Raw genomic sequence first — 61,068 nt, forward strand, 5'->3', positions numbered from 1 at the left:
AGAAGTAGCAACTTCTCAAATCTCAATGACATACAGATTTGGAAATCATACCCAATACCTTGGAGCCAACCTCCAAAGGCTTGATTCCCTCAAGATGCAAATATTAAAAATGCTGCCATAAGTGTAACTTATAGAAAATCTCGGGAGCAAACATGATTTGCCAACACTAGAATCTCCAATGAGAGCTTGAACAGATAATTACTACAAAGCAGTGCCACAAAAAAATATGTTTCAGGATACTGAATATTCAAGATTGAAGAAATCATATAGTATTCCTTTACGTGTGAACAGTGCCGGTCGAAAATTGAAGATAGAGCGAAAGCAGGAGTCGAAGAATGAGAAATTGCACACGCGGATAGAGGAATATTCGAGAACCGTATAGATAATACCTTTAGATAGTGAAAAGACTAAATTACCCCCACAATAGAGTGTGAAATGACTAAAATACCCCTGAGACGTACACCAAAATTATTGTTCATCAGACTCCATATTTTTCTGATATAGTAAGATATTATATAATATCATAAAAGTGAGAAGCAATGCTAAAGTTTACGCTAACATAGTAACATATACCAAATCAAAGCATGTTTGGTCCCTTAAATCAAACTAAACTAAAGATTATCTTGTGCTAAATTAAAATCAATTCACATAGCTTATGTATGTCCTGATTGCATTGTGATTGTCAAAGACAATCTAATCATCACTTACCTAAAGGTACTTCCAAAACTTCTTGTTTCTGTGGGATGTGAAGCTTCATTTTTTTTTTGGTCACGGTCTCATAACAACATTCCTTGCCAGATCCGGCGACGATTCTATTGTAGACTTAATTTAATAACTTCGGCATTACTGATAAATTTCAAGCAAGCACCATACACCATAATTGGCAAATGCATAGTAAAACATGTAGATTCACTTTACCTCAACGGAGAAAGATGCATCAGAGTTCATTTATGCTTCAAAGACCTTTAACCCCATTAGGCCAATAGATCGACTCGTTAAACAGTGCAAGGAAAACATTCATTAGAAGGTGTTTTTTGGTCAATTAGAAGTAACACTTTTAACTAGTAAGGTCTTCATTTTTTACAGAATTTATTTCAAGATGAATATGCAAAATGTAATATGAGGCTGAACACACATCAAATAATTTCTCTTGGGAAACATATGTAGCTCCTAAATGTACATTATCCTGAAAAAATGTTGGCTTGGACATAAAAATTGGATGCAGATACCTTGTAATATTCGTGACATTATTCGCAAAGGCCACTCAAAAACAAAAATCAAGGCAAAATGAACGCATCACTAACCCATAATTCAATAAAGTAATAAAAACGCCTTGCATCTTGAATCGAGTTGATTCTTTATAATGAAAATTACTTCAAGATAGTAAAATTCAGACTTGAGATTCCCCGAACATGAAATCTAATCAATTTTATTACCAATCATTCAATTTATTCCAGTTTCAAGTGTACAAATGATTAAGAAATAAACACTGAATTTACTAGCAGGTGCCGACTATTCCGACTAGCAAAGTCGGTAAAATCTTTGGGTGATAATACCAGAAGTCTGGGTTCGAACCCCAAAAAAAAAACAATAATATTATAGATATTGTACATTCGATTGAATTGTCCAATACCATTACTAACATAAAAAGGGGAAGAATAACTACTTGAATTCTTGAATTCTTGAGTCATCTTTATAACGCTACTTGAATTCTTGGTCCATTAAGCTATCTTGTATTTAAGACCAACGATAAATAATCTGTAAGTGAACCTACTACATCTTTATCGAACACTCAATTGTGTAGATGCCTTTTGTGCTAAATTATATTGAACACTTCATGAGGTGGATATTCAAAAGCTGAACACCCTGATTTAAAGGCGTACGAACGCCATTACCATGATCAAAATATATTTAAACACGGTAAGTAATGAAGCATTGCATAGAAAGAACTTTTTAGTATGTAGTAATGTTTAATGTCCTACAAACAACCAACCAGACCGGGGATTGGCAAAGAAGAAACAATGGCCAAGGAAATTACTAACCTCACTAACTGCATCAACGTAACTAAATTCTTGATCACCCTCTTTTGTTCAAACCACCATACTAAAGTGGTATTTGCTCAAGAGCAATGTATCTATAGCCAAATCCATAACACCAAGAGGTTATCAATCAAAAGATTAAAAAAATCCAAAAACCACCATGTCAAAATCAAATAAGCAAATGACATGAAGGAAAATCAGTTCAGGACTAACTTGAAAAGGGTATTAAGCGATTTTGAGGGCCCTCCAAAGTTAACTTGCTCTTGGTCCTAATAGTCAAGAAGGGAGGACTAATCATCCTATTTGATGCAAGATACCACCATGGAACTAATAAAGGCTTACAATCAAACATCTTTAGATAGTTATTTCAATTAAATTAAGTCCATGTTTGATAAAAGAAGAAAAAAAAGATTGTTAGGCATCAACAATTAACACGGCTGTTGCCCAGTTTTGGTTTTGAAGTTCAATTACCAAGAGGATCAAGAGCTCTTTTGATTGCCAAGGAGTGCAATTTCCAATCCACATAACCCTTTTTGTGCTTAATTTTCCCAACCCATGTTCACATGAGGTTGATCCAGCCAACCCAAATCACCTTCATTTTCTTGGATCCCAACCTAGCTTGCTTGACACGAATTTTCTCTTTCCAACAATAATAAGTAATACTCGATTTTCTTACTTTTGGCCTAAAGCAAGGATGGCAGTGATATTAATTGTCATTTGGGGCTTCTTAAATCCCCCAAAGATGCGCTTAATGTACTTGTCAACAACTAAATATGCGCTTAATGAAACTAGCTGTGCAAAAGTTCTAGTAACCATTAGACATAACCCGAAAACTATCATTGCATATAAAATTTATTATAGGGCAAAAAAGTCATATTTCCAATCTTGGTGGCTAGGGAGCATACAAGTTTCAGATCGTATATTTAATATTATATTGAGTTATTCAACTAAGAGACTTCATGTACATAATTTCAGACATGCAATTGCAAATTAAAACTAATCAAGTAACAGGTGAGTAGAAAGATGACTTGCTGCATATAATGCTTCCAATTTGGAGTTGTTGCGAAACATATCGAGAACTATTATGTAGGATTCTAGTTTTAACTTCAGCTTACTCCGTGGAAAAGTGAATAACTTCCTCTAAAGAATTAACAGTACTAAAAATACTTTACCTTCTAAATAAAATCCAGAACTACTAACAGAGCAAAATCCGCACAATGGATGAAGTTGTCATAGTTATAACAAAAAAAAAAGAATATGGTCATGCATGAGAGAATCAATCTGAGACCTATAAGGTACTTACAAGATCCATTGAACTTCAAGGATCTTCACGGATTTGATGGATTGTGTGACAGATAAATAGGTTTGCTATTTTAGTATGCATGATGCATCTTGATAGTGTTGAAATAGATTGATGCAGTCTCACAGAAAACAACAGACTGCTCATATGAGTGATACAAGACATGCATCATACTCAGGTCGGATTTGGGAATTAAGACATCTGATTTGCAACTTGCAAGGTAGGCGAACTGATAGTTGAAGCCCACAAAATACACATGAAAATCTTCATATCAGGTCCCATAGTCCCACACTCCACTACAATTCCAAACTCTATTTCAGAAGCAGAGGTGAGTAGTAACAAACTGTGATTTTCTTTACTTACACACATTTTCTAAGGGCACAAAGCCACAAACCATTCAGTCTATATATTCAGATTGTATACATTATGGAGTGAAATTTCATGTCGAGCGAATCACATACATACACCGCTTATTTATACTGAACTGACCTACTTTTTGTTTAAAATATCTTGAACATTCTTTCTGGAACTCACTACAATTGGTGATGCAGAAAGGCCATTTCGTTTACCAGAAATTAGTAGGTGAGCGCCGGGTCTTCTGCTCTGTTCTTCTGTATAGTCAGTTGGAGATAGTGACCCGAAGATCTGAACTGTCAAGCTACCTCCTATAACAAGAAAAGGGAAATGAATAGATACCAACTTTAGCGCAAAGCGTTAAGATAGTGTCAAATTTATTCTCAGAGATGACCATAATTGGAAACGAAAACAGACAAACTTTTGCATGAACGCATTGACATGATTCATTGTATATATATATATATATATATATATATATATATATCAGACAGTGGAGTTGATATTGCCCAGTTTTACCTATCAAAACGATATTTCTTTGTAGATACAACGCTTCCAAATTATTATGGGGTACTTCTAATGTTCTGCTTGTTTCAACGTTCCAGATTTAATATATAAGACTACTGCCTTCCTAAAAGAGAGTTACATAAAAGCTTACCAAGTACAAGAGCGGCGCCGATCCATCCAATGATGCCCCACCTTTCACCTAGGAGAAACCAGGCAAACCCAGCACCCCAAAGGGGTTCCAACCCATAAATTATGGCAGTTTCTGTGGCTGATACATCACGCATAGCTGCCATCTGTCATATAGATTCGATTTTTCCATTGGAGTGTAACAAATGGGTATTAGTTACATTTGCCTAAGTTACAAATTTATTTTGAAATAAGAAAGCTTTACTAATTTCAAGACGACCTATACATCGTGATCGTACGTAACCTCTTACAATATTAGATCAAACCTGATACAATATTAACGTTTTCTAACTAGGAAAGACAAACTTCACCATATAAATTCAAGATAAATTTCTAAAATGGCATAGAATCTTTCAATAGTGAATTCTTGTATATTGTACCAGTCATGTGGGTCTTCTGTTCTATTTAAATGAATTCTTTCATAAACTGGTTGATGCCAAAAGAAATCATACCTCCACCCATAAGCATAGACCAGTCGAAAATATCCCCGTATATAGAACAGGTACCCATGGAAACTCAACGATCCAATTCCACGCCAATGTCGATGTCAAAGATCCTGGATCCCACCATAGTGTGCTACTAAACCAGCCTTCAATCAAGTACCACATTATAGCAAAAACAGCAACAACGCAGACCTGAATGAATATATAGGGATACACAAATTAGCAAATAATACGAAACCTGTCAAAGCACATAGCAAGCCTAAGAAAAAAAAATAGTATTTTTCTAATGGCTAATCGAACCTCATAACCAAGGAGAGCTAAGATGTTTTCTTTCTTTGAATTTCTTGAGATATGTTCTGTTCTGAGCATGTGTATGCCAAAAAATACTGCACTCAAGAAATTCCAAAAGTCTCCCACCTGGAATCAAATATAGTTCACACTTCACAGTCAAATTGGTTTAACTTTATAGAGCAGAAAACCATGGTTAATATCTTCTACTAAGAAGAATAGAAGCATGAAAAGCACACCAAGAGCAATTGTAAGCTTACACATGGTGGGGATCCACTGGTTTCCAGCATAGCAACCCCTAAAACAGACATGAAAGCTCCAAGCCAGGTAAGGGCAGGTACTTTTGCCCCTAACATGCCATCGAGAAGAGGTACAACAATTACCTGCTCAAGTTACCATAAACTTTCAAAACTGCAACCCCCTTGATGCTCTTAGAGAGCTGTGAACCCAGACACAGGTTTCAGCTAGAAGGTCACCTATAACTTGATGGAGCAACTTAATTAAGGTGCTTACTGTGAACAGTGAAATAAATGATGCGCGTCCAGCATCTGAAGTAAGTAGTCCTAGTGCCTGCATGAGGTAGCCTAAACTAACCCAGAATCCCAACTCAATTCCTGCAGTACGAATATGCACATTACCGCGTTCCCGCAATACAAATGGTATAAATGGGATTGCTGACAGAGTAAACCGCACAACCGTAAAAACCTCTGGATTCACAATAGCTTCAACCTCTTTCAAAACTGGAATGTTACTGGCTGCAAATATGAGAGATGTCTCTATTTCAATGTTGATAAAGCAAAGCCAAAAATTTAGCTATTTTGACCTAGGAACAAGAGGGGGAATGCTCATGTATTTCTATGAAATTTTAACCTATGCGAGTTTTTGGAAAACCCAATATGGCAATATTCTCTGCAGTAGCAAATAACTCAAGTCACTTCCTTAATACTGTCAACTTCTAAAGAAACCGATTCTAGATATACAAACCAAAATTGAACCAAACACCAAGGTACAATTTGATTAATCTGGCAGCAACTCCATCTACCCCAAGTATAACGCTCTCAACTCTGAAGTACAAGAGGGAAACCAAACTCACATGGTAGTTTTCCCTCTTATGTCAACCTTGCACACCATTCTCCTCTCACCCAAATTAATGCAGTCACTTGATACAGAATTCCCTTTGATGACCTACTAGTTTATCTAATTATGCATTTTCCACAGCTCAGTAGAATTATCAAACAAAAAATTCTTTGGGCCCCGGCGCTTCCTAGTTCTCAACTCATAAGGCACCAAAACAAGCTTAAATGTGCCTAAGCATTTTTATGTTTGATGGTGTTGTACAAAATCTATGATTTTGGCAATTGCAGTATTACAACATTTTCAAATCTACTATCATAACAGTAAAATCTAGATAATTGAACACTTAAATAGTTCAAAATGTAGCATATAGAAAATGTTAAACAAGTCCAGTATCATTTTTTATTATCGATTGAAATATTTAGTGGCTTGTAACATGCCATATAAGCTAAATAACCAATCCAAATCAACTAGTTTATTAGCTAAATTGGCATTATTAACAATGATTCATTTCAACAAATAACAAAATCTTCAAGGAGATAGAAACACACCATAGACAAGGGCAATGACATTGAGCAAAATAATACTCCTGACTTTTTTAGAAGCAAAAAAGATCCTCCTCCACAATGGCCTGTTTCTCAACTTCTTCACACTTAACTCTTCAGTATTCAAAAAGTTTTCATTTTTAACTACTGAAGAAGCATCATCAATACTTTTTCCCCCGTGAATTGACTTTTTCTTTAACACCATCTTTTTTTCAAGTGAAGAAGAAGAGGATGTGCTTTGGGCCCTTTGGTTATGATCTAATGAACATTTAGAAACTTGGGCGTGTCTTAAGTTTCTTGTTGTAACAGCAATATGTAAAAATGAAGAACTACAAGAAGAAGAAGATGGTGAGAGTGTTAAAGCTGAGTCATGTGTTGAATTCCATGACCATCTCCATGTTGTAGGAGACGCCATAGCTCTCTGTGTGTGTGTAAAGAAAGAGTAGATGGAAAAAAAATTTGTTCATGGAGATATAAAAAAGAGAGCAGAGAAAAAAAAACACGTGCAAATTTACTTGTCCAGATAAATTATTAGTGAAAAAGTGAAAAAACACGTGCAAATTTACTTGTCTAGAGAAATTATTAGTGAAAGTGAAAAAACACGTTTACTTTGTGTGTATAACATTGGGCTCACATCTCATTGAAAGACAAGGATTTCCTACCAGAATAGTTGTCAAAATAGTAATTAAGACCTACTGCTGGAGTGCTGGTTTACATTACTCCCTAAGATCTGGGCTACCACGAGGATATCTCTATAGGGATGAGTGTTTCGAGACCGTTCGATTCGAGATCCAACGGTCCGAAAATCAAAAACAAAAAGGAAGAGAGAGAATATGAGTTTGTTTTTAATTTTCGGACCGTTAGATCTCGGATCCAACTGTCTCGGCTGGCGTCCCTATAGGGATATCCTCGTGGTAGACGAACTCACTCCCTAATCCATAAAGCTCTTCAGATAACTCTAAGATTTACTCTGCACTCTTTGTGTGTGGGTGGGGAAGGAGGACCTAGTAAGCAAGTCATATTTCTAGGGCAGGGAAAACTCTTAAGATTAATAAGTAACCTCATCATGCTAAGAAACACAAATAGCAAAAAGGGTTGAAGAGAATTTTACTTCAATTCAGTGTCGTTGATTGCATCGCCACCCTTTTCTGCACATAACCTCTTTTTACCACGCATGAACCTATGAACTTCATCGTACCAACCACATGATCGAAGACGTGAAGATGCATCCTTCGCTAGCCTGGAAGATGAACCAAAGGATGCAAGACTGCATTTAGAAACGGTTTTATAGACAGAAAAGTATGAATCAACCTTATAGATCAAATAAAATGTAGAAACTATTCGAAATTCGCGACAATACACATAAAGATAAAAGAAAATTGAGAAAAGTCCTTTGATGCGAGTCTATCAAATGTTAAGCCAAATCCGCAACACCCATGTCAATGGACTAATGGTATCAATTGCACAAGAAAAACAAAATGAATGATTTTGTCAAAAACAACACTTCGTTAAAGAATATAAACCTTTTCAGACACAACCTCTTGTAGATTAGAGATAGATACAAAGGAATCATTGCAGCAATACCACCGACCCATTGCATCCTGCAAGCACATAAAGTACACAGATGAGGCAATAGCAATGTCGATATAATATAATTAAAAAAGAGATCACTAGTATATCAAAACAAAGCAACAAAAATGTTACGTAGAAACATACCTTGATGTATGCATAGTAATGTCCAGAATCGGGTGAATAGCCAGAATGCACAATGGTACCATAAAGATTATATTGTGGACATGGATCCTGTATAACAACATGAGATTACAATCCAATTAATCATGATAAGAAACAAAATAAGTAAGAAAACAATTTGAGATATTCTAATACAATGAGAGCCAAAAGGAGTATCAGTTATACACTATATTACACTTCTCTTCTGAATAATTGCTGAGATTCATACTCGGTCTTAATAATTCTAATGGGCAGCCTATACCTTGACCTCTTTTCCATGAAGGGATTGTAATAGTGCATAGCGTACATCACAATCCCACCTCCTTTTTTCTCTTTTCTTATGCATACATTCCAAAGACAATATACTAATTGCCCACTGGTCATTACTAGTCACAAAAAGGTAAGGATTATAAATATTATAAGATCCTATTCTAATAGAATCCACTAGCACAGAGTACCAACTGCTGTTACCCTGCTAAAACGATCATAAAAATATATTATTCCCTTTTTTTCTTATCAGTAGAAGTCGAGCAGTTTCATTAATTTAGAATATGTACAACAATTTTACACACATTTAGGCCTCATAGAACACTAGGCCTCCCATTTACTCCCCCACTGTTAAAATGTTTTCTCATGGTACTAATAAACCCCAATCACACAAAACACCTCAAAACAGATAGCTCCTCTTTTATTCCTAACACAATCTCGTGGATTTGCCTTTTTTTTGTTGTTGGAAAACCCCCACGATCCTCTCCTTCGACAAAGTCTACATAATTTCCATCAAAAGGTGCTCGGCTAACCATTGTGATAGGCTAGGAATTACAGATACCGATACGCGACACGGATATGCGGACACAATATTTTTCAAAAATATAGGATACGGATACGTCATGGACAAGTTTGAATAATATATATATAAATATTATATAATTGAGCATTTTTCACCAAATTCAAATTAAAATGACAATTCTACTTCATAAAATAACCAATTCAAACACATTAAGCAGCAATTTACATGTATAACTTGGATTCACTTTATCTTTCTTCTCTTGCATCTCTTCTTAACTTGGATTTTATTTCACTTGTTTTTTTTTGTTGAAGTTCCAAAAAAATTTCTTGTATGTATGAGATTACTGTCCCCCACGTGTCGGAAATTAAAAAATTAATTATAAAATCGGATACTCCAAATCGTGTATCCGACACGTATCGGATGCATATCGGAGTGTATCCGTGTCGGACACGGATACTTCACCCTTAGGGACGTATTGGTGCTTCAAAGGTGATAGGTGGTTTACTCCAACCGCTTGCTCCCTTATAGCATGTACCTAAGGAAAAGCAAACCTGAAATACATACATATGAAACTTTCAAACTTTCATCGCCTAAAAGTTGACCTAATGCCCAATCAAAGATAAACTCCTTAGCATCAAAAATAATTCTTTAAATCCCTCTGGCCCTCCACATGCTCAAAGACCCTTCCATTCCCTTCCACAATGCCCAAATTATTTCCTTTAGGGCATGCTTCATGAGCTACCAGGCCATGAATAATTAATTGTTCCCTAATGCTTATATGAGGCCATCCGGATGAGTCCACGGCTTCCCTAAAGATGAAAGAAAGGCCTTCGATGTGTAAGAAGAAACGGGGCAAGTGACAAGTAAATTATCCACTTCTTTCAAGTTTTTGCAAAAGAAAACCAAGATTGGGAATGTCCACACCTTTGCGAAGGTGTCACATGTTACGTAAACGAATGCGGAAGCGTGACAATTGGACAAAGAAGATTGAATGTGGTGATAGAAATCGACAAAAAACAAATCAATTAAAACACTTACCAATGCAAAACGAATAACTAATAGAAGTAAAGACAAGATTTACGTGGTTTGGCGTTAGCCTAATCCACCAAGCAAAAGAGGAGAATTTTACTAATCAAGAGATAAACAAATAAAGTACAATCACTCACAACCGAATCTCGAAGAATTCACAAACTCTTTCTCACAAATTGAACCTTACAAATCCCACCAACTGGTCTCGTATTTATAGAGGTGGGTATCAAATTAGAATCCTATTTAGAATAGGAAATCAAAACCTTAACTGTGTGGTTTATCCAAATCTAAGTCGTATACCAACAATTCTCTACCTCGGTGAAGATTTATCCAAATCTGAGCCAATCAACCGAATAACAAATCCCCTCTTCAAAGCACAAATGTCCAAAGGACCAAACAAATAACAAAATGTCCCGAAGGACCAAACACGACTGTACCACATAGTGGTCGCCTCACGCATACCCTTAAAAAGATCAAGCCGATCGTAGTTCACCAATGCCCTTAAGAGCCAAATCATCTCAAATGAAGGATATGAATCAAATTCAAACAATGTTGAAACTTGATTCCGTAAAACCACTTTGGTTAACATATCACCGGGTTCTCCTTGGTGTCTATCTTAGTGAGTAAGATATCACCCTCCTCTAAAATTTCTCGACCGCGGAAAACGCACATCAATGTGCTTCAGACGGGCATGATGAACTTGGTTCTTGGCCAAATATATAGCACTCATGCTATCACAGTGAATCTCGAAAAACCACGCACAATACCCAAGTCATCTAACAAACCCCGAACCAAATAGCCTCTTTCATAGCCTCGGTCACCGCCATATATTCTCGCCTATGTCGTAGACAATGCAACTCAGACGCAAAATAGACCTCCAACTTACCTAACACCAGCGGCTAAAGTAAATACATACCCAAGAGTGGATCGGCGCTTATCCAAATCACCGCATAGTCGAGTCCACATAACCCACACAAAGCTTACTAGTATCCCTCTCAAACATCAAACCAACATCTACGATTACCAAGAATGTACCATATAATCCATTTCACACTTGCCAATGTTTCTTCCTGTGGTTATGCATATACTAACAAAGACTAACGAATTTTGTGAAATGTCCGCCTAGTACACACCATCGCGATACATCAAACTACCAACAAAGACTTGCATATGGAACATGAGTCATGTACTCACGCCCTCATTTGGAACTTCGGAGACATAGTAGCACTAAGTTTAAAATGAGGGGCAAGAGGTGTACTCACAGACTTAGTGTTCCCATCAATACCAAACTTATGTAGTACCTTCTTCAAATATGTCTTTTGAGACAAACAAACTATGCCTTTTGCTCTATCTCTCTGAATCTCCATGCCAAGAATGTTTTTAGCTTCACCCAAGTCCTTCATCTCAAATTCTGAGGACAAAAGCTGTTTAAGCTTATCAATCTCAGTCTTGCTTCTTGAGGCTATAAGCATATCATCAACATACAAGAGCAAGTAGATGAAAGAACTATCATGTGGTTTGCTAAAATAGACACAATAATCATAGTGACTTCTTGTGTACTTGAGCCCTAGCATAAACCGATCAAACCGCTTGTACCACTGCCTGGAAGACTGTTTCAAACCATATAACAATTTTTTCAGTTTACACACCAAATCCTCTTTGCTTGCAACTTTAAACCCACTTGGCTGAGTCATATAGATCTCCTCTTCTAAATCACCATGTAAAAAAGCAATTTTTACATCGAGCTGGGCTAGCTCTAAATCATACTGAGCTACCAAGGCCAAAAGGATGCGTATGGAGGAGTGCTTCACAACCGGAGAAAACACCTCATTATAGTCAATCCCTCCCTCCTCGAAATGTAGCCTTTAGCTACCCATCTTGCCTTGTAACGTAACTCATTACTTAGAGATCCTTCTTTCAATGCAAACACCCATTTCCATGTCGCCTTCTTACCCTTATGTAACTTTACAAGCACCTGTATCATTCTTATGAAGAGATTGCATCTCCTCATCCATAGTCGTCTTCCACCTTTCGACTTTGAGCACTAGATTGCTCCATAATATGAGGAAGGAACATCTTCATCAAGACTTTCAATAACAGGGAAGTGCATAGATAACGTGTCGTTTAACCAATACAATGGGGAACATTTCTCTTAGATTTACCAAATTTCAATAGGCTCATGAACCGGAGCCAAAGGACCAACATTCATCTATTCCTCTAATGGAGCCATATCCTCTGATCATCATTTGTTCCATCACCGTAATCACTATTTCGTGTTCAATCGAACATCAACTCCGACCGACTACCTATGGCTGCCAATCTACTAGATACGAAACCATCCGGACTAGGTGAAGACGATCAATCTCCACTGGCAATACCTCTTTGGCCATACTCTTCACCTACCGAGAGTCGAGACTTCAACATAGAAGCCTCATCAAATGTCACATCTCTTGCTCAAAATGAATTTCTTATCTTTCGGATCCCATAGCTTATAACCTTTAACTCCACTTTTCAAACCCACAAAGATAGCTTTCTTTTGCTCTAGGATCCAACTTACCATCTTTGACATGAAAGTAAGCGGGACACCCAAACACACGGGGAATCATAATCCCGAAAGGTTTACTGGACCAAACCTTCATAGGAGTTTTACCTCCAATTGCGGTACCGGCGGCAACACGTTAACAATGTAGCATGCATAACTCACACCTCAACCCAAAAACGCTTTGCCCAATCCAAAGATTGGACAACATACACCGCACTTTCTCCATTAGAGTACGGTTCATACGCCAAATACCCCACCCGTTCATTGCGGCGTACGTTTCATTGTGAAGTGCCTCTCTATTCCCTCATTCTGACATACTTGCAAGAACGGATCACTCGTATATTCACCACCATTATCAGTTTGGAGTCTTTTGATCTTTCTGCCAGTCTGAGTTTCAATCAACTTCTTCCACTTCACAAAGATATCTAGGACTTCATCCTTGTTTCTCATGGTATATACCCACAAACACCTAGAGTAATCATCAACAAAGGTCACATAACAATGTTAATTTGTTCCCTCCAAGAGATGCATTTCTAAAAGGACCCCAAACATCCGAATGAACATAATCAAGGGTTCCACGCGTACGGTGGATAGCGGTGCCAAACTTTACCCTTGTCTGCTTGCCCATAACACAATGCTCACAAAAATCCAACTTACAGGTCTTAGCACCTTTCAACAATCCTTGCTTTATTAACGTTTGCATAGACTTCTCACCTGCATGTGCAAGACGCATATGCCATAATATGGCGGCCTCCTTAGCAACTACCTCCCCGAATACTCGATGAATGACTTTACTTCCCACTAACTGTACCACCCTTCAAATAGTACAAGTTATTCTGACGTATGCCTTTCATGATAACCATTGCTCCAGAAACTATCTTTAGAACACCACTGTCAATGACTACCTTGTAGCCCTTAGCTTCTAAAGTACCAACAGAGATAAGATTCTTCTTCAAAGCGGGAACATATCGAACATCTTTTATTTCCTTAACTGTTTCATCATACATCTTGAGACGAATATTACCCATCCCCATAATAATGACGAGGTTGATCATTCCCATCAACACATCACCACTTTCAAGCTCCTTGAAACTTGTAAACCACTCCCTTATGGGACAAACATGATAGGTAGCACCGTGATCCAAAATCCAATGACCGGAATCAATGAAACAAATACTCGATGTAACGGGGAAGAGAAATTTGAACTATCGAATCATTACCTCCTTGAGCAATATTGACATTAAACCGTTTTACGCTTTCGGTATCTTTTCGCTTGTGTTTCAACTTCTTGCAAATCCTTCTTCTAATGTCCAACCTCATGACAAAAAGCACACTCATCACGGGCTAGATTTCGCCCTCGACTTGGAAACGAGATTTACTTCTTCCACCACCAGAGTTTGGACGGTCATTAGACCTCCCTCTTACCACAAAAAGCGATTAACTTTCGTCGACTCTCTTGACTCCTTTTCATTGTTGTTCATCATATCCCAACTTGTCAACGCAGACCGCACCTCGAATAGTTCAAAGCTTTCTTCCCAACATAATGGTAGTTTTATATGCCCATACTCCTCCTTGGGAAGAGATCTCAACAAATGGAAAGCTTTGTCTTCATCCTTCGTTTCTTCTTCAATGTTCAACAAGTCGGCAAGTAACTTGTTAAACTCGTTCATATGCTGGGACAATGAAATACCTTCTTTCTTTCTCATATCATACAACTTTGATTTCATAAAGACACAACCTTCTATTGTCTTATCTAAGTACTTCTCTTCAAGGATTCGCCAGATTTCCTTGGTCGAAGTCTCATTGAGAACAAGGTACTTCACATCCCTAGCCAAACACGATCTTATGATACCACAAGCTCGCCTATTTTTCTTAACCCAAACACTCTCCTCTATATCCGATGGTTTTTCGTCTAACACATCATCCAAGTCTTGTTGGCATAGTGCATCTATAACTTCACAACGCCACATACTAAAATTGTTAGATCCATCGAATTTCTCCACATCAATCTTTGCATGGTTAATATTCAAAGTCGTAGGAGGTGATTTCTCCTTAGACGTCATAGAAGTAGTACTCGATGGAGGATCCGTCGCCATACTTTCTCAAACTTTCATATACCACAAAACAATCAATAAACCAACAAAAGAAGCCCTAGGTAGAACCTTAGCTCCGATACCAATTTGTTACGTAAACGAATGCGGAAGCGTGACAATAGGACAAAGAAGATTGAATGTGGTGATAGAAATCGACAAAAAACAAATCAATTAAAACACTTACCAATGCAAAGCGAATAACCAATAGAAGTGGAGATTTAGATTTTACGTGGTTTGGCGTTAGCCTAATCCACCAAGCAAAAGAGGATAATTTTACTAATCAAGAGATAAACAAATAGAGTACAATCACTCACAACCGAATCCCGAAGAATTCACAAACTCTCTCTCACAAATTGAACCTTACAAATCCCACCAACTGGTCTCGTATTTATAGAGGTGGGTATCAAATTAGATCCTATTTAGAATAGGAAACCAAAACCTTAACTGTGTGGTTTATCCAAATCTGAGTCGTATACCAACATCACAAACGTTTATAATTTGATAATTCGATCGTTAACCATAAGTTGTATGAGTTCCAAAAATCTTATGAGCTTAGTGTAGCCTTTCAAAGGTAATGAATCACCATCCATAAGCCTTAGACTTTTCAACTCCCATGTAAAAATTCTATCTCACTCGGTAGAAATTACAATGAGGAGTCTTCTTTGTAAGCATACATACCCGACAATCTGCAATAAAATTTACATCACTATGCACCAGCACAACCTCACAAAGTGCCTCTCGAATTCCCCACATCAATATCTAAGAAGCCAACAGGACAGCAACACATACTACGAAGCAAGCACAAAAATTTCGTTCTGAAAATTTCCTGACAAGATACTAACAGATGTCTCACAAGCCTTTCTCCTCCAAATGCTGTGTAGAGTTAAAATAGACACGTTTTCAAATTTAAAATAGACACGTTTTCAAATTTAGATACCCTTTCGTTTCTATCCCTTTTCTGTTATCGGCTCTAACCGTCTCTCCTCCAAACTACTTGTCTCACTCGTACTTTCTTCTTTTTAGTTATGAACTATGCACTCATATGGAGTATATATAATTGAGGTGTTATTCAAAGATACAATACAACTTACAATACAACTGAAATGTTATCCAAAAATTTATCTGTACTCTTAGTTGCAGCCTTGCAGCTGCATTAGGTGTTAATTAATACTTTGATTGACATTGGCAGTTTTAAATTAGTAATTACTAATTAGTTGCGACTCGAGGTAGTCAGGTAGATGGTTTGCAATTTGCAAACAGTACAAGACCTAGAAAAAATAGCTAGGTCTTGGGAACTGGATGCCAAAAACATCGAGAATCTCCCAGCAAATCTGTTTAGCAACTTCATCAGCACTTCCAGATCTTTCATCATGCAATCTGTTATTTCTTTCACACCAAATATGACACATTGCAGTGGAGAAGAGCCTCTCGTGTCCACTCTTGCCCATGAACATGCATTATTTGGTTGTGAAGGAAGAATGCACACGAGTGCATTTTGCTGCTAGAGGAAAAGCCCGATTTCCTCATGGCCCAATTAGAAAATGCGCATAAACATAAACTAAGCCCAACAAGAAGTGAAAAATGCACTCAACATTCTAGTGTGTTACCAAGGAAAGAAAGTTTCTTCATAGGTCAGAGAAACAGTTTTCATGGTCAGGGTCGGCTCAAACATATAGCAAAGTAGGCCTCCGCTTAGGGCCCCGTATCCCCCACCACAATATAATCCAGCCATTGAAATAAAGAAAAAAATTAAAACCAAAATTCATTTATTTTTAACTGTTGGATAAACGTTTTTACATTGGTAAATTGGAAACCATAAAATCACGTTAAAGTAGTGTTAAACACTTAAACTCCTTCAGTTCTCTCGCCTTCTCAAACAAAAAATAGCACACCTCCATAACTAATTAAAGTTCTTCATCACCCCATGATCACCCCATGACAAATAATCAAGTATATACACGCCAACAATTAAATCTTATCTATATTATTTTTTTGCTTTCTATATGGTTTTTCTCTATAATCTCGTTGTCTCTCTCTCAATATTTGTTTTATTTAGTGTAGAATTATTCTGCATTCTCTCTCTCTCTCTATATTCACAATTCTTTGTTAAATAAATCTATTGAAGTTTCAAATTTGTGCGAAGATTATTCAAGAAATAAAAAAGATAAAGTTTGGATCATATGAAATAATGTAAACAAATCAATAACATGTTGTGAGAAAAAAAAATGTAACAATTTTTATTTGTTAAAGTAGTGTTAAACACTTAAACTCCTTCGGTTCCCTCGCCTTCTCCAACATAAAATAGCACACCTCTATAACTAATATAATTAAAGTTTTTCATCACCCCATAACAAATAATTAAGTATAACACCAACAATTCAATCTTACCTATATCTTTTTTTGTTTGGTTTTTCCCAATAATCTCTTTTTCTTTCTATATTTGTTTTATTTGGTATAAAATTATTCTGCATTCTCTCTCTCTATTTGCAATTCTTTCTTAAATAAATCTATTAAAGTTTCAACTTTGTGCGAAGACTATTCAAGAAAGAAAAAAGAAAAAGCTGAGATCATATGAAATAACGTAAACAAATCAATAAGATGTTGTGAGAAAAAAAATAAAAAAAATGTAACAATTTTTATTAGTATATATTAATCATAGAAGATTTCCTATTCGAACTTTGCTTAGGGCCCCTAATTATCTTGAGTCGCCCCTGTTCATGGTATGGGAACGTACAAATCCTTTGGGATCCATTTTGGGCCAGTCTCACTCATCCTAGTTTCTACAAGTCATCACAGGATATGTCTAGCCGTCTAGGCCATGGCTTGCAGGAGTTAACTCTTATGGCGATATTCAGGTTCGCACGGCCCATGGCCAGCTCTGACTAACTAGGCAGCCGCCTAGGCCCCCAGCTTGTTAGTCAAACTTTGGGCCCCTAAGTATAATTGAGTGAGCGTAGCGAACGATTTTGGCAGAAATGGGCTATGCGGACAAAAACCAACTTGGTTGGTTTCTGTCTGTCTGTCCTCAACTTCTCTCTCATTTTTTCTCTTTCTCCTTCACCCATCTCTCCCTCTCCCCTGTATCACCCAACTCTCTCTCTCTCCCCACAGCTCTGCTCACTCCCCACTGCCATGCAGTATACTAGTTTTATACCCATTAGGCCACATGTAAAAGCTATTTAGTCCAGTCAAATTATATGTAGTCCAGTCCACTCAAACATTGGCCCACGACTCTTTGTGTAAAAGACTTGTTTTTTTTTTCTCAATAATATTATAGCCCTATTTAAGAAACTCGCCTCGGGCCATCACAGAATACCATAGGAAAGTCTGACTGTACCCGGCCGTTTTGATGTAGTAATTGGTTAAGTACTCTAATTGCTTTCTGATTTTCCTAATCCAACACAAACAAGGTTTAACTCAGTATAAAAGAAGAACTACGTGCATGTTCTTCTGAATTCTGATTAGAACCCAACCAAGAACAAGGCACATCTCTAAACTACAATTCAAAGTTTTCGTCAATCTTATTCTATCTGCTCCAATGGTTGATTGGGCTGGCATCCCTGAAGAACTCCTGTCTCTCATCTGCCAACGACTCGATTCTTTTGTCGAGTACTTGCAGTTTAAAGTGGTTTGCAAGCCATGGAGATGCGTTTCTTACAACTATCCACTGCCACAATTTCCTCTGCTCATACTACCCCAAGAAAAGACTTCATCAACATGTCGTCGTTCTTTTATTGGTCTTACAAAAGGTGGGGAAGAATTCGATAAGACGAAAGTATACGAGCTTGATTTACCCGAGATCCATCGGCATAGGTGCGTTGGAGCCGCAGGTAATTGGATTGTTACAGTTGATATGGAACTTGATATGCATATTTTCAATCTATTCTCCAAAGTTCATATGGATCTCCCACCACACTCCACAATCGATACCTGGCCGTTTGAGGATCCAACAAAAACTCGAACTCAACTTCGTGATCTTATGGTAAGTAAAGTGTTTTTAACCTATCCTAAGAATCCATCTGAAGATTGCATTGCGGTATCTCTTTCCAAGAAGCTGGCAATTGCTAGACCAGGAGACAAAACATGGACAACAATACAAAACATCCCCTTTGTTATGGACGTTATATACTTTAAGCAGCAATTGTATGGAATTTGTGCTAATAGGAAGTTATACATTGTTGATATCAAGAGTGATCCTCCAAAGGCAAGTGAAGTGAATGTGTCCTATTCATTAATTCCAGGTGTAGCTCGCTACTTGGTAGAATGGTCAGGGGAGTTGCTACAAGTTCTTCGACATGAATTTCCAAAAGAGGTAGGAGGAATAAAAAAGTTATGCACTGTTGCATTTGATGTTTTCAAACTTGATTTTGCTAATAATAAATGGCGTCCCGTGAAAAGTTTAGGACAACATGCTTTGTTCTTGGGTATTAATACTTCGGTTTCTGTATTGGCTTCGGTCGAGACAATATTCAAGAGGAATTGCATCTATTTTGTTGAAGACGATCGTATGAAGTATTATGGAAGAAATCTTGACATTGAAATTTCTTTTGACATGGTAGTTTTTAATTTGGAAAATGAAAAAGTTCGAACTTTTTCCACGAACGCTACCTCTGCTTCTCCCTTTTCACCTCCTGTTTGGATTATTTCAAAACTCAATGGTTGATTGTCAGCATTTTTGGAGCATTGGACCTTTGTGTCGAAGTGGATTGTACTAGTTACTGCATTCAGTTAATAAACTTTCGGTTCTGCTTAGCTTGTTTAGTTTAGTTTGTGCCGACATATTTTCTTGGTGTACGATGAAGTACGTTCTAAGTAATGTCATTACTTTGTTGTTGCATCTAAAATTTGTTGTTTGATCTATTCAATAACTGTGATTTTCTTTAAAAAAACGAGTTGTCTTGTGCTTTAGACGTCGAAGGCCTGATGAATGAGTGTCCATCATTTAGATGAGAAACGCCAAATCTATATGAATTCATGGTTGTATGTGACATATAAAATTTGTTGTTGCATCTAAAATTTGTTGTTTGATCTATTCAATAACTGTGATTTTCTTTAAAAAAACGAGTTGTCTTGTGCTTTAGACGTCGAAGGCCTGATGAATGAGTGTCCATCATTTAGATGAGAAACGCCAAATCTATATGAATTCATGGTTGTATGTGACATATAAATGGTTGTATGTGACATATAATTAGAAAGTTTTGAAGATTCCAACAAACCCATAAAATTGATTTTGTGTTTCGAAGACTAATTGCTTTCTGATTTAAATTGGAACCTTCCATGATAACCTTTTTCACTACGATTTTCCTAATCCAACACAAACAAGGTTTAACCCAGTATAAAAGAAGAACTATGGGCATGTCTTCTGATTATTTTAGTTCTTGTACGTACGCATTCTTTACTCTAATGGCTGATTGATCATTCCAACTGCAAGGAGAGTCATCTATGCTTCACAGATTACTGGGAAGCCAAGGCTTGTGGAGCCTATTTACTTGGTTGAGATCCAGGCCCCAAAGCAGGCACTTGAGCGCGTTTATCGTGTTTTGAATCAGAGACGCGGGTCTTCCTTAGGGGAGTTGCAGATTCAAGGTACTCTATTATATAAAATCCAAGCGTACTTGCCAGTCATCGAGTCATTTGGGTTCTCCAGTCAACTCAGTGCTGAAACATCCGGACATGCCTTTGTAGAGTGTGTGTTCGATAACTGGGAAATGTTGACCTCAGATCCTAGAGTGTGTGTTCGATCACTGGGAAATGTTGACCTCAGATCCTTTGGAGGCTGGGTCAGTAGCAGCAACCCTTGTGTCTGAGATTAGTAGGAGGAAGGGTTTGAAGGAGCAAATGACACCTCTCTCCGAATTTGAGGACAAGCTATAAGGTGTTAATTATCAAGTTGGGGTTTTCCCATTGTAGTTTTGGCTGTCATGTGATATGTTCTTATTATGATTTTGACACTCTGTTGACTGCTCTACACACTAATGTTTCCGACTTTCATGTTTTAAGGTTTACCTCTGTTTTTTCCTGATCTTTGTTTCTGTTGATTTTGGTTTTACTTCATATTGCTAGCAAGAACATTGTTAAATAGCAGATATACGCAGGTCATCAGCAAACCCAACTCAATCGTATGTTAACAATACAGCAAATAACCACGGTGCAGAAATGTCAAAATTGGGATCTGGGAAAAGGGGGCAGGGCTTGCTTTAATAAACAGAGATAAAATCTTACAAAACTGATATCTCAAATCAATGCCAAGAGACCAGATTTTCGTATTGGGTTCGGCATATGCTCAACATTCAATCCGCAGGCTCTTTGTGGACTTTTCATCAGCTTCCACTGATTTAGTTAGCAACCCATTATTACCATTCCTATTCTCTGAATCATCCAATTTGAAAGACCAACCAGCCTCCTACCTATCTGAACGATCCAATGCAAAAAAAAAAAAAAAAAAAAAAATGTCATTCAGCAAGACCAAAGCTAATAATCATTACTTAATAATAACATTAGTCAGTTATATCATTCATGATAAGACACCATAGGAACATATTTGCAACCTTCCACGTATCTATATCACTGAGCCAACAGAACAAGTGATATAATCTTTGAAGGCTGCAAACTTTGCTTTACCGTTTTTGCCAGACCACATCCCTAGTCATCTAATTGAGGACATGCAGATCGAGTCCCTATTCATGCATTGACGAAATTCTATATCGTCGCAACAGTAATGTGTCCAGCATCTCCCAAAAATATTGTGAAAAAATAACTTACATGTATGCTATGCTATATGTACCGAAAATATTCTAAAACTTGCACCAGAAAGTATCATGGATATACTAAATATATGGAGAATCCCCATTTAATCTTACCTCGGCTCTGAAAATTGTGGCATATGAGGCTGAACTAAAATCCTTTACAGTGATCTCAGTGATTTTGGCCCTCACTGTCAAGTCATTTTCAAGTGATGCAACAAATCTACTAAAGAAACAGTAAAGGTTAATATTAATTTTGAAAAATAAAAATAATACAAAATTGCCCCCATCAGTAAGAGAGAAAAAGATAGCTTATATTGATTTTAAACAATAGGATCCATAGGCCTGTGCGTACAGAAGATACAATAGGGAAGAAGAGAGAGGAAGGATGAATACCTAAAAACTACTGGGCAATAATGGTGGCGAAGGGTGTCTATTTCCCAAAGAGAACTTCCTGCACCAAGAAATCATTAAGTTTCACATGGCTACAAAGTCGAAATGGAACTAATTCCAATCCCAAGCGCAGTTAGTAGAGTTGCTCCAGATGAACGATTGAGAATTTGCAATAGAGACTTACTGATGGCATTAGATTTTGCAGGATCTGTCTCTTCACTGTTAAACAGATCAATGCTTGGCTGTGCAGTTGATAGATGTTGTGAATATCTAAAGCGGAAACAGTGTTATCAATTCCAAATAGATCAATCCTACACAAAGATTGATCTTTCTTTCAAGACAAGACTTCAACACCCTTCAAGTACTATCCCAACACTTCTCAATATCAACTAACAAGCATATAAAGTAAAGAGACTAATGTAAAAAAGAACAAATCACAAAACACAGATATAATGTGGTTCGCAGAATGCCCTACGCAACCGGCGAAGTTCCAAGTTTTTACTTGATGCACAAAGTAACAAATTACAAAAGCTCTCAATTCACTCACAAAGAATGAACACTCAAACACTCATTTAGAATGCACTCTTACAATCTTTGTTTCTGTTCTAGTATTGGTTAGGTTGAGTAGAATAGAAAACCCCACTTCTGTTTTATACTTGTCCAAGATTTCAATGTGAAATCTCAGTCTCGGTTATGCCGTGAAAGAAATCAGACCCATCTGTGTTGGGCCCAGAGCATGACCCGCACCTTGTCTAGGACTATCTGAGCACGACCCTACCCTTTTCTTTTCCAACCTTCAGTACTGATGCAAGCTGACAGATAGAAAAGAAACTATCTTCTTTTCACAGGGAAGGGGCGTGCACTAAGGGGGCGTGTGCGCCTTGGGCTTTTCAAACCCAAAACAACATTCTCCACCTCGGTGAGGTTTTAACACATAAAATTGAGCCGAACACATCCATCAAGAAGTACTAGTCGTCAAATCATATCCCGAACTCGCCGTCAACCGCCCTGGAAGGCCATGCCCACAAAGGGATCTAATCAAACATGTAGGATTTGGAGCAAGTCTAAACAGTGTTGGAACTTAACTCTGGTGACAACCTTCGTCAGCATATCAGTAGGATTGTCATGGGTGCCCACTTTCTCAAGTGCTACATCACCATCCTCAACTACATCCCGCATAAGATGATAACGAACATCAATATGCTTGGTTCAAACATGATGAACTTGGTTCTTCGCCAAATAAATAGCACTCTGACTATCACAATACAAAGCAACACTGTTTTGCTTAATACTCATATCATCTAAAAGACATCGAAGCCATAGTGCCTCTTTCACTGTCTCTGCCACTGACATATACTCTGCCTCTGTCGTAGATAGAGCAACTGTAGCATGTAGCATAGACCTCCAACTAACCGGTGCATCATGTATCATAAACACATAATCAGTAGTCGATCGTCATCTATCTAGATCACTTGTATAATCTGAATTCATATAACCACTGACATAGCAAGTACCTCCACTATAAACTAATCTCACATCCAAGGTAACCTTCAAGTACCTCAATACCCATTTATTTGACAATGCTGAAACTTCCTAAATTGATCGAAAATGAAGGCAACGGATTATAAGAAGCTATGTTGCACGGACACTGATGCGGACGCAGACACTGACGCGGCGACTCGGTTATATCTCAAAAAAGCAGGACGCAGACGAGGCAAAGGACAAAGAAATTAATTAATATTTATGATTTTATTTTATATAAATTAAACATTAAAAACTAAATTAAGTGTATCAACATTCATAAATTCAAAACTATTAAAGATAAATAGCTACAAAATTAAGTTTAATATTTCCTAATCAAACTTTAAAAACATGTCATAGGTTTTAACAAAACAAAAAGGGGGTTATTTAGGGATTGGTCCTACTTATTTAGGGGTATTTAGGGATAGGTCCTAAAATTATCGATTATTAGGGATTGGTCCTACTTCTATTGATTGACTTTGAGTCGTCTCAGTTGACCGTGGTCAACCCATTTTATAATAATACAAGTATGCAAACTGAGCTACACATCAGTTGTTCAGTCTTCAAACCGGTCTTTCAAGATCGATAGGTAGCATGGTTTCAATGGATTCTGATTGTGTGGAATAAAAACAGTGGGGGGCTAATTGAAAAAGAGGTGGTGGGGGGGGGGGGGTTTCTAAATTATTAATAAAGGAGGAGCTGGTTATAATTTCAGTGAGGGAGGTACTTCTCAATTAGATAAATAGAGAGATTAAAATTTGCCTGTTCTATGGTGAGAATTAGTTCCAAAAACCGGCTATCATAGTGTAGAGATTACATGTGAAGTGAGAGACCTTCAACGAATGGTATAAATTGAAGTCATATGAAAAATGTTTTTTTAGCTTTAACAAAAAAATGTATATATAAATAGAAATAAAATTGCATGAATATTACGAGACTCGACTAATTAAACAAACAAGTAAAAATATGAATTTGGATTTCAAATTGAAGTGGTTAAAAACTTTTTTTTTTTAAATAATCTAACTAGACGGATATATGGTAGACATTATTTTTCATACAATAATAGCGGTTTTGTATAATTTCTTTTACCGTGACCGATATTGCTCATAACATAGAGCTTCATGTTAAACCGCATAAACTTATCATGTAGTGCATTGATATCTCTATTCAAACTTTAAAAAAAAAAAACATAAATAAGTAAATAAATAATACAAATAAATAGTGTGAAAAAAAATAACAAAATGTTTTTTAAACAATATAAAATGTTTAGACATACTACTGCATTAACAATATCAAATGTCTTGCTAACTCATCACGAGTCCTCCAGCAATCAAACTTATTTTTCAATAATGATAATATATAGTTTTTGGCATTTCCAATTATAGTTTGTTTCCTCTAACCATATAATTGAATTTGGGCTTCATGAGACAAGTACTTAGGTAGTTTTGGTATAGCAGTTGTTGTCTCCACGCCTTCCTCTATGTAACAATTGCATTCAACTGTTTTTTGTTAATTGGAAATGTTTGAAACAACTTTGTAATAGTGCTCAAGTTATTCGATAAGCTCCAAACAAACAACAAAATGGTTAATTAAAAATCAAGGGAAATCAGGAATTTGTGTTACCCCGAGCTAAGATTCAAGTGTAATACAAAAAAAAAAAGTTTGTTCATAAACAACAAAACATTGTATTCAAGTCAGATTATAGAGTAATAAGAATTGTGTTTGGGGATAATTCATAAATTATTGTGAAAAACAATACAACTTTGTTATATTCGAACCTTAAACACTTAAAAACAAAGTGGAATAAAATAAATTGAAAAATTATTCCCGACGTAAACATAAAAATAACTTGCAAAAATTGAAGACGAGAGACAACTTCGACGTGATAGAAGATAAAAACTGGACAACCATGAATAACATATGTGAAGTATTGGGCAGACTATAAAAAAATAAAACATGAATAGTCACGCCAAATTATTTAGAGTATTTATATCTCGAAAAAAAACAAAAAAAAAAACAACAACAAAATTATTCAGAATATTTCAGGTGCCAACTAGTATACCATGGTTTATACCACCATGGTTTATATCATGCCCCACAACTTTATCCGCAAGACGAACTAGACCTTAATTTTTAACAAACCACAAAGATCATATCCACAAAACTTTATCTTATTTGATGGTGTTTAACAATGTCAAAAGATTATTGCAAAATCAAAAAATCTAGACCATTAAAAATAAAATCAAAGTTGTCAACATTTTTTAACTCGGTTAGAAGTTTCCAAATGAACTAAATTTTAGGAACCATTCTCAAACTTCAATATAGTTCAGGTGTTGAATGTTGTCCTCTATAGATAGAATGAACTCTCATTTTCGGGATCTAGTTTTGCATTGGTCTGAGGTGATTTTGGGTCAATAAGTGAGTTGACGTAAAGGGTTTTTTTCTGCATTGGGTAGAATGTAGTCTTGTGTGATAATATCTTGAGATGTCCATCTTGCCCAAAATCCGAACAAAAACCCGGCACCGTACTCTATCCGAACTCGACAAAACCCGAACCCGAACCCAGACCGAAATACATAAAATAGGGTTTGATCACACTCTCCAAACCCAAACTGACCCGAACCCAACCCGATAATTTAGCCCAAAACCCGTTAAAAGAGCTAAAAACCTAAAACCGAACCCCAAATCCGGTTTTAATTGCATACTACTAAATTCATATAAAATAATTAGTTAGATAAATATTTAGATTATAATCTCATTCATATTTACAATGATGAGTTATTTAATACATTGGATTATGAAAAAATTTATGTCGAGATTTTCAATTTTTTCAATAATTGCACGTGATCATATATCTATAATTCCTTCCGAGTCCATCTATTTTCAAAGCATATGAAAAAATTATGTCCAAATATAGGTAAAAATTACTTCCAAATTCATTAAAAGTTTTATTTTGTTTGAAAGATTGGTAGACAGCCGAAGAAAGAATAAAATGTAGATATATATTTCAAATGAAATTTCTTATTGTCTTCTTTCTTCATTTATACCAGATTTTATCCTACCCGAAACCCAACCCCGAGCCCGATTGATACTCAAAATATAGAGTTAGAATAGAATTTAGTCACACTTCTCAACAAAATACTCGACTCCAAACCCAACCCACTGAAAACCGGCCCAAATTCAGATAACCTGATACCCGTTCAAAACCCAAGTCGGGTTTGGACTGGGTCGAGTACCCATTTGGACATCCCTAATAATATCACCCTCTGTAAGGTCGTTTGTGCTTATGCACTCACTTTCCTCAATAAAATTAAGGGTTAAGTAGTATTAAACAACCACCCCCCTCCCCCAACTAGATGAGCCAATTGGTATTCCCCCCACTAGATGGGAAATTAGGGTCTTCCCTCTACACACACGGTCAACTTGTAAAAAAAAATTAGTAAGCTTCAACGTGGAATCGAACTTACTCTCATTTTATCTCCTACAGGTCAGAGTGTCAAACTTGGCATTCATAAGAGAAGAAAATAATAAAAAACGACACAAGGAAACTAAACAAGCAGCAAGAACGACTAGATTTAAACAACTTCAGTATTTACATTGTACTTGCAGCAGTTACTAGTATGCCTATAATACAAAACATAGGTACAGTGTGCTCTACAACAGTGTATAGAAAACCATACTGCGCACTCTGTACAATGGGTAAATATGTATATACAATATCAGAGTCGCTACTCGCTACTCTGTGCTACTTACATTCTGATCAATATGGAGCCCATCAACACAGGACTTGTTTGATTTCAAGTAGTTCTCGCATAGGTACTTGTTCTGGTGAAAGTCTCTAAGATCTTCTGAATAGGCCCTATTTTCTTTCTCTATTTCAACAGAAGCAGCTTCTAGCTCCAACTTCTTTAGTGTGATTTGTCTTAGGATATCCACAGTTTTTGGATCAAGCTGCCTCTGAACTTCTATTGACGCCACAGGAAAACAAATTTCTGGTTCCCTGAAGGTGTTCCAAGTAAACAATATTGACAAATCCAATGCATCACAAGGTCTTAATGAAAATGTAGTATCTAATAATACAAGAGATATCTGCCTATTCCCTGCTTGAGTTCTCTTCAATTTTATAGGAATCGAGAAGTCCCACGGTAACACAAACAATTTAAAATGAATCAGTGACAGTGTTAGCGTGAAACAGCCTCATGTTCATAATCAACCCCTATTAGGCTGTGCCACAAGTGCAAACATACTATTTGTGGACTATGCAAGGACAAATGCTGAGCATGAGAAATTCTATAATACACAAATGTTAATATATAAAAACAATGCAAACCTGAGTAAGTACTATTGAACTGCTAAAAAACATATATACTACATACCAATCCCCAAGAGAAAGAACCCCATTAGGTTTGATGATCCCTCCATCCAGAGAAACGGCTCCGCGGTTTATAGAAGAACGTGCTCCTATCATGTATTCCCTGGTTTCATAAACTTGGAGCTGTCCAAAAAGGAGGTAGAACAGGGTCTCCCTAAGACCATAGCCTTTCGCTGTCCTCGTATGAAAGTGAGGAGCTTCGAGGTTTATCATATTAACGGCATAACCTAAGAACCCAGGAGGGGTCCTTTCAGCTTGCAACAGTGGATTTGGCAAGGCCAACTTTCCCTGCAGGTCATTCCTTTCGATCTTTCCTGTGTAAGGACTGCCACCCAACTGAAACAATTTAGATCTCCCTATACAATCAGACAAACAAGTGCATGTACAAGGTTTTCTTAAATGCAAAATACATAAATAGACATTCTACAGCTTCTGGCAATAACTCTTATAAAGTATATTCTGCTATTCACAACGACTACAAAGAAAAACTGGATTCAAGACAATGTGTATAGTACCTTATCTCCTCGAGGCAAATTACCAGAAACCGACCGTTTATTGATTTTCCAAGTTCGGCGGCAGCCTCATGAAGTTTGGAACCATAGTTTACTTTACCATGCTCTTCATAACTCTCAAGATTGCTTGCAGTTTCATAGGTTTTGCATACAACCGCAAGCATGTGATCAGTACCCAAATACTCTGCAAGCATTCTGCAAGCAGACAAATGAAAATATGTAATATTTCGGCGAGAGTTTTCTATATACAGAAGCCAACAACATCACGTACAGACTACAGACCATGAAGGTCCACGACCCCCTAGGGTGAAAGAAATGATATTACCTACTAAGACTAGGGAGGGTAACAGTTCCAAGCAGTGCAACAACACCAATTATTCCTGGCCACTGAATGACCTTTAGCATTTCACAGATGATTGATGCAGCAGTATCACCCTTCCCTTCAATATGTCTTGAAATCACCTCTTTCTCATGGAGGAAGTAGTCCAAGTATTTCAGCATTCGAGGTTCAATAAATTCTGGGAGATGCATCAACATTGCAAAAACCCATTTTGAATGAATTATATTGTACAATATTTAAGCTAATCAGATAGCCTAAAAATGTATGGCAGTAAAATTGCATATTTCAAAAACAAGAAAAGGAAAAGAAAAAAACAATTCGCAACATATATGATCAGCCTTGTTTATTGATTAAGAATTGAACATCCCCCTCATGATCTCATTCCCTCCTTCCCTATGTAAGTTTCAAGTTCGCGGTAATCCCAAGACACTCTCTTACTCTTGAGTCAATTATATTGTACAAGATTTAAGCTAATCAGATTAAATAATAATGTATGGCAGTACAATTGCATATTTCAAGAACAAGAAAAGGAAAAGAAAAAAACAATTCGCAAGCACATATGATCAGACTTGCTTTATTGATTGAGACTTGAATATCGCCTACTTTCTTAGTTATTTTTGGCAACAAAATTTTTAAGGGATTATAGTGTTCAATCCACTACAAAACAGCACGCAGGTGAAGTCCACACCATAAGACTAAAGCCTTGCAACTCACTCTCATGCGTATTACTAGTCAAATGTCCAAGCTCAAGCCTTATCCTCACAAACATTGATTGGAGAATGCAGAAGAAATTTATTAAAAGGTTTTAGTAACAGTTTTTTAGAACCTTGCAAATCAAATATCCCTTGCATTATTGTTTCATTTTTTTCATTGAGCAACTTCAGCTTCTTCTCACGGTCACCGATCCGTGTTCCGACCCTGAACATATTCTCAAGTTCCTGCAACAAAGGAACGAGCATATCAGCATACAAATTATTAAATCACTAAAATACTAAAAATAAAATGATGTAACAGGGGTTAATCAATAGAAGCCTAACCTGAAACCAACACATTTGTCAATTTCTTTTATTTGGTTTTTTTAAATTAATTTTTTTCAAATAAGATTCTTGGGTTTCCTGAAACCCACCAAATTAAGTCAGTAAGAGGTCTTTCGTAATTAGACTGGTTAATTGATTTAGAATTGAATATCGCCTTTGAAATGTAGGATTCAATCCCATTTACCTTTGAACATTACTTTTGCAGTTCACTCTCAGCTGCCATCTAGTATCCGCGCAAAGATTCAAAACATGATGAAATATTGAAATGCAGGATGAGTAATTGACTCCAGTTTCATTCGAAATATTTGCGATATGGGATCTTAATGGCATAAGATTCTTCATATTGGACATTGGAAGAAGAGTAGTTTTTAGAATAAGCTGTTGATACAGTAAATCAAGCTACAGAGGATAACCCCAGATAGAAGTATAGAACACCATCTTCAAAATGACAAAAATCAAAGAAGAAAGATACAAGGGTTTTACCTGGGAATCAGTCATGACAGACTCCATGAATGGTTGCTTATCTTTAGAAAGAACGGCTGGTGAGCCTTGGATGGGCGGCATTCCTCCATTGGAAATTTGAAATGGCTTAACATCTTCATGCTCATTTAAGTTTTCTAAATGCGATATTTGAGGCCGCACAACAGATACCGTGTCATGTATAGTTTCATCCACACCGCCCTCAGAATTAACAATTTCCATGGAAATGCCCTCTGAATGAGAGCCAGCATTACAAAATTTGGGTACCTGAAACAAAACACTCCATCAAAGGATATGAATGGAAGGATACTGGGATACAACTTAGGAAGTCAAAGGAGCAAGAAAGCATTTACCGGAGACACAATTCGCACCCTCTTCTCCGCCTGAAATTCCTTCTCAATTGTTTTCCCCCCACTGCTACGAGGTATCCTATAATACATCAGAAACAGAACATTACAACAAACAAGCATCTATAACTTAACCCAGAGGCTCTAACTAACACCTGGTCAACAAAGAATCCAACTAAACAGAGAACTCCAAAACAGTGAATCTCTCCACTCATCACACACTTTTGACAAAAGGAAGATAAGTCCTCTGATCGAAATGATAATCATGTCCAAAGGAAACAATCCATATTCAAGTCTCTCTTTTTCCATTCCGAAAAAACACCCCACATAATAAACAAATTGCACCAAGACCAAGAGGCAAATCCTTCAACGAATGGTAGCTGCCAAACCAGACCTAAACGATGATCGAAGAGACACCAAAACTACCAAGAATATGGACAATGGATTACCAATTCCCCATTGGACACGCACTGAGGAGGCAAAGACCAAAATCATAATCAGCATTCCTAATGATCTCTCACTGGTCTCATAGAAGTAATGCAACTCGTCCTTAAACGCAGACAACAAGATTCATAATTTCCCTATCAGAAAAGGCGTCAAAAAAATAAAACAAACTCTAGATTACCATTACAGCATCTACCTATCCTCACTAACTCATAAGCACAAGTAATACTTATTGACAAAGATATTGCATTATCTTGAGAAAACTAAATGCAATGATCTCTCATCATGCCACTTATCTTCCCAAAATAAACTCCAGCCCCATTTTGCCACTTACCCTTCCAAATTCTAATACTGTTACGTGTCCTAAGCTATACTTAATGTCTTTCAGAGAAATCATAAAGACCCTTTTGGTAGTGTATTTAAATTCCACAACCATATTTTTCCTCCAACAGGCCAACATACCAACCCTGATTAAAGTCCCTCCAGCTAGACTTCACAGCCATCAAAAGCCATCTATATAGTAGGGTGAATTCAAATTCCTATATCCTCTTAATGCCCGCACCTCCCAACTTTCTCCAACTTACAAACTCTTCCAAATTACCAAATGTACTTGTGGTTGTAAAGAAGCATATTATACAGGTTTATAACTCGAAACCCATCCAACTAGCTTTCACTATGAGTCAAACAAATGTGTCCTTGACTACAAGAAACACAGTGAAGAGTTTCTTTTTGCAATCTGTTAGGAGTATCTGGAAATCCATCAATAGTAAGATCCCAATATGTTAAGGCCTTCTAACTAAACAATTACTAACATTAAAAAACATTAATTGACACATTTTTCGGTACTTTTTGGCTTCACTCTCAAAGTCCAACCTGACAAACGTGTAAAGAATAAAGTTCAAATTCCCTGAATAATTGCATACTGATATTACTGATTAAAATGTATAATCGACCAACTTTAATGTTAAATAAACGCCAGCAAACTAGAAGGAAGTGGAGTGAATAAATTTGAGTCCAATAGTCATATATGATCACACCTCCTAAGGTCAATCTAATATTTTCTTCTGTAAGTTATCCCTCAAAAGTTACATCATTACATGAGAGACCAGTCAAGCCAAACTAAAGGTAAAAATGCAACAAATTGGTTATCTCTTATGCAAATGCTTCAGTTGATGTTGAGGTGATATATAGAAAGCTCACTAGAAAGTTTTGAAGAAGTGGGAAATATGAAATGAAACAGAATAAAACTTGGCAGTACATATGAAATCACGTATTAAGGCCAGTAATGAGCATGGAAACTGATCAACTAGTTCTCAAGTAGAATAGTCTAAAGTCTAAACTGATAATATATTTGAGTAGTCATAGGATGAGATGCCTTACCTTACATGACAGGTTGGACTTCTCTTATCACTAAAAGCTCTCTGCTCAGTACCCTGAGTCGATTTCAAGACAGTCAACAATTTCTCACACTTAATTTGACTTGATCCTTCAGAATTCTGGTGAAGTTAAGTTTGAGTAACTGAGTATTTTAGTATGACATCATGCATAAAAGAAAGCCCTTATAAAATGCTGAATAATCGACAGTCACTAAGAGTTTCAAGAACTACTTACAAGATTAAACACAAATGTGTAAACGCCAGATTTCTCGATAAGATTCATGTGTGTGGACCACATTGAAAAGATATATAAACCCTGAATCCCACTATGCGATGTAGGTTGAATTCGTTCAGAATGGACATGCTTCACTTCAGGAGAACCATCTTCAGATGCATATTTTACTTCCATAGACATCCCCAGGTCATCTTTGACTATATACTTCTGATCAAGACTTCTGGAGGAACTTAACGAATTAAAACAAGCAGGCCTTACAACAGCAACTATTTTCTTAGGAACAGCATGTCCAGCAAAAACAGGATGACCGAAAGCTAATGCCTGAAACAGAAAATATATTTCAACTGACATATGGTTAAGAAACTGTAGCGATAACCCCAACTGGAAAGATAAATTGAAGATGGTGAACCCCCAAGGTTTTCTGAGGTTTAATTTCGACAAAATAAGTTGATCTGACCCCATCAATCTCCAAATTCTGACACTCTTGAGCACTGAGTATGTCAATTTTAGATGGAGCTTTCATATGTAGCTTCTCAAGTTGTTGCGCCCATTCAGCATCTTCCACTACTTTACACTGCTTGGATCGATACAAACATCAGAACATACACGGAAGAAATTTCATTCAGATATATGCAGTAAGAGAATAGATATAGAAAAAGGAATACCTTCTCCAAATCAATGACACTAATTGGGAAGGACATAGAATCTTGAATGTCTAAAGTGGTAATCATGATATCTTCTTTAAGCAAGCAGCCCTTCCCCAATGGTACATGAAGTGGCCTTCCCAAGATAACAAAAGATTTTAGAAGCCAAGACAGTTTTTAAAAAAAATAAAATAATAATGAAATGAGAAGGCGAGTGAAAATTTTGAAAAACTGTAACATTTACCTGCATATAAGACGAGCATCACCTATTGAAATCGAGAAAACAGAAAGGGTCCATTAAAATCATGCAGAAAATAAGTGTTACTAGCGCTTATTCTTATTGTAAATGCAACAACCACAAAATAAAGTTTTCCAGGAAAATATATATGGCATATCCTGAATCATTTACCAAAAGTTCGATAGTACAACAATGATTTTTGAAAGACCAACATGAGAATAAAATGTGAAATAGATATAGCATTAAGTGACAGCTAGCTTATACTCTATAACGAGATTCTCACTCACGGAAATCGAAATATTAAAGCGTGAGAATGGTTGAGGGGAGAGGGGAGCAGTAATATCCATAGATGGTGTAGAGAAATGTCCATAAAAAGGAAGAATCTTTTTTTCCCTACCACTACTACTCAATACCAACTTGTATCTTTTAAATTCTTGACAGGTTTTTCCAACAGTTACCAATATATAGAACACTTAATAAAAATAATAAGGGTAAAAAGAACACTGGTGCAAGTATCGTGGGATGCTTACCACCACCATCCTCTGGAACTCCTTCAAGCAATATGTACTCCAGTGTTGCATAGAGGTTACTGTTATGGCACCCAACCACACCTTTAAAAATCTTAATGTGTTGACCAGCTTCCCATTTTGACCCTTTCCTCTTAATGACCTTATGTACTCTTACAACTACATGATAAACAGAAACATCACATATCAGTCGTATAAAACAAGATGGACAGCTTCCAAATGGAACTAACAGAAAGGGAGATCGAATAACAATAGTCAGAGGATCTTTTACGCATACCATCTGAAGATATAACAAGCGCCTTTTTGTTACACGGATTCAGGACATAAACCGGTTGATCCTCGCCACATTCGACCTTGTCATATAAATCATGCATCTTGAAGACCCAATTCTCATATTCTTTTTCTAATAGAGAGAGACTCAATGGCTTTCCATCTTTGAGTATTTTAACAGTCACATCTACAAATATGAATTTGGGGGTACGATTAAAAATATAGCACCGAGTGATTGACTCATTTCCCTAACAGAGGGTAGATTCAAAAGCACAAAAAATAAGAAATGAACCTCAATTATTTTTCAAAAAAAATAGAAAACAGATAAATTCATAAATATATAGTGCGAAAAATCTCAAATTATCACAACAATATCTATTCAAATTTACCCAACTCAATTACTATCACTTTTTTATCGTTCTTAGTCAATAAGTAGTTATAATGACCAAAACCAAACTTGGAACATGCTCTAGTCAGAAAATCCAATACAAAATATCTATCTTTTTTAGAAAAAAATGCTGGGGTAAGCAGACCCCCACCTATATTAATTCCCAAATAAGTTAAGTTTACTTTACACTATCCTTAATAACACCATCTCGTACATTACACAGAGGAGTAAAATAAATATAGCCTTCTTTAGAAGAACTAGGCAACTTTGCTAGGTGATATGCAGCTCTGTTGATTTCCCTATACTCATGCATGAAAGACATCAGCACATAGGCTGGCATGTCTTCGAGAGTTCTAGAGGCAGCAACAGTATTCAATAACCCCAAGGTGTAGGTTCAGCTACTTTATGGATTTGAATGGCGCACTCGTAACAGGTAAAAGTCAAGTTTTCACAGCAAACCACTAAGACCATCTTAGCTCCGTTTCTCATCTCCCTAGTATTTGCACCCAAAGAGAGTCCCAGTTCACGTGACAAACACCCGAAATTATAGGTCAAATACAGTCTTTAAACTCTGTCTATTTTTTCTTATTCTCGGACCCAAGCAACAAGTTACACCTCAAGAAAAGATTTTAGCAGCTCCGGTAAATATCATACAAAGACTACTAGTGCTGAAGACGTGGGCATCCAACTTAAAACCAATTAGTGATAAGCAGAGAGACCCCAGAATTTATATATTTTTATGTGACTTAAAATACCCGGTATGGGATTATAAATCTCAAAAAGCCCCCTCACGTGTGGCGAATTTTGAGCCTAACACGTAGACAATTTTTAAATGGGTAACGTGGAGTGAAAAGGCCCTGTAGGCAGAGAAGTAGCCAGCTCTTATACCATGTTGAAAATGTGGGCATCCAACTTAAAACCAATTGGTGAAAAGTGGTGAAGCCCTAGAATCTATATATTTTTATGTGTGGGTTAAGATACCCGGTATGGGATTATCAACATCAACAACTAGCAATGACACATGAATTACAACAACAACAACAACAAAGGTACCATATGACACAAGAAAGGCACACCTACTCAACGGCAATTTATTGGCGTTAAGAGCCCAACCTTTTTTCCAATGAATTGTCTAAGTAGAATAGTAAGATTGTATTGTTGCTAATGAAGAAGAAGTTTGGAGAAAAAGAGGATACGGCATTAGTTAGTTTCGGCCTCGTATCAGTTCAATATATATATAAGAAAATAATAAAGTTTACAATAATAGAAATTTCCTAAATCCTGCAGCCTTAAAAATCCCCGCGAGAGATGTCCTCTCAGAACTCTAACAAGTATAAGTCTTAAAGGGAAAAAGGGAAAAAGGGAAACTTCACTTGTTGCCTCAACAAATAATATCCACCCCACCAAAAAAATTGGCTCACACTGCAGCAATATTATTAAAACCAATATGTTATATCAAATAAGTTGAGAAGCATTACAGTTTTCTTTCTCAAGAGATTTAATGCCCAAATTCCTTAAGGCCTTGGTACATGGATGATGGTGTGCCAAATCCGTCTGCATATGGACACACATTGAACAAGTTACACATGAAAGAAACAAACAAAACAAAAAAAAATGAGAAGTATTGGGAAATGCAAAAAAACTTATTTCACAACATATACACATAATACATATATAAATACAATACACATATATTCGTCCATGTACTCAAGAAATCACTGGTTCATAAGGCTATATGTTGGTCTTACATTTGGTTGAGATGATAACATTTATTAGCTCCAAAACTAAGATGTTTGTTAGACTCCACTCATGGAGGTATACTTATTGGTGACAAGATGGAAGCCAGATTGGGCAAAGGTTGCGAACGGGATCAAAGAAGAGCTACATGATTGGCCATGTCTTAAAGGGGTGACTGTTATAGTTCTAAGCTGAGACATTAGATAGGTGTTTTCCATATTGTAAATCTACTATTTTTAGTAGATGAGAGAAAGCCGAAACTAACTAAGTCATTCTCTCTTTCTCCCAAAACTTTTCTGTTTCATTAACTATAATTTTACTGTGACGTATCAAGATTTTGTTTGTAATTGGAACACTCTTGTTTTGTAAAACGGGTTTCTAATTGGGAAGGCAATTTTGGGTGTCTTGTGGAATCTTGTTAAGAGAACCAATCATTGTAAGCTCTTGTAAATTTTGATTTTTCAATGAATGAACAAATTTTACTGATAATAAAAGAAGGTGAAAACTAGCAAATGATCCAACCCAAGAAATTTTTTCAGAATCCTCTAACAAAAATGGTAATTATGTTTCTTCTTTGTAATCTGATGGGCAGTATCAGGTTTCATTTACAGATGGTGAAACTGTGCAGCTGGTTTTTCGATGGAAAACTTGCAATCGTGACATTAAGAAGACGATGATGAGACAACCAAGATTTGTTGGTCAACTTTGAGCAAATATTCAGAGATGCTGATAAAAATATTGAATCATTAACTGAACCAGCAGCTATTCATCTAACTTGACATTGCTTCACAGGACTTAATATTTAACAATGCGCCTAGAGGTTTTCAAGCGACAGTGAGAAGTCGAGTAGGCTAGCCGATGTCCAGTGATAGGTGGATCTTATTCCACGTTGGGTTCTATTTTGTGTCGTTGAAATCAATACTCTTGTGGGGTTAAATTTAGAGCATTTTTGGGCTACAGATAATTATCTAATAAACGGGTAAAGTCTGCCAAACACCCAAAAGGTAATTGTCAGAGTGAACCTCTATAAAAGAAACAACAGCATAGAGAAAATTTCCCAATAAAGCAAGAAAAATGCTACTTTAAAGGAGTTTGTCACCAGTAACAATCAATTTTTTAAATTGTTTAAACATAACAACATCACTGTGTTTGTGAAAAATGTTCCAACCAGATATCAAAAGGATATATTCTTACCTTCGAAGGAGTTGGATTAAAACCTGCATCAGTTTCTGCAACCAAAATACAATTGATTAAAGCTTAACATATGAGTATATGACCAAAACGAGCCAAGATGGTACTGCAATTTCATACAACAGATAGATGGATCAAAAGCAAGCACATTACCAACAAAACATTTAATTCTCATGGAACACCTCTTCAATACTTGGGCCCTGTCTCCCCTTCTTTGTCTAAAATCCATGAAGGGAAGCCTTCCCTGCAATAAAAATGATGTTAGATGCTATCTAAGGACGAGCATAAGCTTTTTTATATGAGGCATTTGTGTGATATTGTAACATCGAACGTGCAATGGAGAGGGCTATATGAGCTGTTAAATATTGGCACTGCACTTGTGTTTACAATATAAAGTATAGTAGCTAGGTAAAGTCTATAATACAAAAAGGGTGTATCATGCTCTTGGTCCCTTGGCGCTTGGTCCAAAATTAGTTGTTTATTATCATTTGGGATACCCTGTGTCAAGATCTGATAATAGATCCAGGCCACTGTAATATGGGCAATGGACACCCTGCTCTTTCTCATAAAATAGGTTTGGTAGCTTCTATTAATTGTGGATTCAGATTTCAGGGACCAAACACTAAATGGTATCAAGCTCTTACTCCACCAGTCACTTGGTTCTTTCTATAGACAATTATACAGAAATTACAAGTAAACTCCTTCATCGAGTAACCAAGATTCTCATAATTAATTTGTTGTTGCTCAAATTAACTATTTTTAAGTATCATGAAAGCTTCAACTATACGCAAGAAATATATGCGGACCCCTCTAATAGAAGAATATTAGACTATTAGAGCAGTGTCGACCCTTCTCATAAGTTTGTGTTGTGTGTGTATAAAGGTTGTTTCTGATAGTTTTAAATATTTTGATGTTGTCAAATAAGACCACTACTTCCATAAGCAGAACTAGAAAACCACATCAAAAGTAGAGAAATTCTTCTTGCAACAAAGCAGCATAAATATCCAGTCAGAAATGTCTCCAAAACATGACCAAAGACATATTAAAATGGAAGTTACAACAAACTCAAAGTTTAACACTATTTATACATTATTGCGAGTGAGACATGAGTATTTATATTTGTTTTGCATCACAATGTGTGTGCCAAATATGGTTCTTGGTCTAACCCAGCTTGCATAAGTATACTAACCAGATAATGTGGCCATATATTTGTCAATCAGCAATCATGTTACCATGTACAAGATTAGAGCTAGGTTGATCCTTCAAATGTTCAAGAACAATTGTCTATATTAAAAATGATAGAAGTAAAAGATATAATCTCACCCAACGAGCATCCGGAAGAAGACGACCTAATCGCCGAATGGATACACGGGAAAAAGTATCGAAAGTTTCTGCAGCTCTACATTCGTCTTCTTCTAGACTCTCCAAAATTGTATCAATTGTCTCTTTACCCTAGTAACAACATTCAAAGTTTCCAGATCTTGTATAGAAAAAAGCATATATAAAAGGGATGATTTTAATCTACCTCAACAACGGGAAAATAGACACACTTCAGCCGTGCATGAGCTTCTTGTGATACCCTTGACCCTAAGCATTTAGAAGTGTTACAAGCTTCATGTATGAAATAAAAGCTCTTAACAACTAACAGCACCACAGCATGGTAAAAACACACTACAAATACAGAAAATTGACCAAAATAATACAAAAGCTATGGATGAAAGATACCTGAATTACTAATTGCAGTATCATGCTGATTAACCAGAAAATGAAGCTGGAGAACAAACTCAGGGCCATTGCAAGAGTGCAAGTTTGTAATCGCAACTTCCCCACCCTCTAGGTCAGCTAAATCATCACCGTTCACCTGATTAGTGTACAAATTCATTTCATGTATCCTTGGGAGAATACAAGTACTATATAAATGTTATCACCGTTCTAGAAATAGAATTGCGCATTAAAGAATTATGGAAGTAACTAAGAAAGGTGTAGCACCATTAATTTGCAACGCTTGGAGTATTCTCACCAACTGAGAGTCTCTTTTCATAGTTGTGGAAGAGAAAAGGAGTGCGAGAGAAAGATAGGAATAGATATTAGAAGAGCGACAGAGAGAGAGTGCCCCACGCAACTAGCCATATTATCATCTATATTGAATGGATTATCTTACTATATAAAAAAATGGGGTCTAAAGAATATATATTTTTATTGGGGGTCTAATGAATACCACATAGAAAATATATATTGGATTAAAAAATTTGTTGTTTGTTGAAATTTATAATTTCTTTAATGCATTAATCAATTAAACTATTTTTTACCAGATTGGATTAATAATAAATATGCATGACGTGTGTGCATAGCTGCTACTCTGCTAGTGTATAATAATATGCTAACCACCGCTCTTACATATTGCATGAACCAACAATGCCCCCCCCCCCCTCAAGTTGGTGCATTTATATCAACCATGCCCAACATACTTGAACATGAACTAAATTATTAGTATGGTTTCTCATAGTGAGAATTATGAGCAATGCTCACAGACTTCAAAATGGAGCCCCAATGGCTCTTGATCTAAGCCTCTTATGGATGAAGTGATGTTCTGCTTCAATACGCTTCATTCAGTCATGATGCACTGGATTAAAGCAATGCTAAGGTATGACTCAGGGCATAGGTGACTCTAAATCGTGAAATATCTTTCTAGCCACTAGCTCAGAAGCACCATGAACTTACAATTAAGTGGTTATTTTTCCTGCACTCAAACTACTAACTGTTCTCTCTCCCATGTAATCAAATAATTTCCATGAAGGGAAATGTACTGAGCTTCTAAGACCACCCTGATTCTAACTCAATCAGCATAGCCACGATCACCAACATAACACCAAAAATACAAGTTCTCTTCTATAGTACATATGGTTCAGATACCATACTGAAGAAAGGGTTACAAGTGAGTTGCATATACATGTAGGTAAACGGGTTTTTATATGTGATTCATCTCACCTGACCGGCTCTTACATATCCACCATTCTAACTACGCTTTGGGGGGGGGGGGGGGTGTTATAGAGAAATGTAATCTTAAGAACTGTACTATTCTTTTGGAACCACTTCATTGAAGTATATGATAAAGTGAGAAGAAATGGTGTGAAATATAACATTTAGAAAGGAAGATGAAGATGTAGAACAAGATCAAAGAGTAGTAGAATATGTTTTCTTGTTCTTCTTAGATTGATGAACTCATTGAGTCTAAATAGAGATTTACATTACCATAACATAGAAATAAATCATATAAGATTTACTGATTCTAATTTGCTACTGTGCAGATATATTCCATAATCCGGAGATATTCTGGGTATTCCCACATTCCATTCTTAACTTGAGATCCTACCATGTAGAGATATTCCCACATTTTATTCCTATCCTATATACTCAAACAATGATCCGATTTTTCTCATTGAATCATATACTTCAACAAAAACATAGTCTCTCAATACATGAAGCATATGTTAGAAAACTGAACGCCCAGAGTACAGAGTTTCAAAATAAGGATAATTAGATTAAAATCACCTATCTATAAAATGTGAACAGAGGTTGATGTATGAAACAACATAGCTGTGATTCTTATAGCATTGGCACAACATACCTGAAACTTTACAGGCGTGGTTGTCCTCCCTGTACCAGACATTTCGTCACACTGCAAAATATTAAGATATCATTCATAAGATATCTTTGATCAACTCATTGAAGAAATCTGTGTGTATCTCTGGGTCTCGAAAAGTAAGAACAATCTTATGATGGTACTATTCCACAGCTGGACAAGTTTGAAGCTCAAACATTAAGAATAAATGCAACTGAGGTAACTGCCTCCATCTTTCACAACAATGGCTTACACTTAGCATGAAAAGTAAATGCACTTGTACAAGTCTTCATGCCTTTTCTTCACGCTCGTGATTTCTAAGAGCAGTTGAAAAGTCTACCCAAATCAAACTACTCTATCGCGCGCAAATCATCCTGTATAACAACGTTTCTCATCTCAGTCCTTTATTTAGAGGAACACACTCGTAAATTCACTTTGGGTAGATAATATATCAATATTATTCTTATTTACCTTTCGACTTCTAGTACAACAATCCCATTATTAGCTTGTAATCAATGTTTTAAAAACTGAACTGATCATCAAACCGATTTTTTGTTAAAATGGTCAAACCCAGTTCAATTCAATTTGATCCCGAACCGATTTATGGATTATGCAAGTATAAGATACCAATATTAAATATTGAGAATACAATATCGAAAGCGTAGCATGGCTCCACTGGTTTGTCTATGCATTTACTCATCAAGGGGCCAAGTTCGAGTCAATTATAAAAAACAAAGTGGTCTTGTTATTTCGGCTAAGACTTCTCCCGGTTCGATGGTCTGACCGTTGGTTTCTATTGGCGATTAAACCAATAGTCCTGGCAAGTAAGGGAAAGAGAAACCTGTAGATATCTCTACACAGTTCACCAGGTTCTACCACTGCAGGGCTATTTTAAAAGAAACCAAACCAAAAATTCTTCTAAATCTGGTCAGAGTCAGTCCCAGTTCAACCAACAGTCCAGTTCAGTTATAACATATTTACTTGTGTAGGTAGTAACCACATCATGTGAAGAAACTGGTAAAAATCTGGCAAGAATCTTACTCAGATATCTATTAACCTTTCTACCATCGTACTCCGATATTTATTAACCTATATACCCAAACATTAGTAGTAATAAAATAGTATGCACCCACGGATAACATAAGCATGAGATACACAAAGCATGCATACACAACTTCACACATGATATTAAAGAAAAGTGTGATGCATCCATCTTTGACTATATTTTGTTTCTCCTCTTATTAGTCTTTTCCATTTTCTTTATAAATTTAAAAAGCAAAATAGAAGGGGCCATAACTATATCATCAATTCCAAAACCGAAAATCATCCACATCCATTAACAGCAAAAAAAAAACAGATTAAGGTAATAAAATAATATCTACTTCAATTTAAGATAATCTTAGTCAAGGTGGAAATGAACCTGAATATAAGGAAAATATATGTCCTTCAGCCTACACTTGAGGAGGCGTGGATCCAACGATCTTATTTTTGGTTCAGATATTACAACCTGTCAAAATTTCAGTAGTTATTACAAAGATGTAATAGAATGATGTAGTAACAGGAACAACCTGGAAATCATAGCAAGGAGTATAAAACTTTAGATTTCATAAGTGCATGGAAGGATTTAACATTACTATCACTATTTCGCAATAATCCAAAATGGCATAAGAAAACTTACAGTAACTTGAGCCACGGTCCACAGGTTCACTACATTCATATCGAAGCAGAAAATTTAACGAAGGTTAGTTAGGGATGACCCCTCATAATTACTTGCATTTGGATGACCACCTTTTTCAAATATATTAGGGATAACCCCCCTATACAGGGATAGGTTCCGTACAATACCCACCACCGCACGAGATGATTTAAGAACTGATTTTTTTGTAGATAGGATGTTCCCACCATGGATATGACCTCCACAAAAATCAGGTCCAATTTTGATTTTTAAGTTTGCCAAAATAGGGTTACAAAATTGATAGTTTTGGACCGTTGATAAAAACCCATAGGTTGAGAACAACATTTCTCATTGTTAGGAGTTTCCAAATTAGCTTAATATTTCGGAGATGATATCTATGGTGTGAAGATCATATCTAAAAAGAATCAAGCCTTAATTCTTCATTTCAAGGGGTATCACATAAAAAGTGTTCTTATACCAACCGGGGGTTGTCCCTAATATTTTTAAAAATGTGGGGTCATCCCTATTTGCAACTAATAATGGGACTCATCCTTAACTAACTCATTTAAACAAAGATCCCCTTCTTTTCAAATATTATCGATGGTAAGGATCACAAAAAAAGATCACACCGTGTCCCTACTCTTTTATTTGTACTCCAATAGTGTACTCCGCTTTCCCAAAGTAGGCATATGCCATTAATTAAGTGCTGATTTTTTCAAATACGGTCTTCCCATCATGAAAAATTATTAAAACAATGAGCATTAACTTAAAACCAAATGGTGATAAGTGGAGATGCCAAGAATACTAACTGCAAGGGTTCTAATATCCCATGTGGAACTATAACAAACATCTCAACAAAAAATCATCTCCACAAGAAATCAGCTCATTCAAATATGTCTAACCTTCTCAAAACTGATTTTAAAATAAGAAACTGTGATTCAAAAGAAAAGTCTTAAAACTTTATCACAATTTCGCATGTTTATAAATATTGACATGCTTTGATGTAAACTCACTCATGAAAGCAAGAAGTGAGATTAGCACCAATTAAATAAAGGGGGGAACCCTAAAAATAAAAGAAGAGAAAACCTTCACAAATCACCCTAATAATCTTTTTAGTCCTAAAGTCAATAATCACTAGTTATGTGTGTGGCTAAGTCCCTAATTATGACAAAACATGGTTCCAAAACTAAACAGGAAAGGAAACTAACAACTAAAAATAACTAGCTACTACGAATTAGCTGGTTATTTCTAAACATCCTACTAAAAATAACTAGCTGCTTAAAATAGCATGGTCCCACATCAATAGTAACTAGCTACTAAGACCAAGTGCTAGTCTAATAAGAATTACCAATTAAAGAGTATCTTCCTAAAAATGATATTTCTAACAGAAATAATTGGAGACAAATAAAAGTAATGGATTAATAAGTTGCAGTATGGTAAGGCATAGTTACGTCACATGATGATGTCTTGCTGGCTTCATCTCAGTATGTGCCCCGCATCACATTTTCTATCTCACATAAGCTCCAGCTATACGTTCTTCGATGGTGTTGAAAGCAATTGTTATCTGTGGGATGGAATCTTAGGAAGTTTCTTCTTTTAGGATAGGATATAATTATTTAAATGTGCAAGCCCCAGTATGGATTAGCCGGATGCTTCTCTTGATCTGAGTGATTTCAACTATAAAAATGGTGGTTTAAGTTCTCATTATGAATCTGAAAGTCGCAACTTCCATCTCCAACTCTATGAGTATGCTTAAGCGAACAGAAAGTGCAGATCAGGTTTCACGGAAGGCCCATTAGCAGTATACTCCAGATGATGCTTATTTCACAATGCTTTTGAACCATAAAGACACCCCAAAGAGAGTGGGTTTTGTTATTAAATGGTTGGGTACTTGTCATACTTGCGTCCAATTCTAAATAAGACTTTAAACCATTGATACTTCAATAGATAACTAATATTATATTACTGTTCTAGTGTTCTAGATCCGAAAGACTTTCTTTCCAAGACACTTTTTCCATTAAAAATGGCTTCTTTCAGTCATCAACTTTACAAGGAAAATATGTTGTATAAAAAGAAAATGGGGCAAGTCCAGAGTCCCACTAAAGATCTGAAACAGGCATAGAATATAATGTAACAGAATAACTCTTTTTTTTAGCAAAGAAAAAGAATCATTCATAAGAGATATAGTAGCCGAGTATCCTATGGAATATCAGTAGGAAAATACCTTAGTGAAGCTTCCATGAGGTGATAAAACAATTTCTTCTTCTAATGGATCCCTTATACTGCCATCGGTCTACATTACAAAAAGTACAATCAATAATTTTGAAAAGAATACGGTAAATAACATGCATTTTGTCAAGAGTATAAAACATTGATAACAGTCCAGTTCAGCGATAATCCAAAACTCAGTCAATCAACAAATCCCCACATGTTACATATATAGAACAGCGCATAAACAGAGTAGGTTGAGAGACCCAGAAGGCCAAATTATGAAATCAAAAAACATATTAAAAAAAAAAAAAAAAACCGGAATCCCTCCATTGAAACAGATTTTACTTCATCCAGATAAAAACTTACGAAAAATATATACATACAGATAAAGAATCCCTCTAAAGAAAATAAGCCTTCTGAAATCCAAGATGACGGGATCAAAGCCCTCCAAAACAAGTCCTCTAGTATCCATAGTTAAGCCACATCTCATGGATTTTAGTGGCCTTTCAAGACATTCTTCCACAGTTTTTGAAATGATCAAAAGAGTTCGCCCTTTACTAATTATTTTTATGCTCTCCTTTTCAAATAGGAGACAATTCAATCTCTGTGTATATGTATCTTTCAAAGACGCATCACTTGTACACTCGGTCAAATATCTACTAGGATTCCAAGGTAAACATATGTTAAGATCCATTTCCAAAGTGGAACTATCAATTTTCGTTTATTAAGTGCAGAGGAAAATAATTGAATAACCCTATTGGGCCCTTGTTTAGCTATTTGTAACAAATATTTACTTGATAATTTAACAGCGTTCTTGTGAATTGTAAATGCATATATATGAGAGATCAGAGATTATGCATTGACTTCCACCACATCAAGGATTAGCTCCAAGGATGTCTGTTGCAGTTTTCTATCTGCTTAAAATGTAGATGCTGTAATGCATATCTTGTCAAAGATGCATAAGGAAAACTTCTTGTTTCTGTATGAAAGGAATCCTACCCCAAAATTTATAATCTCTAATTCAAATTAATTCCACTTGTCAAGAAAAATACCTTCCACGTCTTTTCACCCTTGAGTAAAGCTTGTCTCTCTAGGTGTAAAGTGTAGACCTTCTTCGAATCTTTCGTCTTTGAAGAAACTAAAGCATGCCTGTAAGAACATGGTAACACAAGCAATTTATGAAATTGCATCCAAATGAATGAATGATACTTAAATGAAACTTATGAAAACAAATTATGTGAAATTACTTTTAGCAAGATAATACCTTCCTAAATGCATTGAAGCAATGGCCCCCCCGTAACCAAACATGCCAAAGAAAGGCTGGAAAGTTAGAGAAAACGAAACATCAAACAAAATGGAGTAGAGGATTGGGATTCACTAGTGCCAAGAGGTTTAGGACTTATTAATTTTTAATGGTGAGGACTACCAAAAACCAGTGACATGGAAAACAGCATGTGATCAAATCCATTTTTTTCATCGTTCATATGATCAACTTTTCATTAGTACGTAAGGTTGCAAATTCCAAACTCAAGGTTACACGGCCAACACGGAGAATCTGAGTCAATAGATTATTAATTCTGGATAATTCAACTCTCATATCTGAGGAACTTGAACAGAGCCGCCCATGAAAAAAAAATAACTAGTAATTAAACTCAAATGTATTCTTTAAGCTTACTGTCAAATATGGAGGTTTTCCACCAATAGCTAGACTTCTGGATGATCTGTGAAGTGATGCACCAATCTTTCCCCTAATAACCACATCATTGAAAATAAATCAAGCTTAAACTCGATGCAGCCTTAATGGGGCCTCAAAAATCAAAGAAGGAAATAAATGAATAAAATAAATAAGATCAAAACTTACTACAGCCAAAGGACAATAAGCCATTGGAAGTCGTACACTAAACAAAAAAAGTACTTGCCAAGCATTAAAACATGATTATTGATAAACATTTGGGAAAGGCTTTTCAATTCAACCAAGCACAATGGTTTGTAAGTATTTTTCATTCATTTTTTCAATTATATCGGTTCTTTCTTTTAGCCCTTCCATAAATGCTGCTAAAATATACCCATGTATATGTTTCATAAGCAAAACATGGATTTTATGTACTTGATTATTCTTCTGTTTGCTCTACTCAACCCACATTTTTTTCGATCTTAAAAACACACGCACACATACACACACACAAGGATCCCGACCCCCAAAAACAATTATGTTTATCCATGGCCTACAACGATATGTGAAATTTAAGAATTTAACTAAACTACCATAAACTTCATGTTTTTATGATTTATGTAAAAATAATAATTGAAAGGTTAACAAACAGCTTACCACTTTACTAAGGAACTCTTGTCATTGCCGTCCATTCCAGGGCCAGTATCAAAGATTGAAATTGCATGTTCTTCAACTGTCACACTATTAAAATTCAAATGCATGTAACATATTAAGATCAAACAAAGTAAGGTTTCACACAAAAAAAGAATTACAAGGAGCCATCATCAATGTACTGGAAGTAGTATGCTATCTTAAAGGATTAAATCTATAACAAGCACATTAATAATTTATGAATATCAAAATAAGCAAACAAAATGCATAAACCCAGGGGACATACCTAACCAATTTCGTCTCATTAGGACCATTAGACCATACCGCTTGCAAAGAGTTATCCTGGTAACCCATACAAAAAAAAAACAGAAAGAAATTTTCATAGAAACGAAGAACTAGAACCCACAAACTCATAACTAAAAGTGATTCATACAATTAAGTCAGCAAGCGCAGTCTCAAATGTATACTCATCTGGAAGCTCCTTTAACATGTCAGTATCTGGAGTCAAATCCCACATGTTCTGCAAGCCAACAAGAGTGTGGTTCATATCAGTATCAGCGAGTTTCTTCGATCTAAATATTTCCTCCTCAATGGAATACAAAGGCAACTATGATTACTAACAGCGTAATAACACAAGATCTTTTTTTTTTAGAACAATGTAACTTAGTTAGTTAGCCATCAGTTGTCAATTATGCTTTGATAGCTGGGTATTCCCGGGGGGGGGGAACGAAACAAAAATGGAAAATTCAATCTAACTAGAGCTTCTCAAGCATGTCAAACTTCCCCTGTTTGTACACATTTGTTCAAAAGTCAAAATCAGCCATGCAAGACAAAGAGTCCAGTATATCACAATCACTAAAACATTGATACATTAGTAGTAAAATCCAACAACAACATCAGAAAAACACCATAATGTAGAGTGAACCATAGTTCATAATTTCACAAAAATCTTTTAGGACGATATCAGGATCAGTCAAAAAACCAATTACCTGTCTAGCAAAAGCAACACAGTAAACCCTCATTTTGAATGAATCGTATAACAGAAGCAAGTCTTAAAAACAAACTTTGGTCAAACAACACTACAATAATGACAGTATACTGTCATAGATTGTACTCAGAACACATGACATATCACTAATTATCCTAACAACAAAATATTTCACAAAACCTTTGCACAATGCATATTATGGAATGAACAAATTGCCAATAACATCTCACCTCAAAAGTATCAGCACTGTCCTTCACCCCATCCTGATTCAATTCACAAAAAACACACACAAACATTACTAGCTGATAAGCATTAACACAAAAAAACTCTAAAAAAAAAACAAAAAACACCACCACTACCACTTACATGAAGCTTGAGATAATGACATTCATTTGGTCCAAAAGCTTCAAAAGACAAAAATTTAGTAACTTTAACTCCACTAACATCTTCTAAATAAACACTAGGATCTTTCCAAATAACCCTTCTTCTTCCTTTCACAATTTCTGAACCAAATGTTCTAAAGAACTCACTTTTAACTTCACTTATAAGCTCTTGAACTTGAATTCCATCACCTGATCTACTTAACTTCACCATAACACTTGTTCCATTTGGTAATAACACTTTAAACTTGTACTCCTTCTCTTCTTCTCCATCATCAAGGTTTAAGTAAGTTTCTCTAGGTCTTTTTCTCTCCATTTCGTAAAGAAAGAAGTAACAAAGTTGGGTTCTTTTTATGGTTTTGAGGATGTGTCTGGAATGAAAGTAGAAATGGAGTGAGAGAAGATGAAAATACAGACTGTGAGAGTAGAGATATTGCCAGTTTGCATAGTGTGCAGAAATAAAATATATTATATATATATATATACAAAGTGCCACGTGTAAGGGTCGTATATATTCTGTGGGACTGAAACAATTTTGGGATGACTTAGTATCGAAGACTCTTAACTTAACTTAGTTATGGCATTTACAATAGAGGAGGTAAAAGTATAAAGTGTAAAGTTTACACTTTAAATGTTAAAAAACTTTTCAAAATGGGGTTGTATATTGTAGGTTATCTATCTAACAAAACAGGGAGGAGTGGGAGGACATATTCCATAGATAAGGTGAGAGAATAGCCACTCAAAACTCAGAGGGTAAATTAAAAAGTTTTTATAGGGTGAGTTAAACAGTTTTTCTCACCTCACCCACCCCACACAAAAAAGTCAATATTGGACAAAATTTTTATGGGTTGAATCTTTTATGGGCTTGGAACCATGAGCATGGGCTCAATTAAAAAAAATGTAATAGCGGGGGTAGGCATCCAAAAATCAAGCAAAAGGTTTGGACTTATAAACCGTTGAGCCTCCAAATTTGACGATGATCTTTGAATTAGGTCACCCAATTGATGTTATTGGGCTTTGGATAATGGGCATTTGGGCTGGCCTTGCGCCAAGTTTGTTTACGAAGTTGTTTAAATCGGAAGCGCGATCTCTTGGCAAAGGTCGCGGCGATGTTGTTTTGTCGCATAACTAACGAGTTAAAACTCGTTGAGGTCTCACGCGGTCGTAGGCGTACCCTAGTTATTAGTCAATAGATAGGGTGGAGAATTTCTCATCCGGCTATTAGATAATAAAAAAGCCCGGACCTCACTTATAGTCACGTCTGATTAACTTTAAAACTCAGACGTCACTTCAACTCACGTGTGAAGCTTTATTTTTCTGTTTGTGACGGTCTAAGTCCGTCTCTCAGTGATTTATAACTATTAAAAATACGGACGTTGCTTTAAATGACGTATGAAAGTGGACCACTATTTGTTTTAAGCTTTTGCGACAGACCAAGTCCGTCATTTTTCATTATTTTGAATGGGTTGTGACAATTTAAGTCTATTGTTATATCTTTTTATACATTTTTCTCCACCTACTATTGGAAGAGCCACAAATAGTAAATATACACTTTATGTATTTGAGAATTAGATAAAGTGTATAATCCTAATGGCGCCTATGTGGAGGTGGATTTTTACAATCTCCATTAGAGATGCCCTTATGATAGCGGACGCGAGATTATGATAACGGATGCGAGTCCAGTATCGCGCACGCACAGTAATATGGTACAGATGGCTCAATTTTTGACAGTAGTCTTACAACAGTGTATAGATTATTTTCCAGGTCCTAACTTATGCTTCCTGCAAGTGCCACGAAAAATCCGATATGGGGTCAGGTCCAAAATGCGGAAAAAGTTTGAAATAAGAAAAACGCAAAAAAATATAAAAATAAAATTAATGAAATGATGAGAATGAGGGGTTTCCCCTTTGAGCAATTCCAGTTTGCAAGCACAGGGCCTTGGTTCTTTAGAATGGCAGCGACGTCATTTGATCTCTACACTTCTGCGGTCTAAAGATACGAAATCTTGTTTTCGTTCGGTGTAGACTCAAGTCCTTACTCACGTGTTTGTTTGTTTTGCTCGAGTAGGAATTCGAACCAACCTAAAGTCTATGACATCTTACCACTTTCATGTGTTCTAAGTAGGGAAACTAGTGAGTAAGATTCATATTTGGATTACTAGATAAGTTTAGTTTTGTTATTTAAATCCTAACGGACGCTTAAACATGCGAAATACAACAAAAACGGTAAAAATCTAAGATTTTTTCCTAAGATATTAAAAGAGAAAGAAAATGTGGAAGATCATTCTACTCATGCGAGGTCTTATTAACTTTTCTTAAAATCGGATTACTACATTCTCTAAATTGTTTAGGGTTCATTATCAAACCCGAACCGGCTTGAACATCGATTCCTAGCGAAATGGACTCATCTCTAAGTCTAATTCCCTAACATAAGAAGTTGAACTGGAATTTTATCTCTGAAACTCCAACTCAACTCCTGGACTCACACAACATATTCCTGTCAAGTATGGAAACAAGTAGTTAAATCATACGTGTACGCGCGGCTATCCCAAGCATAAAAAGGGAGGCGCACTCGAGTCCTTCTTCACTTCCAGGTCTCAAGTTTGGCCGGACACTACCATTTTGGGGTAGTGTGTTACATGTGTCCTTAAGTCTGGTAGTGAATCCTACTTCTAAGAAATTTATACGAATTCTCTCATAAGCTTCATTAATCCTCCACCTTTGAGGATTTTAGCTCACGATCATAGGATTGTTTGCAAGTTACAAGATAGATAAGTAAATAAAAGATAAATAAATAAAGGAATGTAAAACAACCTAATTACCTAAGAAAGAAATAAGTTTTATTAAGAACTAGCAAGTTGTTTCCACCATTAAAATGTTACAAGTTTTTTTACTTAAAACAAAAACTAAAAAAACTAAAAGATAAATACTAGCAAGGGAAAAGAAAAAGAGTCGATGGAGTAAATGGAGTCCATCCCCCCTTATTTTGTTTTCTTACTCTATATGAGAGCAATCTCCTTCCATCCCACGTGAAACACAAATCACATTTAATTCCTTTTTACCCACATAATCAAAACAAGTAACACATTTTTTTGTTTTGATTATTAACACCTAATCTCATTAATTACATATAAGGTGTCACTTTTGCACCAATTATTTATACATTTGTTTTGACTTGCATGATGACTCATCAACTCTTGCAGGCCCCGCATGGTGGGTCCATGTGCAATGGTCCAGTGGCGGTCCGGTCTTTTGGCATTTTTACAACTTTCCGCCTATGCGTAGAGTTCGTTGCACTGATCGTTTGAGCAGCTCACTTGTCGCATTCGGAGTCCTGATTCAAGAGATATGAGCTTCGGCAGTTTGATGCTTCTGTGCACGTAATTCCGTTTCTGACTGGATTATGTATTGTTTGAGTATTTGGGCTTTAGTCCGGATTTGTTGGGCTTCACATTGGCTTGATCGGAAAGTTTATGTATACTCCCTATTCCATGTTTAAATGCTGACTTTATCATTATTTTTATATTAGTTGTTCAAACCTGGGAAAAACACGAATATACGATTATTTCGTTATTATTAAACACAAAATTGACCGAAATATTACGTCTTTGCAAGGTTTTATAATACAAATTTTAGTGTTTATCAGTAGGTCCAGTAGTCTCTTAATAATCCGATATACTAATCTTTAAATAACCCCGTATAAAACACTAACATAGAAACAATGTACTGGTTGCTAGTACAATGTATAATTAATTGACAATTTTTTTATATTATCATTAAATCCCTCGACCTTATAAATAAAATATATTTGTCTACAAAAATTGACTGACAAATAATATACTCATAACAATTAACAAATCTAAGTCGATGAAGCAAATAAATCAACTTTAAGGAGGTATGAAATAGAAAATAATGTGGAATTAGATTTACCTCTTAAAACCCACTTCTTGAACAATCCTTCGTGAATTGATTACTATCAAAACCAATTCTTAACCATCTTGCTCCTGTTATAGTTGTTGTTAGCCTTGCAACCTTTGCTCATGCCTTGTAGCCATTGTTCATGCCCATATGTATCATGTAACGGTTTGAAGTGATGTCAGCCTTCTTGCAGTTGTTTGAGTTGTTGTCGGAATCGCAACATTTGCATAAGCATGCTAGTATAACTCTAGGCTATAAACATTTTCGTTCATGTTTAATTATGGAACGACAAACTTTAGCCCAATCAATTTATTAACAATTGATTTAGAGTATTGGTCTAATGTTTAACTTGAAAATAGTACGTGAATGACAATAATATGCACTAAAACTGAACGATTAAGTTTATAAAGATGTTTTAAGAATATACAAAAAGATAGCAATCTACAAAGAAAATATGAAGTATTCAGCAGCTTTAAACGCCATTTTCGGTTGATGCACTAATATGAAAGCTCCATAAACACCATTAGATAAACTGAGAATACGTGCTAATCTTTAGAGGCATTTCATCAAACATTTGTAACTAAAGGAAAAACCCCAAACGTCACTAATTAAAATCATATACCTTAAGAAGCAAAGATTTGCAAAACAAAATTCCACCCTTGTCCGATCCACCATCTCTACCTCCCCCACCACCGTATCCTTAAAAGTTGAGTAAAGACCTGAACCCGCTGACCGAAGTAATCGATTATCCACTGGTGGGTGAGCGAAGAAAGAGATGAATGAGATGGCTGGCTGCTTTATCCGACCGGAAGTAGGTGATTTTAGACCGGCAAGTGACTTCTTATCCGATCAGTTGGTTCCCCGCTGACTGGAAGATGAGTTGTGTCACAGCCCGAATTTCTAAACAATTAAAAAAAATGAATATTTGAAATATAAATATATCAAACACCACTCGATTCAATTGTCTAAAAACTCAGGCTATGACGGGGTGGATACAACACATGTCAAAACCTAAAACCCACATCATAAACAATCTTAACCACAATTCAATCTCCAGAATTCTCTTTATTACTTTATAAAAATATATCTTCCGTCCCAATAAAACATCAAACCACTCTAAGAATAACAGGTCTTCAACATCGTATTTTCATGTCATATGAAAAGAAAACTACGTTATTACATACTTCCAAAAGATCAGACCTAATAAAAATAAACTCCCGGACTGCTCCAGGCAAGAATCCAAATCAAACGCCGCGGTTCCACTGCCTTCCACCTGTGTTCCCAAGAACACACCCACGTTGCCAAAACAAAGCAAACATGGGTCAGCAAAATGGAATTTGCTGGTATGAGTAGACTAACCACAGATAAACATTATCATACTTTAATTATCCAAACAATCACTTTATATTATCCCATAACTTAATCATTCACAGCTTGGAAGACAGGTAGTTCCGTCATCTCAACCGGCATAATTTCTTCCCAAGCAAGACTTCCATTATATAACTCATTATAATAACTCGTTTTAATATCTAAACTATTGAATTAAAACTTACCGATATCCACTGCTGTATAAGGGTAGGACCGCCGTCCTCAAGAAAAAATGTTATTAAGTCCTACCCTCCTGCAAAATAAAGTTAGAACTTCTATATAACATATGTAGATATTATATTAGGTATTCAAAAGTCAACTCAAACACTCGCATAATCAAAGAATACAACTAACCCGCAAGACGAATACCTTAGTTCCTCTCTAGGGCAGTCCAAAGAATCTGGTCATTCATGGCACATTCAATGAATACCCATAGATAACGCTAACAGGCCATTTATGGCACATTCAATAAATGCCCACCTAACATATGACATCAACAGTCATAAAACTCAATTCCAAAAATTTAGGCGTGGAGAGTTCTAAAAGAGTGCGGTAAATTGTTTACGCATTATTGAAATTTATTACATATATTATTTTAGAGAACGAAGGAGTATCCTGATTCATGTATTTTTTGTTTACGCGTTATTAATTATATGGATATCTTAGTGTCATAGCGTCGTATATCATAAGAGATTGAAATATCGCATAATAGTTAATATACGTACACACGTATATATATATAGGTCTTAGCCTAAAGTCAAACACCTATCCCAATAGACTTAATCATAGCCAAATCAAAGGTCTTTATGACTATGTCTCTAAAAATATAAATCTTGTCACGCGTCTAAAATACGCCATATTAACGTCAAATCTTTATTAGATAAAGACAAACCAATTTATGCAGGCTTCCGCAATATTTTAGCATTTGATTTGTCCATACAATCTACAACATAAAACGTAACACAATTAAACAATCAAAAGTCCACAATCAAAGTCCAAACCAAATCCCAAAGGTCTAACTATTTAAAGACCCAAGTTGGATCTATATTAAGTCCTACGGACTGGCCCCAAGCAATATTAGAAACTGGCCCAAAACACAACTGAGTTCGGCCCGAAAACAAATGGGAGAAGGCCCAAACAAAACAAATATTAGAACTGGCCCAACAATTTAGAACATAATCGGGCCCAATCAAAACAAAACAAACCGGCCCAACCAAACAAAATAGCCGGCCCAAAACAAAACCAACCAAGGCCCAAGGCCCAACTAAGATGAACAGTGTTATCTTCTCCAACAGCCACCACTAAAACCGGCCACCACCAATTCTGACCGGCCACCCATTTTGACCCCACGGTTTTCCTCCTCATCACCAACCAAACAACATTAACAAAAGCCAAAAACCGAAAATCATACAATCAAAACTCTTCCTAAATCTAGATCTGAAAATTTCGGGCTGCCATTAATGGTGCCTCAAGCTCCACTCGACAGCACCATATACATCCCCACACTCACACTACCCCCAAACCTAAATTAACCAACCCATCACCAACAAAACAGTTTAAACTATTTTAAAAACGCATCAAAACAAATCCCCATAATCACAGTAATAACGTTTTTTTTTTTACAGGGGAGGAGGTTTGGGCTCGCGCCTCCCTTTACAGCCTCCCCAAGCTTCGACAGAATCCAACCCAGCGTCAATACCTCACACCCAACACTCCACCACAGCCACCAAACATCATTCCATCATAACCACCTTAGTGAGGGTTTAAAACCAAAACCAGGAGATCGAGTTCAAACAAAACCACCATCAGTATCGCAGGGTCGTCCCTGGATCCGACTGCCATTCTCGCGTCCTTGACGTTTCAATCAACACCCAAACTCCCCACTACCACCGACAATTCAACCACCCCTTTCAATGTCGACAGAATATAGACACAGTATCACAGTATTACAGTTTGACAGTTCTATATCAAATCCGAGTTTCTCTAGAGTTTTAACAACTCGACAACACGACGTAGAATAAAAACAAGACAAAGAGCAGTACAAAAAAAAACATTAGACAGTATACGCCGATATACGTAAACTATAAATCCGGTGAAATAGCAAAATAACTATTCACCTTTAGCGTGCTCCGACTATCAGCCAGCTACCAGGAAAAATATTTCTTTTCTGTTGTCAGTAAAACTTTTTCCTTTTCTGTAAAACTCTCGCGGTGTTTTTGACCAACCCTATTATGTTTTCTGTTCTGTTCAAAACAAAACCCCCGAAATAGGGAAGAAGGTTTATCCCATAAACCCACGTCTCCTATTTCCAGTAACACTTATCCTATTTTATTTTATCTATTATCTATTATTATTATTATTATTAGGAAAATAAAAGAATTAAAACACGGGGTGTTATAAGTTGGTTTTCCACTGACTAGACTAAAAAAAAGTTTATTGGGTTCCAATCCTCTATAAATTCTAAGTGTGTTTTACGGCTGTGACGGAACACGACTTGAGGAACTGGCAAAATGGCATTGCCCAAAAATCAAATAACTGCAAGGATTATCTTGACATTAGAAACCTTAAACAACACTACACCATTTGGGTGAATTTGCAACAATTGGGTTTTTTCATTAGTAACACTTATACAGCCGTTAGGAAATTAGTCACATATATTATCCGTTGGCAATGCAATCAACCGTTGCTTAAATAGTTGAATTATTTTGTAACATTTCTTTAGATGCTTAGCAACGTTTACCCATCCGTTAGAAACTAAGAAAAAAAAAACAAGAAAAATAATATTACATTGGAAACAAAAAGATAAACTGAAGCGGGAGTATTTCACTTCTGGCGCTCATCGAAAAAAAACAATAGAAGAAAAAGGGAAAACAGATCAACTAAAGCTTCGATGAGTGGTGCTGCCACTGCTGCCGTGAACTTCTTCTTCACTCGGTGAGTTGCTCTATCCTCGTCTTCCTTCTCGTTCGTCTTCTCTTCTTCCTCCTACAAATTATTTAAGGTTTTGGTTTTGTATGTCTAGGGTTTGAGATTTTCATTTTTTTCGATCTTGAAGAAAAAGATTCTCATTAACCCGAGGTGAGTAGTTGATGTTTAGGGTTTTATTATCTGCAATAACATATTTAATTTTATTAGTTGATTGTTGTTTATTATGCTGATTTTCAATGGATCGATTACAAGATTGTTTTAATATGTAAAAGAGTGGATTTTGATGGTTCTAATTCAGATATCAAGTTTAGCTAAAGAATGATTTATGAGTTTTCTAATTAACAAGTTTATCTCTATTTCTAATGGTTCTAATTCAGGATATCAATCGGTGAGAGCTTTATTGATTTCTCTGCTCATAAAGTATTGATTACCTTTTTGGCTGTTATTTTATGATTTTTTTAATAGTTTGGTTTGAACCAATGGTTTACTTTTAATCTCTTCTACAATGAGTAGTCAGATAAATTAAACTTGACCTAATGTGTTTGTAAGCTAACGCTACCAAAGCACCAAGCCCTAGTTCTATGTTCAACATTTCAACTATTATATATATAACAATGATAAACAATACATACCGCTCCGATATGATGCTTAGCTGGAGATGAGCCACCAGTTTCCTCAAGCCCAAGCCAAGCTATCGGATCAATCTCCAAATACCTAAAAACCAATAAATCCTAAAACTCAAATATTTCGATATCAACAAAATTTGTGTGTGTGTGTGTGAAAGAGAGAGGACCTAAAAACGGGGCGAAGCAAGCTAGAAGATTCATGAACCCAAAGCTGAGGATCTTCTGAAACTGAGAGAAGAAACAAAATTGAAACCAAACATATAAAAAATTCCACTTTGGCAAATAAAAAATTTGTTTTTTAATTAAAGGATCAAATTTTTTTTGTTTTCGTTAATGTAATGATCAAACTCTCACCTTTAAAGCTCCTCCTTTGTTTTTGTTTCTACGAGAGATTTACTTTATTTCTTTTTTGAGTTATTATTATATATACCTTCGTTGGTTGTTTCATACGTGTTCCAACTTAACGTCCCGGTCTTCCCACGTGTAAAAAAAGGATTGCGTTTGTAGGATTTATCGACAGCGCCTACGAAAGAAACGCAATTGAACTGGGAACCATTTAGTAAAAATGATAGCCAAAGACTTACAAACGCAATCTTATTTTTTTTGTATAGCGTTTTTTTACATAAGCTATTAAACAAAAGCTATCTATGTGCCTTTTTCTAGTAGTGATGGTAGTTGATAGTACATATGAGTGTTTAAGTGTTACCTGTACATTTGCATATAATCGGAAGATTGGAACTTATTTGTTTATTTTGTCTTAAATTCCTTAACTATATATAAACATGTTTTATTGTAGAATGAGTGAGCAAATTCAGAAAGTTTAGATGGACGAAAAAAACAAGAGGTCCATACTTTATGAAGACGGGGTTAGGAATTTTGTTTCATTTGCCAAAACAAAGTTGGGCGGGTCTGCTTGTCCTTGCCCATGTAAAAACTGTAGGAATAGGTTCCGACTAGAATATGATGTGGTCGAAGATCATTTGAACCTAAACGGTATAGATCTTTCATACCGTGTATGGGTTTTACATGGTGAAAGACGCTTGCAAACTTCGATGGAGCATCCGGTGGTGGGAAACATGGAAGAAATAAACACCGAGGAAGAAGGGCTTGGAATAGGGAACTTTGTTGATGCTTATATGGGCCATGGTATTGAAATAGGAGATAATGAACCACCGTTTGTTCCTGAACCAGACTTGGGTAAGAGGTATCTTGACTACAAAAAAAAAGCGAAAAAAAAATTGTATCCTTCTTGTGAGGGACCCGAGACAACACTTTCAGTAATTGTTGAACTTCACAATTTGAAGAAACAGTTTTGGGTGGTGCAGGAATAGTGTGACAAACATTGTTGTCCATGTTGAGGAGATGGTTACCCAAAGAGAACACATTGCCGATGAAATATCCTATAATGAAGCAAATGTTGAAAGACCTAGGGATGAAAGCCAAGTCCATTCATGTGTGCGAAAATAATTGTATGCTATCTTTGGAAACTTGACGAAAAATTTGGAGGAATGTCGTCATTGTAAAAAAACCTAGATATAAAGTCATAGCGGGCAAAGGAGGGAAGGTTTCAAAAGAGCCTAACAAAGTGTTGAGACACTTTCCTCTCATTCCGAGACTCAAGAGGTTGTATACAATACCATGGATAGCACGTGATATGACTTGGCATGCTAGATCAAAATCTTCATGGGATTATATGAGGCATCCAGCTGATTCTGGCCAATGGAAAGTATGTAAAGAGAAGTATGAAGAATTTGCAGAGGAGGAGCGCAATGTTTGGCTTGCTATTGCAACGGATGAATTTAATCCACGTGGAGTTGATCCATCGGGTTACGAGTTGTTGGCTGTCATCCACGGTGCCTTATAATCTCCCACCATCCTTGTGTATGAAAGCAGAATTCCAAATGTTGTCTCTGTTAATTCCTGGGCCGAAGGCACCGAGTCAAGACATTGATGTTTTTCTTGAGCCACTGTATGAAGAGTTGAAGCAGTTGTGGGATCATGGAGTGCCCGCTTATGACATGTATAAAAAGGAACATTTCACGTTGAGAGCTATGTTGATGTGGGGGATTCACGACTTCCCGACTTTTGGGAACTTATCCGGTTGTGTAACCCATGGATATAAAGCTTGTCCAAGGTGTGGTGACAATACTCCATCTCTTCATCTACCTATTAGCAAGAAAATTGTTTACACAAACTATAGGCATTTTCTTAGTAGTGATCACCCTTTTAGAGATGGGAAGTACTTGGGGCTCAAGGCATGGAAGATAGTCTACCTCGGAACCACTAAGAGGGGAAGAACTTATAAAACATCTAGATCGTATCGACTTTGTAACTTGGAAAGACAGCGAGGGCAAGCGAAAAAGAGCCGAGGTAAATGTTGATGATAATGATGATGATGGTGAACTTATTGGGGCATGGTATAAGAAGTCAATCTTTTTGGTATGGAGTCTTGGATAGACCATGAAGTCCGCCATGTTGTTGATGTGATGCATACCGAGAAGAATGTTGCGAGAACATTTACTAAACACGATCCTTTGCTTGAGTAAAACAAAAGATCTGTGTAAATGCACGAGGGATATGAGGCTTCTTGGCATACACGATTAGGCGATGGATGCAAATTGATTCAAACACGGGAAAAACAGTTAAGCCACATGCTTCTTGTGTTTTGGATAAGAATGAGAAAATGGATTTCTTAAAAACTTTGAAGTACTTAAAGCTCCCTTCAGGTTTTTCTTCTAACTTGAGCAACATTGTTAGTCTCAATCCACCTAGTTTGCTAACAATGAAGTCGCATGACTATCATGTCATCATGGAGTATTTATTGCCTGTTTTACTTCAACATGCCTTTCCGAAACACCGGGACTTATGGAAAGCTATTCACCAGATAAGCTTATTCTTTAATTTATTGTGTTCGAAGGTCTTGATCAGAAAAGACATTCAAGAAGCCAAGTTGATGGTTGTCGAGGCATTGTGTGTGTTAGAGAAACACTTTCCGCCATCTTTTTTTGATATATGCATCCACCTTGTAGTGCATTTGGCAGATGAGGCTTTGCGTTGTGGACCTACCCAAGATCGGTGGATGTATCCGTTCGAACGGTAATTCACTTTTATTTCAATTGTTTGACTTCATTTGACGTGTTTTTTAACTTAAAATTTACATATGTAAGTTTGGAATATTTGATTCCAATAGGTCGATGAAAGAGTGTAAAGATATTCCTAGCAACAAACGATATGTTGAAGGTTCTATTGCGAGAATCCTATCTTGTTCTTTGAATCACATTAGGTATGTCATGGAGTACATGTCTAATCCACGA

General features: G+C 36.2%; 5 protein-coding genes and 2 long non-coding RNA genes across 12 annotated transcripts; 1 reads left to right on the top strand and 6 right to left on the bottom strand.

Annotated features, from left to right (window-relative positions):
• Positions 1 to 3,668: 3,668 nt before the first annotated feature.
• On the bottom strand, positions 3,669 to 7,201 carry LOC147479116 (uncharacterized). The gene is made up of 7 exons (XM_086578252.1): positions 6,743 to 7,201; positions 5,631 to 5,872; positions 5,378 to 5,500; positions 5,130 to 5,246; positions 4,839 to 5,021; positions 4,352 to 4,493; positions 3,669 to 4,004 (listed from the first exon to the last, which is right to left on the bottom strand). The coding sequence occupies exons 1-7, from the start codon at positions 7,149 to 7,151 to the stop codon at positions 3,829 to 3,831; spliced, it is 1,392 nt and encodes a 463-aa protein (XP_086434378.1). The 5' UTR covers positions 7,152 to 7,201; the 3' UTR covers positions 3,669 to 3,828.
• A 591-nt stretch (positions 7,202 to 7,792) lies between these two features.
• Positions 7,793 to 9,085, bottom strand: LOC147479117 (uncharacterized). 2 transcript variants are annotated; one of them, XM_086578254.1, is made up of 3 exons: positions 8,453 to 9,085; positions 8,275 to 8,337; positions 7,793 to 7,976 (listed from the first exon to the last, which is right to left on the bottom strand). In XM_086578254.1, exons 1-3 carry the CDS (start codon positions 8,551 to 8,553, stop codon positions 7,844 to 7,846), a joined length of 297 nt encoding a protein of 98 aa, XP_086434380.1. In that variant the 5' UTR covers positions 8,554 to 9,085; the 3' UTR covers positions 7,793 to 7,843. The 2 variants fall into 2 exon arrangements, with proteins under 2 accessions (XP_086434380.1, XP_086434379.1); XM_086578253.1 differs by having other exon boundaries at positions 8,260 to 8,337.
• A 2,391-nt stretch (positions 9,086 to 11,476) lies between these two features.
• On the bottom strand, positions 11,477 to 14,924 carry LOC147479118 (uncharacterized). Its single transcript, XM_086576342.1, has 4 exons — positions 14,254 to 14,924; positions 13,624 to 13,935; positions 13,147 to 13,297; positions 11,477 to 12,091 (listed from the first exon to the last, which is right to left on the bottom strand). Exons 1-4 carry the CDS (start codon positions 14,922 to 14,924, stop codon positions 11,477 to 11,479), a joined length of 1,749 nt encoding a protein of 582 aa, XP_086432468.1.
• A 3,319-nt stretch (positions 14,925 to 18,243) lies between these two features.
• Positions 18,244 to 20,926, top strand: LOC147479119 (F-box protein SKIP23-like). Of its 4 annotated transcripts, none has more exons than XM_086581131.1 (3): positions 18,244 to 18,751; positions 19,163 to 19,233; positions 20,375 to 20,926. In XM_086581131.1, exons 1-3 carry the CDS (start codon positions 18,460 to 18,462, stop codon positions 20,726 to 20,728), a joined length of 717 nt encoding a protein of 238 aa, XP_086437257.1. In that variant the 5' UTR covers positions 18,244 to 18,459; the 3' UTR covers positions 20,729 to 20,926. The 4 variants fall into 4 exon arrangements, with proteins under 4 accessions (XP_086437257.1, XP_086437258.1, XP_086437255.1 ...); XM_086581132.1 differs by having other exon boundaries at positions 18,248 to 18,751; positions 20,353 to 20,563; XM_086581129.1 differs by having other exon boundaries at positions 18,255 to 19,233; positions 20,375 to 20,925.
• A 102-nt stretch (positions 20,927 to 21,028) lies between these two features.
• Positions 21,029 to 22,432, bottom strand: LOC147479120 (uncharacterized). 2 transcript variants are annotated; one of them, XR_015206196.1, is made up of 4 exons: positions 22,242 to 22,432; positions 22,061 to 22,118; positions 21,782 to 21,887; positions 21,029 to 21,332 (listed from the first exon to the last, which is right to left on the bottom strand). It is a non-coding gene; the product is annotated as an uncharacterized LOC147479120 (long non-coding RNA). The 2 variants fall into 2 exon arrangements; XR_015206197.1 differs by having other exon boundaries at positions 21,782 to 21,890.
• A 4,701-nt stretch (positions 22,433 to 27,133) lies between these two features.
• GMI1 (gamma-irradiation and mitomycin c induced 1) lies at positions 27,134 to 49,359 on the bottom strand. The gene is made up of 31 exons (XM_086576356.1): positions 48,902 to 49,359; positions 48,766 to 48,798; positions 47,981 to 48,067; positions 47,834 to 47,889; positions 47,554 to 47,637; positions 46,900 to 46,972; positions 46,489 to 46,544; positions 46,277 to 46,373; positions 45,238 to 45,306; positions 42,759 to 42,845; positions 41,345 to 41,395; positions 39,442 to 39,577; positions 39,242 to 39,303; positions 39,040 to 39,168; positions 37,870 to 37,960; positions 37,720 to 37,754; positions 36,267 to 36,342; positions 34,408 to 34,587; positions 34,134 to 34,289; positions 33,610 to 33,631; positions 33,387 to 33,501; positions 33,179 to 33,295; positions 32,722 to 33,042; positions 32,491 to 32,606; positions 30,673 to 30,748; positions 30,323 to 30,586; positions 29,629 to 29,740; positions 28,788 to 28,980; positions 28,466 to 28,657; positions 27,955 to 28,275; positions 27,134 to 27,578 (listed from the first exon to the last, which is right to left on the bottom strand). The coding sequence occupies exons 1-31, from the start codon at positions 49,229 to 49,231 to the stop codon at positions 27,314 to 27,316; spliced, it is 4,002 nt and encodes a 1,333-aa protein (XP_086432482.1). The 5' UTR covers positions 49,232 to 49,359; the 3' UTR covers positions 27,134 to 27,313.
• Positions 49,360 to 56,778: 7,419 nt separating this feature from the next.
• On the bottom strand, positions 56,779 to 59,064 carry LOC147479122 (uncharacterized). Its single transcript, XR_015205310.1, has 3 exons — positions 57,922 to 59,064; positions 57,761 to 57,842; positions 56,779 to 57,185 (listed from the first exon to the last, which is right to left on the bottom strand). It is a non-coding gene; the product is annotated as an uncharacterized LOC147479122 (long non-coding RNA).
• Between the last annotated feature and the right edge of the window lie 2,004 nt (positions 59,065 to 61,068).

The sequence above is a fragment of the Coptis chinensis genome, chromosome 8, assembly GCF_015680905.1.
Source record: "Coptis chinensis isolate HL-2020 chromosome 8, ASM1568090v1, whole genome shotgun sequence".
In the NCBI taxonomy this organism is placed as follows: Eukaryota; Viridiplantae; Streptophyta; class Magnoliopsida; order Ranunculales; family Ranunculaceae; genus Coptis; species Coptis chinensis.

What these genes read in the sequence shown, in the direction of transcription:
- LOC147479116 (XM_086578252.1), bottom strand. Translation starts at nt 7,151, where the DNA reads ATGGCGTCTCCTACAACATGGAGATGGTCATGGAATTCAACACATGAC. An exon ending in TGTCATTGCCCTTGTCTATG is followed by an intron (nt 5,873 to 6,742) that starts GTGTGTTTCTAT and finishes TCATATTTGCAG; the next exon opens with CCAGTAACATTCCAGTTTTG. An exon ending in CGGCGCCGCTCTTGTACTTG is followed by an intron (nt 4,005 to 4,351) that starts GTAAGCTTTTAT and finishes TTCTTGTTATAG; the next exon opens with GAGGTAGCTTGACAGTTCAG.
- LOC147479119 (XM_086581129.1), top strand. Translation starts at nt 18,460, where the DNA reads ATGGTTGATTGGGCTGGCATCCCTGAAGAACTCCTGTCTCTCATCTGC. An exon ending in GACATGAATTTCCAAAAGAG is followed by an intron (nt 19,234 to 20,374) that starts GTAGGAGGAATA and finishes TATGCTTCACAG; the next exon opens with ATTACTGGGAAGCCAAGGCT.
- GMI1 (XM_086576356.1), bottom strand. Translation starts at nt 49,231, where the DNA reads ATGGAGAGAAAAAGACCTAGAGAAACTTACTTAAACCTTGATGATGGA. An exon ending in TACTGCAATTAGTAATTCAG is followed by an intron (nt 39,304 to 39,441) that starts GTATCTTTCATC and finishes CTAAATGCTTAG; the next exon opens with GGTCAAGGGTATCACAAGAA. An exon ending in AGTCCAACCTGTCATGTAAG is followed by an intron (nt 30,749 to 32,490) that starts GTAAGGCATCTC and finishes GATGTATTATAG; the next exon opens with GATACCTCGTAGCAGTGGGG.
- LOC147479117 (XM_086578253.1), bottom strand. Translation starts at nt 8,553, where the DNA reads ATGTTGTTATACAGGATCCATGTCCACAATATAATCTTTATGGTACCA. An exon ending in ATTACTATGCATACATCAAG is followed by an intron (nt 8,338 to 8,452) that starts GTATGTTTCTAC and finishes ATGTGCTTGCAG; the next exon opens with GATGCAATGGGTCGGTGGTA. An exon ending in AAGAGGTTGTGTCTGAAAAG is followed by an intron (nt 7,977 to 8,259) that starts GTTTATATTCTT and finishes TTCATCTTCCAG; the next exon opens with GCTAGCGAAGGATGCATCTT.
- LOC147479118 (XM_086576342.1), bottom strand. Translation starts at nt 14,924, where the DNA reads ATGGCGACGGATCCTCCATCGAGTACTACTTCTATGACGTCTAAGGAG. An exon ending in AAAGTTAATCGCTTTTTGTG is followed by an intron (nt 13,936 to 14,253) that starts GTAAGAGGGAGG and finishes TTGTCCCATAAG; the next exon opens with GGAGTGGTTTACAAGTTTCA. An exon ending in GGTGGTACAGTTAGTGGGAA is followed by an intron (nt 13,298 to 13,623) that starts GTAAAGTCATTC and finishes TGATTACTCTAG; the next exon opens with GTGTTTGTGGGTATATACCA.